Genomic DNA, 70,558 nt, shown 5'->3' with positions numbered 1-70,558 from the left:
GCGCAGCGACTGCCCAGCGACCCCCGCGCGTGCGCGACGCTGAGGAAGCTGGCCCGGAAGGTTCGATTTTGCTGGTGGCTGGTCTTACCTCAGCTTTTGGAGGAGCAGGGAACCCAGGCTTTTTAGCGTCTCTTGTGGAGTGAATTCAGGGGGGTTTCTCCTGAGTTAGGGAGGTGGGTGAGGCATTCAGTAATGTGAACTCTTTGGGGCTTTAATTTCTCTGCTACCACCTCCACCGTGTCCCCGTGGGGTACGCTAGTGTTTGAATAACTCGAAGTTGGAAGTGGAGGCGCTCACCTCACTGAGGGGTTTTACTTCAGAAATCTAACCCAACAGGCTGGATTTCAACTTGGGAGGTAGGAAACCAAAAGCCTCCTCCCTTTAGACGGGAAAGGAGATGTCTCAGGAGAAACGGCCTGGCAAGAGGCATTCTGTCCGGAAACCTCAAAATCCTTGGTTGTGAAAAATTCGAAGTGGGTGCAGTTCCCCTTGAGGCACAGTAGAAGTAGTTAGCCTTTGGGGCTCTCTCTATTGTCAGTGCCCCCCAGCCGAAGACCACCTAGAACACTCGTCTTGTTGAACAAAGCTGGGCTTATTGTCTCCTCATAAGAAGTGGAGGCATAGCCTGAGGCGCAGGGGGCATCTCAGGAAGAGGGTGCTGGAAAGAATTTACAGGGTTGGAGCTTGTATTAGGTAATTTGGGGGAGGGTTCCAGGAAGCGGGCCTTCTCTCTGGATTGGATGCTGTTAAGGAGATGAAGGTAATTCTGATGGATATTTTAGTAATTCTTACCTGAAAAAGGGAGAAGAGCTAAGAGTGGCTAAAGCTGTGATTGGTTAACAAGTTGTAGTCCCTCAGCCAGGATAGGGGGATATTTGGTCTTTGTGTGAGTGTGTGTGGTTGGGGCAACGTTCTTGTTCGTTTCTTAGTAAGTTTATGGAGGTGGTTTTGTTTTTGTCTTGATCCGTCATGGTCACAGAGTGGCTTTGTCTGATGTTGGTGTTTTCTGAAATTGTTTGTATTCAGTAGGGCAGCATGTCCTAGTTGATAACACTAGCCTAGCTCCCCTTATTCAGGAGCTGCTTTTCTCCCTCTCACTGTGCTTCATATCACTTAGTATATGTTCCCTTCTTGAGGCCTCAAAACAACTATGTGAGAATCCACAACTGGTTAGCACTCTCCATTGCATACTAGTCTGTAATTTAAGCATGGTAGGTAAAATAAGGCTCCTGCCTCCAAGGAGCCTATAACTCAGTGAGAATGATCCTCCAAGTCTAGGCAATCTGATGTCAGTGGCTGTTGCTTTACCACCTTGAGAATCTGTTTCCTAAGGAGGCTGCACTGCCTCCTCAGTAATTTTCAGCTACTGATATCAGGATTTCTCAGTAGCAACACTGTCAGAGTTTTAGGCTATTCTTTGTTGTTGTGGGCTGTTTTTTGTGCAGTGTAGGATGTTTAGCAGTATCCCTGACCCTTGTCTCCTAGATGCCAGTGGCACCCTTCCCATGATTGTGAAAACCAACAGTGTCTCCAGACATTACCAAATCACCTCTGGTTGAAAGCCATTGTTGAATACCATTTATATTCTCTTGGTCTCTGAGAGGTAAAAAATATTTGGGGCATGACAGTCCCGAAATCATTTTGAGCGAGGAGACCTGAAGAGGAGAGAAGGAAACAATAGAGAAGACCAAAGTTTCTGAGAAGTCCATTCAAGTAGAAGAATGAAGATCTGAGACAAAGAAAAGACAAGTGGGAAAAAACAAGAGAAATTAGGTAGAGGTAGAGAGGAGCTCCGGAGAAGGCAATGGCAAGCCACTCCAGTACTCTTGCCTAGAAAATCCCATGGATGGAGGAGTCTGGTAGGCTGCAGACCATGGGGTCGCTAAGGGTCGGACACGACTGAGCGACTTCACTTTCACTTTTTTCTTTCACACATTGGAGAAGGAAATGGCAACCCACTCCAGTGTTCTTGCCTGGAGAATCCCAGGGAGAGGGGAGCCTGGTGGTCTTCTGTCTATGGGGTCACACAGAGTCGGACACGACTGAAGTGACTTAGCAACAGCAGCAGCAGAGAGGAGCTCATAGGCAATCACTCTTAAGTTACTTAGTTTGGCCAACGAAGTTGGTTCACATTAACAAAGGCACATAAAGTTTTAATGAGACCTTACTGTACTGCCATTCCCTGTTTGGAAAATGTTGGTCTGCTTAGCAAATAGTGTTGACCATTTTTGTGAAAAGATTTTTGTGTTACAGCCTGGTACCAGATATGACCTCTCTGAACTGGCTGCTTGCAAGAGACTTTCTTCAGAGATTTCAGGCTACCCTCAATGTAATAGTTTGTTTTCTAGGGAAAGCCAAGGATCCCTGGGAAGTGGGCAGAAGTCAGAAAGCAGTGGTAGCTAAGTGTTTCCAGGTTTTCTAAGAGATAAATCCTGCTTAGATTAAGCTAATTAGTACATCAACACAACAGTAATTTGTATTTTCCTAACCTCTTTCATCCAGGAATCTGTGAAACATCAGTTCAGTTCACTTGTTCAGTCATGTCTGACTCTTTGCCACCCCATGAACCACAGCACGCCAGGCCTCCCTGTCCATCACCAAATCCCGGAGTCTACCCAAAACTCATGTCCATTGAGTCGGTGATGCCATCCAGCCATCTCATCCTCTGTTGTCCCCTTCTCCTGCCCTTAATCTATCAGAGCATCAGGGTCTTTTCAGATGAATCAGCTCTTTGCATCAGGTGGCCAAAGTATTGGAGTTTCAGCTTCAACATCAGTCCTTCCAGTGAACACTCAGGACTGATCTCCTTTAGGATGGACTGGTTGGATCTCCTTGCAGTCCAAGGGACTCTCAAGAGTCTTCTCCAGCACCACAGTTCAAAAGCATCAATTCTTCGGCGATCAGCTTTCTTCCCAGTCCAACTGTCACATCCATACATGACCACTGGAAAAACCATAGCCTTGACTAGACGGACCTTTGTTGACAAACTAATGTCTCTGCTTTTTAATATGCTGTCTAGGTTGGCCATAACTTTTCTTCCAAGGAATTAGCGTATTTTAATTTCATGGGTACAGTCACCATCTGCAGTGATTTTGGAGCCCAGAAAAATAAAGTCTGACACTGTTTCTACTGTTTCCCCATCTATTTGCCATGAAGTGATGGGACCAGATGCCATGATCTTAGTTTTCTGAATGTTGAGCTTTAAGCCAACTTTTTCACTCTCCTTCATTTTCATCAAGATGCTCTTTAGTTCTTCACTTTCTGCCATAAGGGTGGTGTCATCTGCATATCTGAGGTTATTGATATTTCTCCCGGCAATCTTGATTCCAGCTTGTGCTTCCTCCAGCCCAGCGTTTCTCATGATGTACTCTGCATATAAGTTAAATAAACAGGGTGACAATATACAGCCTTGACGTACTCCTTTTCCTATTTGGAACCAGTCTGTTGTTCCATGACCAGTTCTAATGTTGCTTCCTGACCTGCATACAGATTTCTCAAGCAGTAGGTGAGGTGGTCTGGTATTTCCATCTCTTTCAGAATTTTCTACAGTTTATTGTGAAATATAGACATTTATTATTTTTTTTTATCATAACAGTGAGGGAAATCATGTGATTCTCCCATTTTATAGATACAGAAGCTAAATTATGAAGTCTGCAAAAAGTAGTGAGAAATCCAGAACAGCCTACGGGAATCTTCACTCTGAGCCATTTTTGATGCTCAGCACCACCCCAGATCTCCAACTTCCCAATAGTAAGCTACTGATGATAATGCTTCAATTGTATACTAAATTTATGTTTTCATAGGCTTTAAAATATTCCTTAGTGTCTTCTCTTGACCCATAAAATAGCAGTCCTATAGAGGCTATGATTTAAAATTAAATCATGACAGTACTTGAACAGAACCCAGATCTCTTGATCTTTAGTTCAGTACTCTGTCTTCTTAAGTAAGCCCATACATCCTTGTAGGTGATTTTTAAATTACAGAAAACAAAATTAAGATAGAAAGTCTAATCCATAGAGAAATCCAGACCTGTTCAGTTCTTTTCATTCATTACATGGGACTTTTACAAGTTAGCTTTGATGAGTAAAGAGAAAGTCACTGAGATAGTAATGAAAAGCATTTAGTAACTCAAAATTATTTTGGGGTTGATGTATTAGACAGAAGGTATTGTGAGCACCATGCTCTCATCCAAAGAAATCTTGCATAGTTTATCCTTCAAGAACTACACTAACAGAAATGAATTCTTGATTATTTAATCATATATAGAAATGATTTATGAGATATAGTGTCACAGATTTAGAAATCTAGTCTAATGAAAATACTGGCTCCAAATATCATCATTATGTCAGTGATTCTCAAATCCATTATTTCCAACCCAAACCTCTCCTCAATTCTAGCCTCATGGTCCAAGTGCATATTTCTTTACACTTGCTTGAGAATCCCAGGGACGGGGGAGCCTCGTGGTCTTCCGTCTATGGGGTCACACAGAGTCGGACACGACTGAAGTGACTTAGCAGTAGCAGCTTGTCTCACAGAGGTCTCAGAGTTACTGTGTTTATAACAACTTGAGATTTCCCACTGCAAATCTTCCTCATCTCAATTAACAAGGCACTGCTCTCTACCCAGTTGCTTAAGTTAGAAACCCTGGAGTTAACTCAGTTCCTTCCTTTTCGTCACTTCATCCAATTCATTATCAAGTCTTACTGAGTCAGTGTCCAAAATCTGAGTCAACCAGTTCTGTCTCCACTGCCACTAGCCTGGTCCGGGTGATTGTCATCTCTTTCTTGGCTATTGCAACTTGCGTTTTTCCTTCATAACGCTTACCACAATTTGTTTGATTTATTGGTTGGTTTTTTACTTGTGATTTAATAATCTCACTTCACTACCAGAATGTAGTGAAAGATACGTATTGTAGTGCTTGAAATGAAGTTGCTCAGTCGTGTCCAACTCTTTGCAACCCCATGGACTGTAGCCCACCAGGCTTCTCCATCCATCAGATTTTCCAGGCAAGAATACTGGAGTGGGTTGCTATTTCCTTCTCCAGGGGATCTTCCTGACCCAGGGATTGAACCCAGGCCTCCAGCATTGCAGGCAGATTCTTTACCATCTGAGCCACCAGGGAAACCCCATAATGCTTGAGATAGGTAAAAAATCTAGTTCACTCTGAAATCCCCAGCACTTAGCAGAGTGCCAGGTTCATTATGGGCACTTAACTATTTGGTGAATATTTATTGAATTTATGGATGAAAATCCAATAGTATCCAAAATTTTAACACAATTTTTACAGTGAGATAATTGACATTAGAGCCTTTATTTAATCATATATGGTAAAAAATGACCGAACCTTACATAATTAAAATCAATAATATTACAATATGTCTAAAAGAATTTATAAGAATTGAAATGGTTCTCTTGGAATCCAGAAAAAAAAACCTGCCAGGATTTGGCCATGTTTTTACATCTAGCAAAGTTCAGGAGAGAGAGAAATTATAAGTGCAAAGAACATTGTTAAGCTAGTCAATAGAAAAGTACACTTGTTCTGGAGCATAGATAACTTCTTAGGGTTTACCTGGGACCTGAATGAAATGGACCTTAAAACCATCCACTTCTTTTTTTCTGATCACTGAATGCACAATGTTTTGATTACCAACTTAGAGATTCCCTAAAACATTTACACGGGGACGGGAATGCTCTGGGCAGCAAGCACAAATATTTTAGTCCCTGAAAAAATATATTCCATGCTAGAATGTAACTTTGTGGAGGCAGGAAATTGTTCATCACAGCTGTGTCCCCAAAACCTACAACAGTGCTTAACAAAGTTTTTCCTCACCCTCCATATTCATCTGACCTCTAACCAGTAACTGACTACTACTTCAAGCATCTCGACAACTTTTGCAGGTAAGATCCTTACCAAGTGTTTGTTGAATCCTGAAACATGGATTTTTACACTACAGAAGTAAACAAACATTTCTCATTGGCAAAAATGTGTTGATTATAATGGTTCCTATTTTGTTTAATAAAGGTGTGTTTGAGCCTAGTTATAATGATTTAAAATTCATGGTCTGAAACACGTTTTTGCCAATGAGTAATAAGTTTATCTACTCCTGTAGCATAAAAATCCATGCTTTGGGATTCGACGAACTCTTAGAAAGCATTTTCCCAGCAAAAAGTTGTTGAGACGCTTGAAGAAGTAGTAGTTGGTTGGCTAGAGGTTAGGTGAATATGGTGGATGAGGCAAAACTTTGTAGCACAATTTGTTCAACTTTTGCAACATTGGTTGTGCGACGTGCAGTCAGCTATTGTCATGGAGAAGAATTGGGCCCATTCTGTTGACCAAGGCCACCTGCAGGCCTTGCAGTTTCTGATGCATCTCTTTGATTTGCTAAGCATACTTCTGATGTAATGGTTTTGCCAGGATTCAGAAAGCTGTAGTGGATCAGACAGGCAGCAGACCACTAAACAGTGACCATTACCTTTTTTTGGTGTAAGTTTGGCTTTGGGAAGTGCTTTGGAGCTGCTTCTCTGTCCAGGTACTGAGCTGGTCATTGCCAGTTGTATAAAATCCACTTTTCATCGTCTGTTACAATCCAATCAAGAAATGATTTGTTGTTGCATAAAATAAGGGGAAATGACACTTCAAAATGATGATTTTTTTGATTTTCGGTCAGCTCATTGAGGCTCACAGGGAGCTTTTCACCTTTCCAATTTGCTTCAAAAGCTGCATGAGATTAGAATGATTGATGTTGAGTTCTTCGTCAACTTCTGATGTAATTGTCAGAGGATTAGCTTCAGTGATGGCCCTCAGTTGTCATTGTCAGCTTCTGATGGCGGGCCACTGCACTCCTCATCTTCAAGGCTCTCATCTTCTTTGCAAAACTTCTTGAACCACTGTTGCACTGTACATTCATTAGCACTTCCCTGGCCAAATGTGTTGTTGATGTTGCAAGTTGTCTCTGCTTTACAACTCATTTTGAACTGGAATAAGAAAATCAGTTGAATTAGCTTTTTGTCTAACATCATTTCCTTAGTCTAAAATACATATAAACAGCAAATAATTTCATTAGCAAAAAAATAAAGCAAGATATGCACATTAAAATGATATGTAACATAACCACATTTATTTAAGAATGTATTCCAATATCAAACAGTACAGTTCAACAATGCAAATACCGCAATCACTTTTGCACCAATCTAATACCCTGCAGAAAGTGAAAATGTTAGTTGCTCAGTTGTGTCCAACTCTTTGGGAACCCAAGGGTTGTAGTCTGACAGGCTCCTCTGTCCATGGGATTCTCCGAACAAGGACACTGGAGTGGGTTGCCATTCCCTTCTCCAGGGATCTTCCTGACCCAGGAATCAAAACCCGGTGTCCTGCATTGCAGGCAGATTCTTTACAATCTGACCCACCAGGGAAGCTTTCAGAGTTTCCTAAAAAGAAAAAACAACTAATCATGCTCCTCCCCTTCCTAGAAACCAGTAAATTCTGTTACCTTCAGCATATTTGTTCACAGTCTACTTCTCCAACTCCCCTCATCTCTCTGCTCACTATCCTTCTTACTATTCCTCATCATGAATTGTGAGAGTTGGACCATAAAGAAGTCTGAGTGTCGAAGAATTGAGGCTTTCAAACTGTGCTGTGGGAGAAGACTCTCGAGACTCCCTTGGACAACAAAGAGATCAAACCTGTCAATCCTAAAGAAGATCAACCCCAAATATTCAGTGGAAGAACTGATGCTGAAGTTTTAATACTTTGGCCACCTGATGCAGAGAGCCGACTTATTGGAAAAGACAATTACGTTGTCTGGGAAATGCTGGGAAAGATTGAGGGCAGGAGGAGGAGGGAGTGACAGAAGATGAGATGGTTGGATGGCATCACAAACTCAACAAACATGAGTTTGAGCAAACTCAGGGAGATAGTGAAGGACAGGGAAGTCTGGCATCCTGCAATCCATGGGGTTGCAAAAAGTGGGACATGGCTTAGTGACTGAACAACAATAGCAATCGTGTATTTTAAGGTGCAGCTACACTATCACTTAATGTTCCTTGAACATGCTGTTCTCCTGACTAGGAATGTTCATCCCTTCTCTTCCCATCTGATTAACCCCTCCTGCCATCCTTTAAGATTCAACTTGTTTAGTTGCCCAGTCATGTCTGTCTCTTGTGACCCCATGGTTTAGGATTTCCCAGGCAAGAACACTGGAGTGGGTTGCCATTTCCTTCTCCAGTGTGTGAAAGTGAAAAGTGAAAGTGAAGTCGCTCAGTCGTGTCCGAACTTCAGCGACCCCACGGACTGCAGCCCACCAGGCTCCTCCATCCATGGGGTTTTCTAGGCAAGAGTACTGGAGTGGCTTGCCATCGCCTTCTCCGAAGATTCAGCTTAGATGTTGTGTTTTAAGGGAAGCCTGTGATTTCCTTGAGCTTCCCCAGTGGCTCAGTGGTAAAGACACCACTTGGAATGCAGGAGACAAAGGTTTGATCCCTGGGCTGGAAAGATCCCCTGGAGGAAGAAATGGCAACCCACTCCAGTATTCTTGCTGGGAAAATCCCATGGACAGAGGAGCCTGGCAGGCTACAGTCTGTGGAGTCAGAGTCAGACACAACTAAACACAAACACACATGATTTCCTTGGAGTGGGGGGGAACAGGGAAGTTCTCTCATTACTCTATTACAGCCCTTATAATATCATATTGTGGCTGTCTTTGAGATCCTAGAGGGCAGGATCTGTGTTTTATTCATCTTTCTTTGCTTTCATGATGCCAGCACATGTTTGTGAATGCAAGAACCCAGATGGGATGATAGGTATGAGCACTCATAACTGATTTACAAAGTCTTAGTCTTGAATGTTACCTTCTTCCCAAGAGAGAATAGGAAACTTCCCAGCTGTATTCCGTTTGAAATAATTGGGTATGAACATAGTCTGGAAAGAAATGTGCTTCTCATACTCCCTTTGTGAATCATTGTAAAAGTAGGTGACAACAGTCTTTTTGGTACATCAGCAGGCCCTTGGAAAGGACTGATTTCGTGTACCATGTACTTAGTCAGCACCTTGGATTATCATGTCTCATTTCTCCCTTGCTCTTGAGAGACTTTGTAATCCCAACACCCAGCACAGTATTTACCCCTTATTGTGCAGCACAATAAATGTTTGTTGAAAGAATGCATAAATTAAAAAATGAAATAATAACATAAAATATCTGTCAAATAATTTAAATCCTCTCTTTTAAGGTGCTCTTATGTTTGAGGTGCTCTTTAAAGCCTTTTCTAATCAGCCCAACCTATTATAATTTTACTTTTCTCTGTTTTCATGATAATACTCATCATATAAACTATGGACTTCCCAGGTGGCACTGTGATAAAGAATCTGCTTGCCAGTGGAGGAGATAGAGGAGATGTGGGTTCAATCCCTGGTTTGGAAAGGTCCCCTGGAGAAAGGAAATGGCAGGCCACTCCAATTTTCTTGCCTTGAAAATTACATCGACAGAAGGAGCCTGGCAGGTTACAGTTCATGGGGTCACAAAAGAGGCAAACATGACCGAGCAACTGAGCACACACACGTAGACTATGCTGTCTGCACTACTGTTTATATTTAACTGCATATAAATAATTTTATAATCTTTCCAGCTAGATTATAAAATCCTTTAGGGCAATGACTGTGTACTGTTGCCTCCTACAGTGTTTTAAATCTAGTAGAATGTTGATGCTGTAAATTGTGTTGTAATATGACTCAGGGTTACTTAGCATGTTGGCATCTCTACAGAAGACTTCAAAACTCTTACGAAAACCACAATGAGTTACCGCCTTGCACCCACTGGAATAGCTATTAGGGGAAAAAAAATGATGAGTGTTAACAAGAATGTGGAGAAATTGGAACCCTTGTGTACTTTTGGTTAGAGTGTAAAATGGTGCAGCCACTATGTATAGCTGTTCACCAAAACAATATGGTGGTTCCTCAAGAAATTGAAAATAGTATTATCATATGGTACAGCAATACAGTTGTGGGTATATATCCAAAATAATTGAAATCAGAGTCACAAAGAGATATTTGTATTCCAATGTGTGCTGTGCTGTGCTCAACTGCTTCAGTTGTGTCCAACTGTTTATGACCTATGGACTGTAGCCTGCCAGGCTCCTCTGTTCATAGGATTCTCCAGGCAAGAATGCTGGAGTGGGTTGCCATGCCCTCCTCCTGGGAATCTTCCTGACCCAGGAATCAATAGCAGCATTATTCACAATAGCCAAAGAGCCAAGCAACCTAGATGTCCGTTCAGGAATAAATAAACAAAATGTGGTATATACATGTAATGGAATATTATTCAGCCTTAAAAAGAAGGAAATTCTGACATGCTATACCATGGATGAACCTTGAGGACATACATAAGTGAAAGAAGCCAGTCACAAAAAGATAACAATTTATATGTAGCACCTAGGGTAGTCAGATTCACAGAAAGTAGAATGGTGGTTGCTAGAGTCTGGGGAATGAGGGAGAATGGGAATTGTTTACTGGGTATAAAGTTTCAGTTTTGTGGGATGAAAAGAGTTCTGGAGATTAGTTGCACAACGAGGTGAATGTACTTAATTGTACGCAAAAGATTATTAAGATGGTAAGTTTTATGTGTATTTAACTAGCATTTGTTTTTTAAAAAGAGCCCTGAGTAGGGAGTCAAAAGTCCAAGGTTGGAGTTCCTGATTGTTCCTTGATGACTAATGAACCTTGAGCAAGTCGCTTTTTCACTCATGCCTTGATTTTTTTTTTTAATGACACAAAATATAATTTTAAAAGAACATTGAAAAGTGAGTATATTTAACTATACTCAGCTCATTATAGAGCAAGTGGGTGAGTGCAATAGTAATTCACGCTATAGCATGTTTAATGAACTTGCAAAAGAGAAAATGGGTCAAAGGAAGGTGGAGAAATTTTCTCTTTTCATTAGAACCGAGGGGCTCCGTAATCATCTGGCATTCACTCACTGTTGTACCTATGGTTAGAAATGTACATGATGGGAACTCCAGGGATCTTCCGGATTCTTCCTTTAAGGTCCCAGTCAACTGTGGCCACAATGTAACACTTGTGCTGAGTTACTCATTGTACTAAGCAGTCATCTGCATAGGTTCCTTTGTTTGTACACGGTAATCGTTCAAATCTTGGATCCTTGGCAATCCTTAATGCCACTCTATACTTCTGCCCCAGTTTCTCAGTTTCAGCCACTATGCAGTCAGTTATACAAGGGATACACTTGGTATATAGACAGTCCATCATTGACTGCACTAAGTCCAGTTTGGCCTTAATGGAAAAGTTGATAAAGTTGATATAGACCAGGATGTGGTAAGGTGGGCCCAGCTTTGTGTTATATTGGAAGAATAAGCAGGAAGGGGGCTGGGGGACTCCTCTTTCCTTGAGTGCACTGGGATCTTTCTTTTCTCTCTTTTTTGGTTTTAATCTATCCTTTTCTTTAAGCGTCTGATCTCTGAGACTAAGCATTCGCTTCATGGTCGCATACTTCTGTGTTTTCTTTTGCTTCCCCATGTTCACGCCACGGTCTTATTTCTTCCATGCCTTGATTTTTTCATCTTTAAACAGGATGATAAAGCTTTCCAAGCTTCTGGGTTTATGTAAGGATCAAATAGAAAAAAAACAACAACAAAAATTAAAACTCTTTAGTAGTTCCAGTGTTCCAAAGTCCCTGATCTCCTTTAATGTTCATTACAAATTTTATGTCTTACTTCATAACAAAATATTCTTCAAGAGGTCTCAGTAATAACCTATTACCACTTCAAAGAATATGTATGCTGGGCTCTTTCAGCTTGGGCTGCTCACCTTATAATTTGGTCCTGGGAAAAGAGCAAATAAAAAGCTTTTATGAAGACTGTTGATGATTTCAGATCCTAATTACTAATGTGGTTTAGCACTGTGTGTTAGTCGCTCAGTCATGTCCAACTCTTTGCAACCCCATGGACTGTAGCCCACCAGGCTCCTCTGTCCATGGAATTCTCCAGGCAAGAATACTGGAGTGGGTTGCCATTTTCTTCTCTAGGGGATCTTCCTGACCCAGGGATTGAACCCACATCTCTTATATCTCCCACATTGGCAGGCGACTTCTTTACCATTAGTGCCACCTGGGAAGCCCATGTTATATGCTTTATCTCATTTAATCCTCACTACAGTGTTGTCAGGTTCATAATATCATACTCATTTTATAAACAGGGAAAACAGCTGAGAGGTTAAGTTCACAAGATCACACAGTGAATGACAGAGATGCAATCAAATCTAGGTCTGTATTGACTCTGAAGCCCATACTCTTTCTACTCTGTTACACTGCCTCTCAAAATATATTTGACTATGCCAAGTTAATGATAAATGTTATATATTTGATGCATATTCATACATTTATATCAGTTATCTTACCTTAGTCATTGCAAGTAAGATAGGCTGTGATAGGGATGATTATCACCAGTTTATAGATGATGAAATATTTGTAACTTAACTAGCATCAAATCCCAAAGAAAGGCAATGTCAAAGAATGCTCAAATTACCACACAATTGCACTCATCTCAAACGCTAGTAAAGTCATGCTCAAAATTCTCCAAGCCAGGCTTCAGCAATACATGAACCGGGAACTTCCAGATGTTCAAGCTGGTTTTAGAAAAGGCAGAGGAACCAGAGATCTAATTGCCAACATCTGCTGGATCATGGAAAAAGCAAGAGAGTTCTAGAAAAACATCTATTTCTGCTTCTTTGACTGTGTCAAAGCCTTTGACTGTGTGGATCACAACAAACTGTGGAAAATTCTGAAAGAAATGGAATACCACCTGACCTGCCTCTTGAGAAACCTGTATGCAGGTCAGGAAGCAACAATTAGAACTGGACATGGAACAACGGACTGGTTGCAAATAGGAAAAGGAGTACGTCAAGGCTGTATATTACTACCCTGCTTATTTACCTTATATGCAGAGTACATCATGAGGAACGCTGGGCTGGAAGAAGCACAAGCTGATCAAGCACAATCAAGATTGCTGGGAGAAATATCAATAACCTCAGATATGCAGATGACACCACCCTTATGGCAGAAAGTGAAGAGGAACTAAAAAGCCGCTTGATGAAAGTGAAAGAGGAGAGTGAAAAAGTTGGCTTGAAGCTCAACATTCAGAAAACTAAGATCATGGCATCCGGTCCCATCACTTCATGGGAAATAGATGGGGAAACAGTGGAAACAGTGTCAGACTTTATTTTTGGGGGCTCCAAAATCACTGCGGATGCTGATTGCAGCCATGAAATTAAAAGACGCTTACTCCTTGGAAGGAAATTGATGACCAACCTAGATAGCGTATTAAAAAGCAGAGACATTACTTTGCCAACCAAGGTCCGTCTAGTCAAGGCTATGGTGTTTCCAGCGGTCACGTATGGATGTGAGAAGCTACGCGCCGAAGAATTGATGCTTTTGAACTGTGGTGTGGGAGAAGACTCTTGAGAGTCCCTTGGACTGCAAGGAGATCCAACCAGTCCATTCTAAAGGAGATCTATCCTGGGTGTTCATTGGAAGGATTGATGCTAAAGCTGAAACTCCAATACTTTGGCCACCTCATGCGAAGAGTTGACTCACTGGAAAAGACTCTGATGCTGGGAGGGATTGGGGGCAGGAGAAGGGGATGACAGAGAATGAGATGGCTGGATGTCATCACCGACTCGATGGACATGAGTTTGAGTGAACTCCGGGAGTTGGTGATCGACAGGGAAGCCTGGCATGCTGTGATTCATGGGGTCGCAAAGAGTTGGACACAACTGAGCAACTGAACTGAACTAACATCAACATCAACCAATCAATCAGTAATAATACCAGGACTTGAAAATAGATACTGCAGTTCTCAGACCCATGTTTTTTTCCATATCACCTTCATGAAAGCAGAATTTTATCTCTGCGTTTTCTGGTTCTGACATTTTTTTATGGGAGCAAAAGAGTGAGCATCTTGTCAGTCCTGCAATTCTCAATGTACATGAACAGATTAAACATGTCTTCATCCGTATTCTCTCCCCCATTCACTAAAATGATGAGTTAATATTTTTAATGTTATCAGTCCACAAAGAAAGGGAATAAGAAAGATGACAGCAGATGAGGGATATTAACAGCACTTTGGAAATTGGAAGGTTGAGCTGAGGAAACAGAATTCCAAATATTTGGGAAGGCTATACTAACAAGAGGCAAGCAAGTTCTCATTGCAGAACACTGAGACACCAGGAATGAAAGATACTGTGGCATCAGAGACATGCAGTGGTCTAAAAAGTGGGGGATTGGCCGAAAGTCTATTTAAGAAGTTGGACTACGAGTCTCCTTCCTCATCCTGCTCAGTTAGGCAGTTACTCCTCTATCTCCCTGGTGTATTCTGTGAAAAATTGAGTTTGAAAATCTCCAGACTGGGATACCGGTTAAAGATCACATCTGAGGAGGCTGGGGCGAGAGGAATACCACACTGAAAACAGAGATCAGAGGGATACCTACATGCTGAATGATGAAACTTGTCCAGCCCTCTTGCTCTATTTCACTCCAAGGATGCTGACAGCAAGGCTTGTGTTCTCCAGGCAGGATAATTGAGAATTAGTTTTGAGAGAAACCTAAAATTGAATAATCCCAGAAGAAATATCTATGAAGAATGATACTTGAGGGGCTCCCAACAAAACATATATCCCCAATTTATTAACCTGCAATGAAACCCACCAACTGACAGACTCTTCCAGTTAACATAGACCTTCCCAATACCTTTTTTATGACACACTTTTAAATATGAAAGGACAGCAAAGGATCACCAGATAGTTGAGATAAACCTTCACCAAGAAAGAGCAACAAATCGAAATGGAAAACTGGCAATATGGAAAGCAGAAGGATATTTTTTGAAAACAATAAGCATCTTCTGCCTCTGATAGTGTAAAATAGTGCATCTATCAAGCAAAGAGGATGCTCCTCCCCCAAAAAAGGAGCAGAGAATAATAGCTCTGGGAAAGTTTTTAAGTAACAAAAATAATTAATAGAAGTATTAATATATAAAATTGAGGAAATCTCTCAGAAAAATAGAACAAAAAAATTAAAACAATTAGAGAATGAATCCATAAAGTCCAACACTAGGCTAACTGGAGTTTTAGGAATGGAGAAGAAATGAAGGGATGGAAATTATCAAAGAAATTACAAGATCTCTGATAACTGAAGGACATGAGTTTCCAGATTGACAGAGACTGCTGAGTGCCCAGCATAATGAAGGGAAAAAAAAATCAAAAGTACTTTGTCACATTGTCATGAAATTTCTAAACACAAGGGCTAAAGAGAAGATCCAAAAATCTTGTTGACAGGAGATGACGAGGGAATGGGGAAAGGGGAATGGGTTATTCATAAAAGAGTAGGTAATGAGAATAGCATATTTCTTAACATTGACAGTAGTGGTTAGAAAACAATGAAACCGCTTTCAAAATTCTGAGAGAAAATTATTTTCAACCTAGAATTCTATACTAAATCATGTTATCAATCAAATGTGAGGGACAATTAAAGATATTTTCTTGCATGCAATAAACTTACTAACCCCCAATTTTCCTGGGGCACTACTGGAGGATGTGCTCTACTGAAACAATGACAAAGATAACAGGTTTTAGGAAAGAGGAGATCACCCTCAGTTCAGTTCAGTTCGGTCACTCAGTCCTGTCCGACTCTCCGCAACCCCATGAATCACAGCACACCAGGCCTCCCTGTCCATCACCAACACCTGGAGTTCACTCAAACTCATGTCCATCGAGTCGGTGATGCCATCCAGCCATCTCATTCTCTGTCATCCCCTTCTCCTCCTGCCCCCAATCCCTCCCAGCATCAGAGTCTTTTCCAGTGAGTCAACTCATTGCATGAGGTAGCCAAAGTATTGGAGTTTCAGCTTCAGCATCAGTCCTTCCAATGAACACCCAGGATTGATCTCCTTTAGAATGGACCAGTTGGATCTCCTTGCAGTCCAAGGGACTCTCAAGAGTCTTCTCCCACACCACAGTTCAAAAGCATCAATTCTTCGGCGCGTAGCTTTCTTCACAATCCAACTCTCACATCCATACATGACCGTTGGAAACACTATAGCCTTGACTAGACGGACCTTGGTTGGCAAAGTAATGTCTCTGCTTTTTAATATGATATCTAGGTTGGTTATAACTTTCCTTCCAAGGAGTAAGCATCTTTTAATTTCATGGCTGCAACCAGCATCTGCAGTGATTTTGGAGCCCCCCAAAATAAAGTCTGACACTGTTTCCACTGTTTCCCCATCTATTTCCCATGAAGTGATGGGACCAGATGCCATGATCTTAGTTTTCTGAATGTTGAGCTTCAAGCCAACTTTTTCACTCTCCTCTTTCACTTTCATCAAGAGGCTTTTTAGTTCCTCTTCACTTTCTGCCATAAGGGTGGTGTCATCTGCATATCTGAGGTTATTGATATTTCTCCCGGCAATCTTGATTCCAGCTTGTGCTTCTTCCAGCCCAGCATTCCTCATAATGTACTCTGCATAGAAGTTATATAAGCAGGATGACAATATACAACCTTGACGTACTCCTTTTCCTATTTGGAACCAGTCCGTTGTTCCATGTCCAGTTCTAATTGTTGCTTCCTGACCTGCATACAGGTTTCTCAAGAGGCTGGTCAGGTGGTCTGATATTCCCATCTCTTTCAGAATTTTCCACAGTTTGTTGTGATCCACACAGTCAAAGGCTTTGGCATAGTCAATGAAGCAGAAATAGATGGTTTTCCAGAACTCTCTTGCTTTTTCCATGAACCAGTGGATGTTGGCAATTTAATCTCTAAGAAAGAGGGGATCACCCTAGGAAAGGCAAAAGGAAGTTCTAAGACAATTGTATAGAGCAGACCTAGTGAGGGATAGTCCAGACTGAAAGAAGGAGTGCTCCACAGGAGTTTTTCCACGGTTGAGTTGAAAATAATTCATTTTTACTTTTCTGTTGGAAGGTCTGAAACAGTGATAATGATGTAAAACTTTTGTCAAACAGAAAACTGAGGCAACTATTAATTGTAAGAAAAAAAGTTGCATAAGAAAGGAAATTAGTCATAATCCAGTTAATTGATCCAGAAGGAAAACACGCAAGAGTCATAATAAGGTTAACATGAAACACTGATTTAATTTAATATATTGTGATATAACAATATTGAGAGGCTGAAGGGAGGAAAAACGTAGTGTTGGATCTTTAAGATCTTTATCTTTTCTATTAGGTGCTGTTAAAAATTTACAAATCAAGAAGTAGCAGTAAAGGTATTTAATTTGGGAAAACATTGGTAAACATGAAAAAAAAAATAGCCAGCAGATAAGTCTGGGAGGGTATCTCAAGCTTTGGTGAGGCCACCACTTTTTTTTTTACGACTGTATGTGTGTTAAAATATACTCCCATTGTGCTTTGTTATGAGCCTGGTAGTTCCACAAGACTTTTTTTTTTAACCAAAGACTTATTAAAGTATTTGCATATATTACCTTGATAAACATCAAAAATATCAAAGGTAGAGAAGGAGAGAGAGAAAGAAAATCTTTTGTGTCTATCCAGACCTATGATATGAAATGACATTATGAATTTTCTTTATAGAGAAGTCCTGGAAGAATACTAGAAAGTAATCACCCCAGATATTTGAGAAGAATGAAACCCTAATTATTTAGACCAGTTTTTAAAAGTGTCACACCTTTAGTTTATGGTGTCACAGGTGCCATCTTCTCCCAAAATGAGAAAAATTAAGTGAAATGCTAGAGCATTACTATCCTCTGAGTTCTATTCAGTCTTACTGGCTTTTTTTTTAATTGTGAAAATGAATGTCATATATCATTTAAAAAAGATGTATCCTCAAGATTAATGCTGTGAGACTGTCTCATGTGTGGAATTAGGAGACCTAGGTTTAAATCCCCTTTCTATGATTTGCTGGCTCTGTGACCCTAGGAATATCTTGTTTCTAGCCCTCCCATTTCTTCTGTTTACTCCAGAAGCTAAATTGCAATGGAAAATGTTCAAGAAGAATCACTTCATGCTAAATCCCTCTAATAGTAAGTATGCCCCTGTGTATTTATTAAGGATTATTCAGTCTCCCCTATTAAATTACAAGAACTTTAAAAGTACCAACTATATTTTTGCTTCTGAAATTTCCCACATTCTATTACTGTTATTCTCTCCCTCTAATAGGCACCAAATCAGTGTCAGAAATGTATTGACTGGTGTTGTGAGGAGAATGTTTGTCATTAAATGTTTGTCCTGTAATTCCCTGTTTAGAAAAGTCAAAATGTCCCATATGTTTCAGGAAAATTCTATTTTCATTGTTAAATTTAGGCTTAAGTTGAACCTAAACAATAAAGTAAAAACGAAACAGTCTGTCTTCTTTCTTCTTCCAAAGAAAGAGTTCCTTAATGATATATATATGTATTTTGTTGTTGTTGTTTTTTAAATTTTTGACCATGCTGCACATCATGTGGGATGGCATGTAGGATCTTAGTTCCCTGACCAGGGATCAAACCCGTGCCTCCTGTGTTGAAAGCATGAAGTCTTAACCACTTGACCACCAGGAATTCCCATAATGGTTTGTATTTTTATAAAAAGGAAAGATTTTTAACTAAAACACTCGAGTACCCCCAAAGATTTGGCAAACTTAACTACTGTTCTTACTCATATCCATGTTCTTATGAGTATTAACAAAAGAATTTTTGATTCATCTAAACAAAGTTGTAACATAGAAAGATGAAGCCTGGTGAGAGAGATATAAAGAGACTTTTTATGATCTTGAAAAGTACAGTGAGACTCGATCTGTTCAATAATACCTAGAATTTTAGAACTTTAGCTCACCTTTGGTAAATTAAAATACACTTTAGGAAAATAAAAATTAAAATGCCCACTAGATAATGGATCTTGAATTTATAAATAAAAGTAACCATTTTGTATGTTTTATAACAGTATAATTTTTCAATTAAAGCTATATTATTATAGCTAACTGGCTTCCTAGGTGTCTCAGTGTTTGTAAAGAATCAACCTGCCAATGCTTGAGGCCCAGGAAACATGGGTTTGATCCCTGGAGGATCAAAGGTGATCCTTCCTTGGAGGAAGAGATGGCAACCCACTTCAGTACCCTTGCCTAGAAAATCCCATGGACAGAGGAGCCTGGCGGACTACAGTCCATGGGGTCATGAAGTCATACTCAACTGAGCATCTGAGGATGCACACATACTATAGCTAATATTTATTGAATGCTTCCTTTTGAACACTTCTAAGAAATTAAAAGACGCTTACTCCTTGGAAGGAAAGTTATGACCAGCCTAGATAGCATATTAAAAGGCAGAGACATTACTTTGCCAACCAAGGTCCGTCTAGTCAAGGCTATGGTTTTTCCCGTGGTCATGTATGGATGTGAGAGTTGGACTGTGAAGAAAGCTGATCGCCGAAGGATTGATGCTTTTGAACTGTGGTGCTGGAGAAGAATCTTGAGAGTCCCTTGGACTGCAAGGAGATCCAACCGGTCCATTCTAAAGGAGATCAATCCTGGGTGTTCATTGGAAGGACTGATGCTGAAGCTGAAACTCCAATACTTTGGCCATATCATGCGACGAGTTGACTCACTGGAAAAGAGTCTGATGCTAGGAGGGATTGGGGGTAGGAGGATACGGGGACGACAGAGAATGAGATGGCTGGATGGCATCACCGACTCGATGGACATGAGTTTGAGTGAACTCTGGGAGTTGGTGATGGACAGGGAGGCCTGGCGTGCTGTGGTTCATGGGGTCGCAAAGAGTCTGACACGACTGAGCAACTGAACTGAACTGAACTGAAGCTCCTTAATATATTATTTTCCTAATCTTGTAAAATAGGTACTTAGCCCCATTTTACAAGTGATATAATGAGCTTAATAATAAGAGATAATGAGCATAATAAGAGATTAACTAAATATCACTTCCAGGTATGAGCTAATCAGTTCCCAGATATTATACCTCCTTTAAATATGACAACTCCCCCTCCCTTTTGATAATAGTTGTATCACACTGCTATTTCAGCCTTTGAAGATTTTTTTCCCAGTCTGGTTCTGTTAATTCATCATTTTAGTAGCATCTCCTGTCTTCATGTTATACATTAATTTAGTTGGCATAGATTATATGCCTTTCTCTAATTTGTTGATAAAATTGTTGAAGGGGCAAAGCCAAGTGTGGTTCATTACTATAGACCTTTGTTTAAGTTTACACAATCCTTCCATCAACAACTATTCAGGCAACTGCAAATTCAACTAATTTTAATCCTTAAATAGCAATTATTTCTCCTTTGTATCACCACTGTTACTATGAGATAATCTGTCAAATATGAACCTGAAATAAGGATGCATCATATCTACAGGAGGATGTACTTCATCTAATTGTTTGCCACCCATATCAAGAAATGTAACTCATTTGGTATGATTTGTTTTAGTTAACTCATGCTCATTACTGTATTTTACCTTCCTCCAAGTGTTCATAAATTATGTTTAATTTTAGAATGTGGCAGAGAATTAAAGTCACTGACTGGGCTATAATTTCTGGGAATCACTTTTCCCTACATATAAAGTTTGGGCCACCTTTAGTTATTCTTAGGCTCCTTACTGTCCTTGATTTCCTGGTGATTACTGGCAGTACATTTTTAAGAACTATAGAATGAAATTCTAAACTGCAAAATCATAGTTTATAAAACTGTAAAACTTTAAACTATAAAAGTTGGGTTCCTTTGAAATTATTCAAAGCTGTCTTAATAGCTCCCTTCCTAAATTGTACTCCCAATTTCCTTTTGATGGTGTTAAACTCATTCCAGTGTAAGATTGTTCTTGGTGGAGCCATCCGACTTGGTAGCTTTTATTGTCCTCCCACATGTAGAATCACTTCTTAGACTCTTTTACTTTTAGCTGTCTTTAAGTATTTTTTCTGGTTCTTGATTTCCCAACATAGTGTTACTTCTCTTTTATTAGATAACTCTTCCCCTCACCTCCCAACCCCAGGCTGTACTGCATGGCATGTGGAATCTTAGTTCCACTTCCCTGCAGTGGAACCTCAAAACCATGAGAATTCCCTAGAAAAGTCTTTTAAATGAACAAACACAAAAATACCTTTAAATAGTCTTTTTCTTTTTGAGAAATATCTTTTTCTTCCTCAAGTTCTCTTCTACTCAATAACCTCAATATGAATAGTCTCTTTTTGTGCTGAACCTTAGTAGTACTTTACTTATTCCTGCTTTCTCTATGTTATTTGTCATGTTCTCTGTAACAATAGAGTTGTCTGTGTTCATTTCCTGTTCAGTCAGTTCAGTCGCTCAGTCGTGTCCGACTCTTTGCGACCCCATGAATCACAGCATGCCAGGCCTCCTTGTCCATCACCAACTCCCGGAGTTCACTCAAACTCATGTCCATCGAGTCGGTGATGCCATCCAGCCATCCCATTCTCTGTCGTCCCCTCCCACTCTTGCCCTCAATCCCTCCCAGCATCAGAGCCTTTTCCAGTGAGTCAACTCTTCGCATGAGGTGGCCAAAGTATTGGAGTTAACTAGAATCTAAACCTCTTGGGACAAGAGCCAGATTTTACACAGCTTTGTATTCCAATTAGTTTAATGCCTTGCACATAATAAATGCTCAGTGATTGTTGCTGAATGAATGAATAGGCAAAAGAATAAATTGAGTCCTATTTAGTCGTGTGTTGTTGTTCAGTTGCTAAGTCGTATCCAACTCTTTGCAACCCCAGAAACTGCAGCACTCCAGGCTTCCCTTTCCTTCACTGTCTCCCAGAGTTTGCTCAAATTCATGTCCGTTAAATTGATGTTGCTATCTAACCATCTCATCCTCTGTCGCCTCCTTCTCCTCCTGCCCTCAATCTTTCTCAGCATCAGGTCTTTTCCTATAAGTTGGGTCTTCACATCAGGTGGCCAAAGTATTGACGCTTCAGCTTCAGTTCTTACAATGAATAGTCAGAGTTGATTTCCTTTAGGATTGACTGGTTTGATCTCCTTGCTGAGTCTTCTCCAGCACCACAATTCGAAAGCATCAATTCTTCGGTGCTCAGATTTCTTTATGGTCCAACATTCACATTAGTGGTATGTTAGAGCTGCTCTTATTAGATTCTAAATGCTAATTATTAAATTTTTAGGAATTTTGCTAATGGGCTAATAAACCATTGGTAACTTGAAAACTGACCATGGTAGAAGTATTCCCACCATTGTTCCATTGCATAACAAAACAAAGGGTTGTTTGTTTGTTTTTTTTTCCACCAGAGAGCCAGTTATTATTAAATGTTTGTATTTTTATCAGCATTTACCAGCACACCAATGATCTTTTTCTTCCATACTAGAAAATTTGTATATACCCCTTTTTGTTAGTATTAAAAAGCCAAAGTTGCAGGATATAAAATCAACACACAGAAATCCCTTGCATTCCTATACACTAATAATGAGAAAATAGAAAGAGAAATTAAGGAAACTATTCCATTCACTGTTGCAATGAAAACAATTAAATACTTAGGAATATATCTACCTAAGGAAACAAAAGACTTGTACATAGAAAACTATAAAACACTAGTGAAAGTAATCAAAGAGGACATGAATAGATGGAGAAATATACCGTGTTCGTGGATTGGAAGAATAAATATTGTAAAAATGAGTATACTACCCAAAGTAATTTATACATTCAATGCAATCCCTATCAAGCTACCAACAATATTTTTCACAGAACTAGAACAAATAATCTCACAGTTTGTATGGAAATACAAAAAACCTCGAATAGCCAAAGCAATCTTGAGGAAGAAGAATGGAACTGGGGGAATTAACCTGCCGGACTTCAGGCTCTATTACAAAGCCACAGTCATCAAGACAGTATGGTACTGGCATAAAGACAGAAATATAGATCAATGGAACAAAATAGAAAGCCCAGAGATAAACCCACGCTCCTATGGACACCTTATCTTCGACAAAGGAGGCAAGAATATAAAATGGAGAAAAGACAGTCTCTTTAACAAGTGGTGCTGGGAAAACTGGTCAGCCACTTGTAAAAGAATGAAACTAGAACACTTCCTAACACCATACACCAAAATAAACTCAAAATGGATTAAAGATCTAAATGTAAGACCAGAAACTATAAAACTCCTAGAGGAGAACGTAGGCAAAACACTCTCCGACATAAATCACAGCAGGATCCTCCAAGACCCACCTCCCAGAATATTGGAAATAAAAGCAAAAATAAACAAATGGGACCTAATTAAAATCAAAAGCTTCTGCACAGCAAAGGAAACTCTAAGCAAGGTGAGAAGACAACCTTCAGAATGGGAGACAATAATAGCAAATGAAGCAACTGATAAAGGATTAATCTCCAAATTATACAAGCAGCTCCTGCAGCTTAATTCCAGAAAACTAAGTGACCCAATCAAAAAATGGGCCAAAGAACTAAACAGACATTTCTCCAAAGAAGACATAAAGATGGCTAATAAACACATGAAAAAATGCTCAACATCCCTCATCATCAGAGAAATGCAAATCAAAACCACAATGAGATACCATTTCACACCAGTCAGAATGGCTGCTATCCAAAAGTCTACATGCAATAAGTGCTGGAGAGGGTGTGGAGAGAAGGGAACCCTCTTACACTGTTGGTGGGAATGCAAACTAGTACAGCCACTATGGAGAACAGTGTGGAGATTCCTCAGAAAACTGGAAATAGAACTGCCATATGATCCAGCGATCGCACTCCTGGGCATACACACCGAGGAAACCAGAATTGAAAGAGACACATGTACTCCAGTGTTCATTGCAGCACTGTTTATAATAGCCAGGACATGGAAGCAACCTAGATGTCCATCTGCAGATGAATGGATAAGAAAGCTTTGGTACATATACACAATGGAGTATTTCTCAGCCATCAAAAAGAATGCATTTGAATCAGTTTTAATGAGGTGGATGAAATTGGAGCCAATTATACAGAGTGAAGTAAGCCAGAAAGAAGAACATCAATACCGTATATTAACGCAAATATATGGAATTTAGAAAAATGGTAACCTAAACCCTGTATAAGAGACTGCAAAAGAGACATAGGCATTTAGAACAGTCTTTGGGACTCTGTGGGAGAGGGTGAAGGTGGAATGATTGGAGAGAATGGAATTGTAGCATGTATATTATCATAAGTGACCAGTCCAGGTTCGACGCATAAATTTTCCTCTGTTCATTTCTTTGCATTTGTGCTTTTTTAATAAAATTCTTTTTTAGAAATAAAAAAAATTAAAAAAAATAAAAATAAAAAATAAAAAGCCAGTGGACTTTCTAAACCATCTTTTCTAATCTTAACATCTTACAGATAAATTGAGATCCAGAGAAGTGAAATAGTTTGTTCATGTCATAGATTTAGATAGTAGCAAAGAAGAAACAGGATTTAAGCTCTTCAATCTTCTGGTCGTTTCTTCTCTTTATGCCACCATATTGACTTCATTTCTATGTTTTCCTGTTGCTTTGTTCCTTGGTATAGCCATAACTTCACCTTCACTTTTCACTTTCACACATTGGAGAAGGAAATGGCAACCCACTCTAGTGTTCTTGCCTGGAGAATCCCAGGGACGGGGGAGCCTGGTGGGCTGCCGTCTATGGGGTCACACAGAGTTGGACACGACTGAAGTGACTTAGCAGCAGCAGCAGCAGCAGCAGCAGCAGGTAAGACCATAAGATTGTTCGACACATAATAATTATTAAGGGATGTCAGTGACCAGAACACAGTTTCTCTACCTTTTCTTCCTTTTGCAGACAGATCTAAGTTATTGCATTTGTTTTTGGAGAAAGAACAGATTCTGTTCCTGAGTTTTATGGGCTAAGAACAAAAAGTTTTGCTTTTAATGTTTCTCTGTTAAATTTTTTGAGTGAAAGAGATTGAATTTTGTAAAAGTGTGTTTATGATATTAAGAAACATGTTTGTAAACTTTTACAGCACATTCCCTGAGAATGATTGTGAATGCCAGGCAGCAACGATTTTGTCGCTTCCACAGTGGCCTGGTTGCCCAGTAATAACTTCCTCATTGACTTGCTGTGTTTTCTAAACTTCTGACCACTAGCTCAACAATCTGGGGTGAAGGTATTTGTTAAAATGCACAAATGTTACCTAGGAAGAAATGCACAAAAAGCCATTTTAGAACCCTAGAGGAATAAAAATAGGACAGATATTTTGTGATTTTGAAGGGATAAGGGTGACTCACACACACACACAAGGGTGATAAAGAGAGACCCAAGATAATATAGAAATTTCCAGTAGAATGAGCCTATCTTTGGTCATTTGTCACAACTTAAAACCCATCACAAAGGATAGTGTGAGAATATTGGTCATAATCAATAGATTTATTGGCGACGTCAGTGAGATCTTGGAAATATGGTTAGCTTCTGAGAGCACAGCTAGTAAGAAACAGCCTATGCTTATCAGACCTTAGTTGGAGTATTACCATTAGAAAATATGTAGACAAACTGGAACAGTGTCCCGGGAGAGAATTGGGACTGAAAATCAACCTTCAGTAAGTATTTATACTTAGGCACTGTTCTTTACATTGGGATACATCAGTGAACAAAACAAAGACCCCTGACCTTGTTTCTCTTTTGTTTTTTGGTCTTAGGAGATCTTAGTTCCCCAGTCAGGGATCCAACTGATGCCCCCTACAGTGGAAATGTGGTGTCCTAACCACTGGACCACCAGTGAATTCCCTTCCCTGTCCTTGTGGAACTTACATTTTGTAAGGCTAGACAGAACTGTGGTGCTGGAGAAGATGAAGATCAGATCAGTCAATCCTAAAGGAAATCAACCCTGAATACTCATTGGATGGACTGATGCTGAAGCTGAAGCTCCAATACTTTGGCCACCTAATGTGAAGAATTGACTTATCGGAAAAGACCCTGATTCTGGGAAAGATTGAGGGGAGGAAGAGAAAGGGGCAACAGAGGATGAGATGGTTGGATAGCATCATCAACTCAATGGATATGAGTTTGAGCAAATTCTGGGAGATAATGAAGTATAGGGAACCTGGGAGTTCTGCAGCCTTATGGGGTCACAAAGAGTCGGACATGACTAAGCGACTGAACAACAACAGCAAGACAGACAGTAAACAAAATAATATAAACTATAAACTACAGTTTCTTAGAAGGTGAAAAGTGCTTTCAGTAAAAGAAAAAAATAGATATGGCAAAGTGAATCACGTCAAGAATATCAGGAAAAGTTGAAATATGATAGTTCTATTTCTTCTAAAATTGTGGATAGTAATATTTATCATTGCTATAAATAATTATTGTGATACTACTTGTTAAGTACTTTGTACTATGCCTAACATACTTGACAGTGGACAATAAAAGCTCTGCTTCACATCATCTTTTCTCCAGGATCCAGGTCTTCTAACTGAAATATTGCCAGTTTTATGTATGAGGGAAAAGAAGCAGGCAAACCACTCACTGGTTCTTAAAGCTTTTGCCCAGAAGCCATGCATGTCACCAGTTTTATTAGACCATATCACATGGTGTGATGGTTTTCAAAATATGTCCACAAATTCTTTGGCACTCCTCCCTTCAGAGAGTGAAGTCTAATTCCTCTGCCCTAGTGTGTGAGATAAATTTAGTTTCTTGCTTCTGACAAATATATGATCAAAGAAGTAATGATCTGTGACTTCCAAGACAAGGTCATAAAAGGCATTACGGTTTCTCTCTTGGTCTACTCACTCTGAAAGAAGCCAGCCATATGCCATGAGGACACTCAAGTAGCCAAATGGTTAGATCCAGATGGTAAGGAACTTAGGCTCTTCGCTAATAGCCAGTGAGGGTCAGATATCTCATGCCAACAGCCATGTGAATGTGCTTTCCAGGAAGAGGATCATCCTGCTTCACTAAAGCTTTTAAATATCTACAGCCCCAGGAAGCATGCTTTATTAAAATCGAAGTATTAATATAATTGATTTATAATATTATAGTAATTTAAGATGTATAACATAGTGACTCAATATATATTACAAAATGATCACCATAATAAATATTATTTTCACATGTCACTAGTAAAGTTATTACAATATTATTATTATTATTAACTATATTCCCCGTGCTGTACATTACACCCCCAAAACTTATTTATTTTATAACTGGAAGTTTGTACTTTTTAATCCCCCTCACCAATTACACTCGTTCACCTATCCACCTCCCCTTTGGCAACCACCAGTTTGTTCTCTGTATCTGTGTCTGGTTTTGTTTTATTATATTTGTTAATTTGTTTTGTTTTTTAGATTACATATGTGAGTGAAATCAGGTGTGTGCCTTTCTGTGTCTGACATTTCATTTAGCATAATACTCTTTGGACCCTTCCATGTTGTTGAAAAATGGCAAGATTTTATACTTTTTTCCATTTGCAAAAAAGCAAAATGGCTGTCTGAGGAGGCCTTACAAATAGCTGTGAAAAGAAGAGAAGCGAAAAGCAAAGGAGAAAAGGAAAGATATAAGCATCTGACTGCAGAGATCCAAAGAATAGCAAGGAGAGATAAGAAAACCTTTCTCAGCAATCAATGCAAAGAAATAGAAGAAAACAATAGAATGGGAAAGACTAGAGATCTCTTCAAGAAAATTAGGGATACCAAGGGAACATTTCATGCAAAGATGGGCTCGATAAAGGGCAGAAATGGTAGGGACCTAACAGAAGCAGAAGATATTAAGAAGAAGTGGCAAGAATACACAGAAGAACTGTACAAAAAAGATCTTCATGACCCAGATAATCACGATGGTGTGATCACTCACCTAGAGCCAGACATCCTGGAATGTGAAGTCAAGTGGGCCTTAGAAAGCATCACTATGAACAAAGCTAGTGGAGGTGATGGAATTCCAGTTGAGCTAACTCAGCAGTGGCCACAGGAGTGGAAAAGGTCAGTTTTCATTCCAATCCCAAAGAAAGACAATGCCAAAGAATGCTCAAACTACCGCACAATTGCATGCATCTCACATGCTAGTAGAGTCATGCTCAAAATTTTCCAAGCCAGGCTTCAGCAATACGTGAACCAGGAACTTCCAGATGTTCAAGCTGGTTTTAGAAAAGGCAGAGGAACCAGAGATCAAATTGCCAACATCCGCTGGATCATGGAAAAAGCAAGAGAGTTCCAGAAAAACATCTATTTCTGCTTTATTGATTGTGCCAAAGCCTTTGACTGTGTGGATCACAACAAACTGTGGAAAATTCTGAAAGAGATAGGAATACCAGACCATCTGACCTGCCTCTTGAGAAACCTGTATGCAGGTCAGGAAGCAACAGTTAGAACTGGACATGGAACAACAGACTGGTTCCAAATAGGAAAAGGAGTACATCAAGGCTGTATATTGTCATCCTGCTTATTTAACTTATATGCAGAGTACATCATAAGAAATGCTGGGCTGGAAGAAGCACAAGCTGGAATCAAGATTGCTGGAAGAAATATCAATAACCCTAGATATGCAGATGACACCATCCTTATGGCAGAAAGTGAAGAGAAACTAAAAAGCCTCTTGATGAAAATGAAGAAGGAGAGTGAAAAAGTTGGCTTAAAGCTCAACATTCAGAAAACTAAGATCATGCCATCCAGTTCCATCACATCGTGGCAAATAGATAGGAAAACAGTGGCTGACTTTATTTTTCTGGGCTCCAAAATCACTGCAGATTGTGATTGCAGCCATGAAATTAAAAGACACTTACTCCTTGGAAGGAAAGTTATGACCAACCTAAACAGCATATTAAAAAGCAAACACATTACTTTGCCAACAAAGGTCCATCTAGTCAAGGCTATGGTTTTTCCAGTAGTTATGTATGGATATGAGAGTTGGACTGTGAAGAAAGCTGATCGCCGAAGAATTGATGCTTTTGAACTGTGGTGTTGGAGAAGACTCTTGAGAGTCCCTTGGACTGCAAGGAGATCCAACCAGTCCATCCTGAAGGAGATCAGTCTTGGGTATTCATTGAAAGGACTGAAGCTGAAACTCCAATACTTTGGCCACCTCATACAAAGAGTTGACTCACTGGAAAAGACTCTGATGCTGGGAGGGATTGGGGGCAGGAGGAGAAGGGGACGACAGCGGATGAGATGGCTGGATGGCATCACCAACTCGATGGACATGAGTTTGGGTAAACTCCAGGTGTTGGTGATAGACAGGGAGGCCTGGCGTGCTGTGATTCATGGGGTCGCAAAGAGTCGGACATGACTGAGTGACTGAACTGAACTAAACTGAATATTCCGTTGTACGTAGATAAGTAGATACAGAGTAAGCAAGATGAGTAGATACGTAGTAGATAAGTAGATATAGATTTTTGAATCATTGTATTTCATTGTATTTTCATTTTAAAGCTCAGCATTCAAAAAAATTAGATCATGGCATCCGGTTCCATCAATTCATGGCAAATACAGGGGAAAAGGTAGAAACAGTGATAGACTTTATTTTCTCCTGCTCTAAAATCACTGCAGATGGTGACTGCAGTCGTGAAATTGAAAGACACTTGCTCCTTGAAAGAAAAAAATTTGAAAAACTAGACGGCATATTAAAAAGCAGAGACATCACTTTGCTGACCAAGGTCCGTCTAGTCAAGGCTATGGTTTTTCTAGTAGTCATGTATGGATGTGAGAGTTGGACCATAACGAAAGCTGAACACCAAAAAATCAATGCTTTGAATTGTGGTGCAGGAGAAAACTCTTGAGAGTTCTGGACTGCAAGGAGATCAAACCAGTCAGTCCTAAAGGAAATCAGTCCTGAATATTCATTGGAAGGACTGATGCTGAAGCTGAAACTCCAATACTTTGGCCACCTGATGCGAAGAACTGACTAATTGGAAAAGATCCTGGTGCTGGGAAAGATTGAAGACAGGAGGAGAAGGGGGCAACAGAGGATGAGATGGTTGAATACCATCACCAACTCAATGGACATGAGTCTGAGCAAACTCTGGGAGATAGTGAAAGACAGGGAAGCCTGGCCTGCTGCAATCCATAGGGTTGCAAAAGTTGGACATGACTTAGCGACTGAACAAGAACAACAAATTTTTATTTTCATTTGTTTCCAGATACCTTTAAATTTTCTCTTTGATTTTTTCGGTGACCCGTTGGTTGTTTAGTACCATGTTGTTTACACTCCACGTTTTTGTGTGTTTTTCCAATTTTTTCCTTGTAGCTGATAACTGGTCTTACACTGTTATGGTCAGTAAAGATGCTTGATATGATTTTAGTCTTCTTAATTTATTGAAACTTGTTTGTGGTTGCTGACAAAGTTCTGTATAGTCAAAGCTGTGGTTTTTCCGGTAGTCACATACAGATGTGAGAGTTGGACCATAAAGAAGGCTGAGCACCAAAGAATTGATGCATTCAAACTGTGGTGCTGGAGAAGACTCTTGAGAGTCCCTTGGACTACAAGGAGATCAAACCAGTCAATCCTAAAGGAAATCAATCCTGAATATTCATTGGAAAGACTGATGCTGAAGCTGGAGCTCCAGTACTTTGGCCACCTGATGCAAAGAGTCAACACATTGGAAGAGACCCTGATGCTGGGAAAGATTGAAGGCAGGAGGAGAAGGGGATGACAGAGGATGAGATGGTTGGATGGCATCACTGACTCAATGACATGAGTTTGAGCAAATTCCAGGAGACGGTAAAGGACAGGGATACCTGGCATGCTACAAATCATGGGGTCACAAATAGTCGGACACAGCTGAGCAACTGAACAACAACTATATATATATATATACACACACACATATATATATACACATACACACATACACATATATGTATACTATATATACACATACATATATATATATGGTAATATGTCTTGGTTTTGTATCCATTCAACTGTTACGTGTCTTGTTGGAACATTTAGTCCATTAAAGTAGCTATTGATAGATGTGTACTTGTTGCCATTTTAATTGTTTTTTGAATTCTCTTTCAAATATGAATTAAAACCCTGCTGGGTAGAGGTTTTGGGGTTTTTTGGTCTATGCCATGCAGCGGAGAAAGCAATGGCAAGCCACTCCAGTACTCTTGCCTAGAAAATCCCATGGATGGAGGGTCCTGGTAGGCTGCAGTCCATGGGGTCGCTACGAGTCAGACATGACTGAGCGACTTCACTTTCACTTTTCACTTTCACATATTGGAGAAGGAAATGGCAACCCACTCCAGTGTTCTTGCCTGGAGAATCCCAGGGATGGGGGAGCCTGGTGGTCTTCCGTCTATGGGGTCACACAGAGTTGGACACGACTGAAGTGACTTAGCAGCAGCAGCAGCATGCCATGCAGCTTGCGAAATCTTAGTTCCTGACCAGGGATCAAACCCATGCCCTCTGCAGTGCAAGAGTTCTAAGTACTAGACCACTAGGGAATTCCCTTGGGTAGAGTATTCTTGGTGGAAGTTTTTTTCCTTTGATCATTTTGAGATTTTGAGTGTATTATGTCACTTCCTTCTGACCTACAAGATTCTGCTGAAAAGTCAACTGATTGTCTTATGGGAGTTCCATTATAACTCCCATAGTTGCTTTTCTCTTGACACTTTTGAGTCTCTCATTATATCTAATCTTTGCCATTTAAATTTTTGTTTATTTTTTGCCTATGCTGAGTCTTCATTGCTGTGGGCTTTTCTCTAGCAGCAGCAAGCAGGGGCTACTCTCTAGTTGTGGTATGCAGGCTTCTCTCTGTGGTGGCTTCTCTTGTTGCAGACCACAGGCTCTAGAGCTTGTAGGCTTCAGTAGTTGTGGCTCCTAGACTTTAGGGCACAGGCTCAATAGTTGGCTCACAGGCTTAGTTGCTCTTCGGCATGTGGGATCTTCCTAGACCCAGGATCAAACGTATCTCCTGCATTGGCAGGCGAATTCTTTACCACTAAGCCCCCAGGGAAGCCCTAATCTTTGCCATTTAATTATAATGTATCTTGGTGTGACCTCTTTAGAGTTATCTTATTTGAGGTTCTTTGTGCTTCCTGAACTTGGATGTCTGTGTCCTTTCCCAGGTTAGTGAAGGTTTTAGCTATTATTTCTTCAAATAAGTTATTTGCCTCTTTCTTATTCTTCTGGGATTCCTATAATGTAATGTTAGTATGCTTGATGTTGACCCAGAAGTCTCTTAAACTTTTTTTTTTTTTAACGTATACATGGCATGTGGAATCTTAGTTACCTGACCAGGGATCAAACCCGTGCCCCCTGCATTGGAAGCATGGAGTCTTAATCACTGAACTAGGGAAATCCCAAACTATCCTCATTTTTAAAAAACTCTTTATCCTCTTCAGCTTAGGTGATTTCCACTACTCTGTCTTCCAGTTCACTAATCTGTTGCTTTGTATCATCTAGTCTAATGTTGATTCCTTCAGTGTATTTTTTAATTTCAGTCATTGTATTCTTCAGCTCTGTTTGTTTCTTCTTTAACTCTGTTGAGCTTATCTTTGTATTCATCCATTCTTCTCCTGAGTTCACTGAACATTTTTATGATCCTTACCTTGAACTTTTTATCAAATTGCTTATTTCTACCTCACTTAGTTCTTTTTCTGGGTATTTGTCTTATTCCTTTGTTTAGAACATATTCCTCTGTCTCCTCATTTTGATTAATTCTCTGATGTTTTCTATGTTTTTCCTATGTTTTACGTAGGTCAGTTATGTTTCCTAATCTTGGAGAAGTGTCCTTATATAGGAGATGTCATATGGGCCCAGCAGCACATTCCCTCAGTCACCAGAGCTGTATACTTTAGGAGTGCTCTCTTTGTGGGCTGTTTGGGCCCTTCTGCCTGTGCTGGGACCAACTGCTGAGGGTATGTTGGTAGGCAGGACTGGCCCCTGGCCTGGTTGACTGCCAGTGCCTTCTTTGTGTAGTGGTTGTTGGCCTACTAATGGGGAGGACTGGGTCCCAGAGCAGCTGGCTGCATAGCTTAAGGGTTCCCAGGGCTGGTGCCAGCCTGCTAGTGGTTGGATAAACCCTGGGTGCTAATAGGCTAGAGGGAGGACTTCAAAATGATACTTCTAAGCACCAGTGTTATGATAGAACAAGCTTCCATAAATGGGCTGCTGCCAGTGTTTAGAGTCCCCAGGGGAAATCCTGCTTGCCTTCTGCTTCTCCAATGGTCTCTCCAAAATCAGCAAGTGGGTCTGACCCAGGCTCCTTGAGACTGGAGTAGCCTCTCTACTGAGACTCACAGTGTGAGGATTTATGTACCTCCTTTAAGAGGAGAGCCTCTGTATCCTACAGCCTTCTGACTGTTCTGGGGGCTCATCTTCCCATGCAAGACCCCCCAGACTGGGGAGCCAGATGAGGGTCTCAGACCTCTCACTCCTTGGGGCAAACCTCTGCAATTGTGATTATCCTTCTGTCTGTGGGTTACCTACCTAAATTATGGTCTGAAGTATACTACATCTCTGCCCCTCCTAGTGATTTGTTATGATTCATTCTTTATATCTTTAGTAGTAGAAAACCTTTTCTGCTGGTCCTCAAGTTGTGCTTATAGATAGTTACCATATAAATAGTTGTAATTTTGGTGTGCCTGTGAGAGGACGTGAGCTCAGGGTATGCCATCTTGGCCTGCTCCTCTCCTCAGCAAATCTGTGAGAGACCCTGAGCCAGGACTACCTAGCCAAACTACTCCCAAGTTCTTGACATACAGAAACCATGATATGATAAATATTTATTGTTTTTAACTGTAAAGTTGTGGAATAATTTGTTGTACACCTGCATACTAAGTTGTTTCGGTCATGTTCAACTCTTTGTGACCCTATGGACTGTAGCCCACCAGGCTCTTCTGTCCATGGGATTCTCCAAGCAAGAATACTGGAGTGGATTGCCATGACATTCTCCAGGGGATCTTCCCGACCCAGGGATTGACCTCGCATCTCTCATGTCTCCTTCACTGGAAGTCGAGTTCTTTACCACTAACACCACCTGGGAAGCCCAAAAGTGTTACTCAGTTGTATCTAACTCTTTGGGAACCCAAGGACTGTAGTCTGACAGGCTCTTCTGTCCATGGGATTCTCCAGACAAGAACAATGGAGTGGGTTGCCATTCCCTTCTCCAAGGGATCTTCCCAACTTAGATCGAACCCTGGTCTCCTGCATTGCAGGCCAATTCTTTCCCATCTGAGCCACATAGATAATAATAATAATAATACCTATGGCCACCTCTGAGTTCATCAGGGCAGAATATGCAATCCTCATGCAGAAAGAGGTATAATAGAGAAACTGGAATATTTGGTGAACATAATATCTACAACAGTAACTAGAATAATTAAATCTAGTCCTCTACCTTTCCAATAGACAAATAACTGAAGCAAGAAATAAATCATGCAACCTCTCAGCATTTACTCCCTTTTCCCTATCCTATTATCCAGCATGTTCCATAATCAGCAAATAAGGTGTTTTAAGTCGGGTTCTGATCCTCCCTTCCTAATCCCTGTTGTTGAGTCACTCAGTTGTGTCTGATTCTTTGCAACCCCATGGATTGCAGCACACCAGGCTTCCCTGTCCTTCACTATCTTCTGGAGTTTGCTCAAACTCATGTCCATTGAGTCGGTGATGCCATCCAGCCATCTCATCCTCTTTCATCCCCTTCTCCTCCTGCCTTCAATCTTTCCCAGCACCAGGATCTTTTCCAATGTGTCAGCTCTTTGCATCAGGTGGCCAAAGTTCTGGAGCTTCAGCTTCAGCATTAGTCCTTCCAGTGAATATTCAGGATTGATTTCCTTTAGGATTGACTGGTTTGATCTTCTTGCAGTCCAAGGGACTCTCAATCAACCGACACCACAGTTTGAACACATCAATTCTTTAGCCCTCAGCCTTCCTTATGGTCCAACTCACATCCATACATGACTATTGCAAAAACCATACCTTTGACTATATGATTCCTATTATTGTTTTAATCTGAATTTATTTAGGAAATTTCCCAGCTGTCCAGTGGTTAGGATTCCATGTGGCATGGCCAAAAATTTTATTCAACTTTATTTAATAGTCAGTGAGTTTGAGAGTATATAGTTCAGTGGTTCTAATATGTTTATTATGTTTTATAACATTTCTGGTTATTTTTGTTTGTTTTCAGTGGTTTTTATTATAAAATAAAACAGATGCAGAAAAACACACAGCTTAGTGAATTATTACAAAGTGAGCTCTTTTAAACTAGTGCTCAGGTCAAGCAATAAAACTTTGTTAACTCTCTCAGAAGACTTCTTGTACCTTATCCCAATCATATAAGCACCTTCCTCCTCTCAAAAATAACCACTATTCTGACTTATAGCAATAATCTTGCATTTCTTTATAATCTTCTCACATGAGTATGATACTACAGTTTAGTCTTGCCCTTTTAAAAATTATTATATCTTTTTTCTTTGCTCTGTGTTTTAAATCTCTTAATTTATTGTTTCTTTCTCCATCACTTTCTTGTCCTTAAAATTTATCTGTTGAAGAGCCTGGTCCATTTGACTTGTAGAGTTCCCACAGTCTGGATTTTACTAATTGTAAATCAAGGACAGTTCACCATTGTTGTGTGTCCTTCATTTTGCCTACAAATTAGCAGCTGGATGCAAAGACTTCATCAGACTCCAGGTTTGATTCCTTTGAAAAGATTGCACATTACTTGTGTTTGCCTGGTTTTTCCTCTTTTTTGTGACGTTATTGTTCAGTTGTGTCCGACTCTCTGCATGACATTAACAGCCACTGATGCTCCTTGCCTGGATCCACTAATTCACTGGGGGTTAGGTGATTTTCTAATCCTTTTTATTTATTTGCTGAAAAAAAATGCTTCTGATTTTACTTCTTACTTACCCAATGGTAGAATTCATCATGGGAAGGTAGGATAAATACTTGATCCTTTCCCTTTATTTGCCAGTTATCAAGATAATGAATTGACTCACTATCATAGCCCGAATATGATCAGCTTTTACAAATATCACTGTGAGCTCAAGGGCTTAAGCGTATTTCATCAGTTTTAATCCACTGCACTTATTATTTTATACTGATGATCCAGTTGTCCCATTTTTGCTCAGTAAGTGCTTCTTCAACTTGTTTCCTGAGTCCTTTTGACATGTCTCTAACAGCTTTCTTGTTAGATAGTATGACAAAATGTTTCAGATTCATCTTGTACTTTTCCTGCCCAGATCTAGAATCAACTATTTCTCTAAGACACCCTAGTTTCTTTTAGGGGAAATGGTATTTCAAGATCACAATCTGAGCATTAGAGGTTCTTATTACTACTGGGTACGTCACTGTTTTTAGACCTAGTCTGGTTGTTAGTTTTCCCTTAGTTTTGGATAATTTCACTGTAATGTATCTAGGTGTGAGTTTGGGTTTATTTTTATGCTAAGTATCCATTATAGTTCCTAAATCTGAGGGTTGTGTTTTCTACATCAATTTTGAAAAATGTTTAACTTTATTTGAAACTCCAGTCATTTTTCTGAAGTGGTTGTTTAATTTTGCACTTCTGTCCACAATGTAGAGCTTCCCTCGTAGCTCAGTTGGTGAAAACTCTGCCTGCAAGGCAGGAGACCCAGGTTCAATTCTTGGGTTGGGAAGATCCCCTGGAGAAGGAAAAGGCAACCTACTCTAGTATTCTTGCCTGGAGAATTCCTTGGACAGAGGAGCCTGGCAGGCTACTGTCCATGGGGTCTCAGAGAGACAGACATGACTTAGTAACTAAACCACCATCCACAGTATATGAGCATTCTGGTTATCCCACATATTCATCAATAATTTTAATAGTCTTTTAATAACCAATCTAGTGCATGTGTACTGCTATCTGACTTTCTTATTTGCATTCTCTAGATGAGTAATGATGTTGAGCAGCTTATCAGTTGTTAGCAGTTGGATATCTTCTGTGATGTGTTTGTTCAAACCTTTTGCCCAGTTTTTTAATTGGGTTGTGGTCTCTCTTTTATAGATTAGTACAAGTTCTTTTGTATTCTGGATAAAAGTTCTTTGACAGATATATGTGTTAAGAATGTTTTCTCCTGGTCTGTGCCTTTTCACTTTCTTAATCTGTTGATGAGCTCATGGACTTCCCAGGTGGCACTAGTGGTAAAAAAACAAAAAAAACAAAACCTGCCTGCCAGTGCAGGGGATGTAAGGGACACAGGTTCAAATCCTGGGTTGGGGAAATCCCCAGGAGAAGGGCATGGCAACCCACTCCAGTATTCTTGTCTGGAGAATCCCATGGACAGAGGAGCCTGGCAGGCTACAGTCCATGGGGTTGCAAAGAGTCCGACTCGACGGAAGTGACTTAACACTCATTCATGTTGAGCTCATAGGCTAAATCTTACTTATCATGGGATATTTCATGATACATTGTACATTTTTAAGTTTTGAATTATATTTTGTAATTTTTAAAAACCCGCCTTTGGTAGGACCTTATCTCTAAAAATTTTGTATGATCTGAGTTGAGATTTCCCCTCTAGAGAAGGTTTGTATTTGCTCTTAAAGTAGGACCAATTTTTAACTTTAATGTTTTGGCTTGAAGGTCCTAAAAACATGTAGTTAGTGCAGATATGATTCTCAAACCCACCTGAGGGTGGCCCTATGGTTATAAATTCTTGAAGGAGATTTTTTTTCATGCAGAACAAGCTAAAAGAGACATACTTCCTTGGTATTTCTCTTTGATGATGGAAAAACTCTGGTCCCAGTTTTTCCTTGGCATCCTGCTTCATTTTCTGTCCATGTATCTTTGAAAACATCAGGTCCTTGATTACCAAGACAAGCAACCTCCTTCACTTCCCCATCTATAAGATCAATTCATATTTGTCCTACAATTTTAATTCCCTCTTTATTTTTAGGCCCTCAACTTAAAAAAAAAAAAAACTTTCTTAGGGGTACAAATGTAGTATTTAAAATAATGTTTATGGTATTTCAGTCAGCAAGTTTAGGTGTTTTGTAACAGGGTAGGAGAGTATTAGAAAATATAGACTTAAATATTAGTGGAAATACAATTCCAAACATTTCTGTACCCATTAAATCTTTCCTCTTCTCATCTCCTCACAGTCCCTTGGGAGAAAATATGTAATAAAGATGTGAGGGCCTCTCTACTCAACATAGACTTCCTCGGAGTCTGAAAAGTCAAAACAATGTCCCTTAACTTTCCTCATTAATTTTGCTTAATCCTTAAGGAGTTTGTTAACATTTGGTTTTGTTTAATTTTACCCACATCCTCTTTTCTCAGAAATGGGCATTATATGGGGGTTCTAATGGCTTCTTGAACATCAAATAACTCTTAAAAGTAAAACTGTGATGTATTGAGTGTGAATGAATCAAACAGGGATTAAATTTCCATTGAAACACATATGGATTTAATAATTAGCAGGGAAACTCCCCCTAATTAAAAAAATGTTTTCAGATAATGTTTGAAATGTTACAGAAATGCAAAATGTTCCTGAGGTATTGTCTTAGCTTATAGATTTCCTCTGAAACTCTGATATCACAGCCATAGACCAGATAGACCCAACTAGTGAGTGATCAAGTTAGTAGTTTTGGGGCAAATAGTAAGGATTTAAGAAATTTTAGCTACTCTATTTTTCATGTGTTGGAAAATCCCTAAACTTTATGGTGATGGAAGAAACTTCTTGCATCAGTCTAGTAGAGGAGTCTACTGCTCTCAGTCCTGTAGAGGAGTCAATAAGCAAACAAATGAAAGCAATAGAATATGCAGGGAATAGTACTGAGAAAAGGAGGGCTTAGTATTTGCAGTCTAAAGTGCCATAGAAGGTCAGCCCACATGATGCTTGACCTGAGTTCCTAAAAGAAGAGCCATTTACCTGCTGTGCTACCATCAGCAGAGGGATAGCGCACCTTAAGACTTAGAGTGGGGAAAACAGATTGGAATTTGGGGAGTACTACAATTGAGAGTGGTCCAGTGAAAGACAGGCCTACATGAGTAGTTAGTGGAAGAGTGAAAGTGAAAGTCACTCAGTCGTGTCCGACTCTTTGCAACTCCATTCTCCAGGATGGAATACTGGAGTCAGTAGCCTTTCCCTTTTCCAGGGGATCTTCCGAGCCCAGGGATAGAACCCAGGCCTAAAAAAAATAAAAAATAAAGAACCCAGGCCTCCCACATTGCAGGTAGATTCTTTACCAACTGAGCTATCAGGAAAGCCCATGGGTAGTTAGACATCTGACTAAAGAGGAATTGGGCTCCAAGGATCTTCGGTTTTATCCTGAAAAATCAGTATTTTGATTATTATCACAGCACTTCACTCATTTTATTTTATTTTTTTTTTATTTTTTTTTTTTAGGTGCCTTCAAATTCTTTAATCCACTTCTTATCCCGTGCGTTTTTATTGGAACACATTCTGTTAGATGTTTGTATCTGGGTATGTGGCTGTTGTGTCCATTCTCCTTACATCCCAGGGATTCTTCATTTGCTCCAAAAAGGTGACCAGGCCTGGCTTAGAGACCACAAGACCCAAGGAGGCCAGGTTCCAGTAGTTCTCTAACACCACGTCCCTGTACAATTCCCACTGACCGAGGTCCAGGCACTCCCACTCCTCTTGGGTGAAGTCTATGGTCACGTCCTGGAACATCAACCGTCCCTGAGAAGCTGCCATTTCCTCCTCTTCTTCCTCCAGCTCTGCGTCTCCTCTGGGGGTATTTTGTCACAAACTCACATCTGACCCAGTCCGTGAGGGTTTTTGAAACAATTTAAGAGGAAGACCCAGGTCCATGAGCCAAGAGCTACAGCCTCACTCAGCACTCTTCACTCATTTTATATGTATTTTTGATATCACCTTTATCAAGGCATAATTTATGTAGAATAAAATGCACCTACTTTAAGCATACACCTTGGTGACTTGACAGATTTATATACCTATGTAACTACTATCACTCAATCCATAGAATGTTATCATTATCTCAGAAAATTCCCTTGTGCCCTTTCTCAGTCAACTACCCCAATCCCCAATATACACACTTAGGCAACCACTATAGATTTCTGTCAATATACATTAGATATGTGTTGTAGCTAATAAATTTTCTAGAAAGACCCTATCACCCCACCACCTTTAGCCAAAGTATCTGTGTATGTTGCTGGGAGTGAAGGGAGAGCAGCATGGAGAATCTGTTTCAGGTTGGGGCAATCCTGGTATCTCATTCCCTTGCATTAATAATTGGTCCCAGGATCAGGCATATGACCGAAGATTAGTTAGAGCCTTTTCCCAGAAGAAAGTCTTTTTTTTTCCATTTGGCTTGCTAATATGGGACTATATAAGCTTGAAGCTGCCACATCTTTCTTCCCTGGTGGCACAGAGGAAGGCCTTCTGTAGTAGGAGAGAATAATAACAATGCATGAGAGAAAATGGAGATGAAAGAGAATTCTTACCTCCTCTAGGAATTACCTATGCCTGACAGGAATGCCCACATTTAGACAGAATTGGGAAACCAAAGAGAAGAGAGCATGGCAACCCACTCCAGTATTCTTGCCTGGAAAATGCCATGGACAGAGGAGCCTGGCAGGCTAGAGTCCATGGGGTCACAAAGAGTCGGACATGACTGAAGCAACTTAGCACACATGCATGGCAATCCAAAGAACCTGATAGAGAAAATGGAGGCTAGAAGAGAAAGATATAGTGGAGACAGCTGAAACTCATGGATCATGTTTTCAGTGTCTTAAGATCCATATGCCAGCCTTTTCTTAACTTTGAAATTAAACAAGGAAGCTGCCAGCCTAAGTGTTTGACAAAGAGGAGTAAGTTGACTCCTCAGTGTGGATCAGGGATATCACTCAGACAGAAAACAGTTTCCCTACCTCTCTTAAGGAGCTAAGTTTTAGATGATAAAATGAGAAAGAGACTAGAGCACTTTAGGCAAAGATATATAGATAAGAAACATTTAATGTTCTAGAGTGTATGGTCAAAGAGGGCATAGCCAGAAATAATACTGCAGAAGCAGGAGTTGGGCATGAAGGACCTAGAATGCCCCATTAAGAAGTTACATTTTATGTTGTAGGCATTGGGAAGTTATATTAATTTTTCAGACTTGCTAAGGAAACAGTGGAAACAGTGTCAGACTTTATTTTTTTGGGCTCCCAAATCACTGCAGATGCTAATTGCAGCCATGAAATTAAAAGACACTTACTCGTTGGAAGGAAAGTTATGACCAACCTAGATAGTATATTAAAAACCAGAGACATTACTTTTCCAACAAAGGTCCGTCTAGTCAAGGCTATGGTTTTTCCCGTGGTCATGTATGGATGTGAGAGTTGGACTGTGAAGAAAGCTGATCGCCGAAGAATTGATGCTTTTGAACTGTGGTGCTGGAGAAGACTCTTGAGAGTCCCTTGGACTGCAAGGAGATCCAACCAGTCCATTCTAAAGGAGATCAATCCTGGGTGTTCATTGGAAGGACTGATGCTAAAGATGAAACTCCAATACTTTGGCCACCTCATGCAAAGAGTTGACTCACTGGAAAAGACTCTGATGCTAGGAAGGATTGGGGATGGGAGGAGAAGGGGACAACAGAGAATGAGATGGCTGGATGGCCTCACCGACTCGATGGACATGAGTTTGAGTGAACTCCGGGAGTTGGTGATGGACAGGGAGGCCTGGCGTGCTGTGATTCATGGGGTCGCAAAGAGTTGGACATGACTGAGTGACTGAACTGAACTGAATTGAAACAAATGTACCATAACTTAGAAGTTAAACAACAGAAACTTATTTTGTGAAAATTCTGGAGGCTAAAAGTCCAAGATTAAGAGATCAACAGGTTTGATTTCTTCTGAGACTTCTTTCCTTGGCTTGTGGATGGCTGTCTTCTCCCTGTGTCTTCATACCGTCTTTTCTCTCTATGTGTGTCTAAATTTCCTTTTCTTGTAAGGACACCAGTTAGATTGGATTAGGGACCACTCTAATAACCTCATTTCAACCTAATTATCTCTTTAAAGACCCTGTCTTCAAATACAGTTACATTCAGAGGTGCTAGAGGTTAGGACTTTAAGATATGAATTTTTATGGGACACAATTCAGCCCATAACAGAATCCATTGAGGTATTTTAAGTAAGGAAGGGCATAAACAGATTTGTACTTCAGAAACATAACCGGTCATAAGTGTGAAGGATGGATTGAGGGAGGACAAGATCAGAGGCATGAAATCTTGTTAGGAGACTTTCGTAATTGTCCAGGCAAGAGATGATAAGGGTCTAAATTAGAGAGGCTACTCACTGCTAACCTGGCTATAGACTGCTGCCTGGTTAGTCACCTCTGGATAGAGTGGCCTATAAATAGGTGGTGACTCCTCACTAGGACAATGTTTGTTGTATAAAATGTTTATGCACATTTTGTTTAAAGGAGAAGCGTAGGTGGAATGAGGCAGTAAGAAGTTCCATAAGGTTTTTAACCACATCATGGTTTTTAGAAAGCTCCCTAATTTGGGGTTGTGTTCCTTTACTTGCCATTGTTCCTATTTCTACTCTTGTTATGGAGGTTTGTTTTTGCTTTGGTAGAAAGATCATAAATTATGGAGTTGTAGCCTACTTGGAGCCTTAATTCTGGTGAGGCGTAATTACTAGGTGAGTAACCTTGGGAAGGGCTTCCCAAGTGACTCAGTGGGTAAAAAATCTGCCTGCCAATGCAGGAGACACAAGAGATGTGGGTTCAGTCCCTGGGTCAGGAAGGTCCCCTGGAGGAGGGCATGGCAACCCAGTCCAGTATTCTTGCCTGGAGAATCCCATAAACAGAGGAGCCTGGGGGGCTACAGTCCATAGGGTTGCAGGGTCGAACATGACTGAGTATGCACACATGCAACTTTGGGAAAGTCATTTTATCTCTCTGAACTTCAGGGTGTTTTTTTTAAAATGGGATGCTAATAATAATAATCTACCTCACAGGTTTGTTGAAAGAATGAAATCATGAATGAAAAATATTTCGTAGAAAGCTGTGTACTTGTTATTTATGCTCCTTGGTATTCCCATAGGATATCTGTAGGTGGGAGTGGGAAGCAGATATCCTTTACAAAGGATTTGATGACTATGATTTATTGAATTACCTGCCAGGAGCCCTAGTTGTGTATCTCTTTCACAGTTAAAGTATCTCTTTCACAGTTAGAGTATTTCAGAGTTAGAGTATCTCTTTCTTCTAGAAGGAGATCCCCAGGCCACAGGCATTGGTTGGCTGGCTAGCAGTTGTGCCAACATTTGAGAAAAATAAGACTTCTCTGGGCTATTTGGATCTGAAATTACAGTAATTCCCTGATTACCAGGAAAGAAAAAAATGCAGTTTGATTTCAGTAAATGCTAGGATTTAGGGGCATGTTTAATATCATTAAAACAAAGGAGAAGATAGACAAAGGCAGAGAGAAAAAAAATGTGAGAGCCACAAGAGGGAATAGAAAAACAAAATCAGAAAAGAAACAAGAATAAAAAACAAAGACTTCCAAAATGTCTCCTATTTCAGACTTCTTATTTATGTCTCGTTTCTTTAAGTATAAGAACCTCAAGGGAAAGGAGAGAAACTGTTCTTTTTAATGTTTATGTATACGTCTGGACAGTGTCAACTCATTATTAATATTGTTGCTAGCAAGAAATGATTCCTGGAAATATTTACTTGGGTCTGTTATCACATATAGTAACTAGTATTTCTGTGAATTATAAATCAGTCAGCACAAAGATTCTATTTAACTTTAAAAAAAATGATTTAGTTGATCAAACATTTAATTCTTCTTAAAACCATGCCTCAGAGGGGAATGTTTCTTCAAAGAAGCCTGACATGTTTTCATATGAGGAAACATTTTCTTAAACTTGAAACTGAACACTAACAATATTCCTTGATAAAAACAAGGAATACTGACAAAGATAATACTAACAATAGAATACTAACAAAATTCATTTATAAAGAAACTGGAAAATATGGCAAGAATTGGTCCCCAGATGAGACCAGGAATCAATGATTCCTTCGTTGAACAGACATATAGGACAGGAGGTTTTTGTCAAGTGCTAGGTGAAGAGTGAGTGAATAAAACTTAGAGCCTGCCCTTGTAGAGTTACAGTCATGTGGGTGAGTTAGAATAGATAGTAAATAAATACATAAGTAAATCTACACTTAACATATAATTACAAATTGTGAGAACTTTTATAGAGGAAAAGAACAGTTGCTATGAATGAGAGTTACAGAGTAACAAGAATAATCTCCACATCTAAAGAAGACTTTAGATTTGGGTTGCTGAAGAAATAACATTGAAACCTGAAAGATGAGTAGGAGTTAGTCCTAAGAATAATGGGAAGAAACTAGTCTAGGCAGAGGAAACATGTTTTAGTTCTGAAAGAGGAAAGAGTTGATCATCGAGTTCATCAAAGCAGACTCATGTAGCCAATCTCAGGTAAAGCTCAGTAAAAAAATCTTTTTGTATTTCTCCTGTGAAAAATTTGGCTTAAAACTCAACATTCAGAAAACTAAAATCACAGCATCCAGTCCCATCACTTCAGGGTGAAGAGACAGGAGAACAATGGAAACAGTGAGAGACTTTATTTTCTTGGGCTCCAAAAATCACTGCAGATGGTGACTGGAGCCATGAAATTAAAAGACGCTTGCTCCTTGGAAGAAAATCTATGATCAACCTAGACAACATATTAAAAAGCAGAGACATTACTTTGCCAACAAAAGTCTTTCTAGTCAAAGCTATGGTTTTTCCAGTAGTCATGTATGGAAGTGAGAGTTGGACTATAAAGAAAGCTGAGTGCAGAATTGATGCTTTTGAACTGTGATGTTGGAGAAGACTCTTGAGAGTCCCTTGGACTGCAAGGATACCAAACCAGTCAATCCTAAAGAAAATCAGTCCTAAATATTCATTGGAAGGACTGATGCTGAAGCTGAAACTCCCAATACTTTGGGCACCTGATTTGAAGAACTGACTCACTGGAAAAAACCCTGGTGCTGGGAAAGATTGAAGGCAGGAGGAGAAAGGGATGACAGAGGATGAGATGGTTGGATGGCATCACCAACTCAATGGACATGAATTTGGGTAGACTCTGGAAGTTGGTGATGGTCAGGGAAGCCTGTCGTGCTGCATTCCATGGGGTAGCAAAGAGTCGGACATGACTGAACAACTGAACTGAGTGACTGATTTCTCCTGTCCTTATAGTTAATAGGGACCACAGATACTTACTAAGTTGTGCCTTGGATATGGTCAAGGCTAAAATAACTGCTAAATTCATGAGATCATGCCTAATTCTGTCCCTGGTGAGGACAAGAGATTCAGGGGATGGGGGAGAATCTAACCTAGGGATCTAGTGTAAACTTTATTTATTATATCATTATAGATGGACTACTTAAAAATTAGGTGTTGATTCTTCTTGACATTCCACCATAGTTTTTTTTTTAATTATGTGAATTTCCCTGGTGATCTGGTGACCTGTGTGGTTCCTATGTTCCCTACTTCTGTTATAGTTATTCTTCCTCTCCCTCACAACCCCAGTGACAATTTCCCAGGCCAGGCACCTTGGAGCCACCTTTGACTCTTCTGTCACTTGCCAGGAACAACAGATTACGTATCTGCAGTGTCTCTCCAATGAGGCAATGAGTTGCCTCTGATCTATTCTCATGGCCACTGACTATGCCCAGGCTCTCCTCTTCAGTTCCTTGACTCCAGCCTTATCCAACTTAATCCATCCTTCAGGTTCCGTTCCGTTCCATTCGGTCGCTCAGTCGTGTCCGACTCTTTGCGACCCCGTGGACTGTAGCCTACCAGGCTTCTCCGTCCATGGGATTCTCCAGGCAAGAATACTGGAGTGGGTTACCATTTCCTTCTCCAGGGGATCTTCCCGACCCAGGGATTGAACCCGGGTCTCCTGCATTGGAGGCAGACGCTTTAACCTCTGAGCCACCAGGGAAGCCTTGAGTACTGTTCTAATTCTGTCCCTTTCCTAGCTCTGACCATTTGTTCTGTTAAAAAAAAAAAAAGCCCATAAAACTCATTTACCCGTAAGGGTCAGAAAGTGTGATCTTTAAGATTACCTCAACCTTTGTTCTTGTTCAGTCTAGAGTACTTCTTATCCTATCTCCTACTCACTGTTTGGCCATTCCAATCCAACAGTCTTCCAGCCCTTTAAGCCATTCTTTTATTAATTAATTCATTCAATAAATATTTATTGAATGTTTATCATGTGTCAAGAACTGTGCTAGGCACCGAAGATACACAGTGAGCAAGACAGATACAGTCCCTGCCCTTGTGGAGCCCACTTTTTCACAAAGGGATGGTAAAGGTTTAATCAAAGAAATATAATAAGCCAGAATAAAACAGGCACATTTTCCTTACAGCAGTTTAAATAAGTTCCTCAGACTCTTCAAGCTGAAAAACTACATTTGAAACTAGATTGGGAAGCTAGTGGGTCAAAAATTACTCATCATCAGTATAGTGTAAGGTAGTAGAGAGAAATAAGGTTGGAGAGGTCAAAACCAGTTCATGGAGGGCCCTGCATACCAGACTAATGAGTTTAAACAGTTTATAGACAATGAGAAGGCATTCACTTTTTTCTATCCCCTTTTTAAAATTCAAATTCTAAAGAACTGCCAACTTTCTTCAAGCCCAGCCTTCCTTAACAAAACTGGAGAAGGCAGATGAATTGACTAACGACCTACACTTGAGGCTGTTTCTTTTAATATTTGCATTTTAGCCAGTTTTTATAACTTTACACATTTTTCCCCCTAATAGTGAGATCAGAGGCAAAAGAAATGTCAGAAATCATAAAGACAAGCCATAAACTTCCATATTCATCTTCTTCCCAGGAAGACCAAACTGGAACCTAACCACTGGAGTTAGAGGAGCCCATGTCCTCATAGTCTTCTCTGTATCTGTTGGCCCTTTCTGCTTTCTCTGGATTGAACCCCTCCTTCAGGCCCCTTCCAGTCACTCCTCTGAGAAGAAAGCCCAGGAAAAGCTCTCCCTCCTCGGTCTTCACATGCCTTTTCCTCCCTTTGCTATTTTAATCAACAGTTAATGACATGTACAAACCATAATCCTTGTTAACTGACAGTCTATGACAGTATCTCTTTGCCTCCTAAATTACCTAGGCAATAGCAGGAAGATTTTTGAAAGAACCATATTGGAATTGGTCCTTATTCCTTATAAGAAGTGGTATGGAAATTTTCACTCAGTTGTATCCGACTCTTTGTGACCCCACGAACTGTAGCCCACTAAGCTCCCCAATCCGTGGAATTCTCCAGGCAAGAATACTGGAATGGGTAGCCATTTCCTTCTCTAGGGGATCTTCCCTACCGAGAAATCAAACCCAGGTCTGTTGCATTGCAGGCAGATTCTTTACCATCTGAGCCACCAGGGAAGCTCCACTGTATTGTTGAACCTATAGACAATTAATTATGAACACAGTCATATTATTTCAGTTTGGCATGGGTTTACAACACATCATGCTTTTATGGTTATTTCCAAACAACTTCCTGTCTCCTTTCAGCCCATACCAGGACTCCCACATACAACTCTTCTAGTCATGGTAGAAGTTGCACTTCCGCAAACCATGTTCCTTTGGTATACCTAATATCTGAGTTTAAAATGCACTCTTAAGATCCTCTTGAACCTGAAATACTAAGGTGCCACCTTGAAATTTGCCTGAAAACATGTCCAAACTAGCCTTTTTCCCCCTGTCATACAACTTGTCAAATATGTTCTAACCATGTGTTAGTCATTCAGTGGTGTCCAACTCTTTGCTACCCCATGGACCACAACCTGCCAGGCTCCTCTACCCACGGAATTCTCCAGGCAGGAATACCAGAGTGGGTTGCCATTCCCTTCTCCAGTGGGTTTTCACCATACTTAGTCCCTTTTCAGTTCTTCTTTACAACTTTTTCTACAAATGCCCCTTCATATCACAGGAAGCACAGAGCTATATATATTTTATTGTTCTTATAGTCATCTCTGTTCAAATATTAGGATAAACTACAAGTTAGGACAGTAACCTAAAACCCAGTTGTATTTTGATTATCTTAACCTTAGACTAGAATCAGCCACAACCCATACACAAATCATGTATGATTGGGAAAATGAGGTTGTTCTAGCACTAGAGGCAGTAGTAGAAAGAATGGAATTTTGTCACCTGTTCCTAATGTAGGCTTCTTTTGCTAAAACTGCATAAAAACATGTGTCAAGAGTACTCAGAGCATGATTGTTCTGGAACTGACAGCAGGTCTGCACTTTGTCACTTTGGGCAGTTCACATCTGGGAATTACCATTGGAAAAATGTCTTTGTGCTCTCCCTCTTCTTTTTCACAGACATCTGCTTTGGAGGGGAGATTTGCATGGAGTAGAATTTCTAAGTGAGTAGGGGAAGGCCTGGAGACAAAACACTTCAAAGTACAGACCATATTCTTTCTCCTGATGTATTAGATTCTACAGGATTTAAACTTTTTCCTTTCTCGAAGCTGGTACCAGTTTTCTCCCTTGTAGAAAAGCTGCTGCTCTTTAAAGGGATGTAGAAATTCATTTTGACTGGAAAACATCTAACAGAACAGCTGGTCTTCAAGGTTGGAAGAACATTTGTCAGATGTTCTTGTGCTTCCTATGGGGTAACTCTGAGCTATTGACAACTTCCTTTTTCTTTCCTGAAGCTGAGTCAGTCAGGCATTATAGAACAAACAGTCCCCAAAAAGTCTACCCAAAGAAGTCTCAATAAAAAGTTTGGGTTTTTCTTACTTTCTAAGCTGTTGTGGCTTATCTTTCCTCCTCAGGCTTGCTGGAATCTGACCACTCTGGTGTAAAATGTAGTGGATGAAATATAGGGTAACTTGGAGCTGCTACTATTAAACTCTTTTTTAAAATGTTCTAGGGTTGATTAACTGCCCTTTTAATTTCATGACTGCAATCAGCATCCGCAGTGATTTTGGAGCCCAAAAAAATAAAGTCTGACACTGTTTCCACTGTTTCCCCATCTATTTGCCATGAAGTGATGGGACCAGATGCCATGATCTTAGTTTTCTGAATGTTGAGCTTCAAGGCAACTTTTTCACTCTCCTCTTTCACTTTCATCAAGAGACTTTTTAGTTCCTCTTCACTTTCTACCATAAGGGTGGTGTCATCTGTGTATCTGAGGTTATTAATATTTCCCCCGGCAATCTTGATTCCAGCTTGTGCTTCTTCCAGCCCAGCGTTTCTCATGATATACTCTGCATATAAGTTAAATAAGCAGGGTGACAATATACAGCCTTGACGTACTCCTTTTCCTATTTGGAACCAGTCCGTTGTTCCATGTCCAGTTCTAACTGTTGCTTCCTGACCTGCATACAGGTTTCTCAAGAGGCAGGTCAGGTGGTCTGGTATTCCCATCTCTTTCAGAATTTTCCACAGTGATCCACACAGTCAAAGGCTTTGGCATAGTCAATAAAGCAGAAATAGATGTTTTTCTTGAACTCTCTTGCTTTTTCCATGATCCAGTGGATGTTGGCAATTTGATCTCTGGTTCCTCTGCCTTTTCTAAAACGTGCTTGAACATCTGGGAGTGCACAGTTCACGTATTGCTGAAGCCTGGCTTGGAGAATTTTGAGCATGACTTTACTAATGTGTGAAATGAGTACAATTGTGTGGTAGTTTGAGCATTCTTTGGCATATTAAAAAGCAGAGACATTACTTTTCCAACAAAGGTCCGTCTAGTCAAGGCTATGGTTTTTCCAGTGGTCATGTATGGATGTGAGAGTTGGACTGTGAAGAAAGCTGAGCGCCGAAGAATTGATGCTTTTGAACTGTGGTGCTGGAGAAGACTCTTGAGAGTCCCTTGGTCTGCAAGGAGATCCAACCAGTCCATTCTAAAGGAGATCAGTCCTGAGTGTTCATTGGAAGGACTGATGCTGAAGCTGAAGCTGCAATACTTTGGCCACCTCATGCGACGAGTTGACTCACTGGAAAAGACTCTGATGCTGGGAAAGGTTGGGGGCGGGAGGAGAAGGGGACGACGGAGTATGAGATGGCTGGATGGCATCACCGACTCGATGGACATGGGTTTGAGTGAACTCCGGGAGCTGGTGATGGACAGGGAGGCCTGGCGTGATGTGATTCATGGGGTCGCAAAGAGTCAGACACGACTGAGTGACTGAACTGAACTGCTCTTTTAGGAAAAAAAGAAGGCTGTGAAAGAGTATGTTCATTTGAAAGGTTTACTTATCATATTCTAGAAATAGTTTACATTTTTCCATACTCTCTTCCTTTAGTAAGAAGTTCAAAATTACGGAATCAATGCACTTACATTTGTTAATGAAATGATATCTGGCAAGTTACCAAAAATGTAGATTTAAGAGTAGTATTTTAATTGCAAATACTCTTCAGAGGTACAAGAAAAATATTTTCTTCTTCTGATGCAAATAGTGAGACATGAGAATGAAATTGGTCACTTTTGAGAGACAAAATTAGAATTAATAAGAGCATCATGTTTAGATTAAGAGGTTAAGTGTTTTATGGCTAGAACCACCAGTCAGTGTAACCAGGGTATGGACTCCAGAACAGAGGAGCCATTTATTTATGAATCACGCAAAGAAGAAGGAACATGACCCATAATGAGGAGAAAAACCAATCAATAGGAACAAATCAAGAATTACACAGAATATATAATTGTAGGTAAAAATATTAAAACAGTTGCTATAACTGTATTCCATATGTTCAAGAAGCTATAGATAGGAAAGACCGAAAATGTTAAGTAGAGATATGGAAGATATTTAAGAAGACCTAACTCTAACTTCTAGAGATGAAAATAAAATATTGGAAATGAAAAATACATTGGATGGGATTAACAGAAGTTATACATTATGGAAGAAAAGACTAAAAAACTTGAAGATATAGTAGTAGAAATAATCCAAAGTGAAGCACATAGAGAAAAAAGACTTACAAATAAAACAGTATAAGTTGGACAACTTCAGTTGACCTAATATATGTATAATTGGAATCCTCAAAGGAGAAGGGAGGGCATAGAAAAAATATTTGAAGATGTAATGACTGAAAATTTTTCAAATTTAATGAGAACTATAAAACCATAGATCCAAGAAGCTTAAAAATCCTTAAGCAGCACGAAGAAAACTCTATCAAGGCACATCATAATCAAATTTTTTGCAGCTTAGATAAAGAGAAAATCTTAATCCCTATTTTTCATCCCCACCACCTTAGGTTTGGTCCTGTTATGTCTTAGCTGGATATTTACAATAGCCTGAGATCAGTCCTGGGTGTTTATTGGAAGGACTGATGTTGAAGCTGAAACTCCAGTACTTTGGCCACCTGATGAGAAGAGCTGACTCATTTGAAAAGACCCTGATGCTGGGAAAGATTGAGGGCAGGAAGAGAAGGGGACGACAGAGGATGAGATGGTTGGATGGCATCACCAACTAATGGATATGGATTTTGGGTAGACTGCGGGAGTTGGTGATGGACAGGGAGGCCTGGCGTGCTGCGATTCATGGGGTTGCAAAGAGTCAGAGAAAACTGAGCGACTGAACTGAATCTTCTTACCTCTGACTTACTTCCCCTCCAGTCTTCTTCTTTTTACCACTATGAGAGAATAGAGTTCTTGACTGCTCACTGAATAAAATCCAAATCTCTTAGCATGGCATATCCAATCCTTTCTCCTTTCTCCAACCTCAATACCTCCCTTCACTCACGACTATTCACATCTTCTAGCCACAAGGAACTATTTGTGGAAAGAGCTGTCCTCTCTCTGGCCTCTGTGCCATACGTGTGCTGTTGCCTTAGTCCTTCCTTTCCTTAGCTTATTAATCTGTGGTTCCCACTAATTTCTAAGATTTTGGAAGGCAGGGACTATCTTTCCTCTCTACAGTGCTTTCTGCATAGCTCAATACTTATTTTCAAGTGAGTGAAATTTTCATTTAAAATTATTTTTATTGTGTAACAGTCCAACGGTCTGAGAAATCTTTTGTCATACACTTGTACATTGAGATAGAAGAGAAACTGTATTTTCAGAAGCCAGAAAAGATTCTCCTCAGTACAAGGTATTACTGGTTGTTGATACATTGGTCCTTGGCTTCATTTAATTTTTAGCTTGCTGCTGCTGCTACGTCGCTTCAGTCGTGTCCGACTCTGTGCGACCCCATAGATGGCAGCCCAGCAGGCTCCTCTGTCCATGGGATTTTCCAGGCAAGAGCACTGGAGTGGGTTGCCATTGCCTTCTTCGAATTTTTAGCTTACTGAGGCTAAAAATGAAAATTTTCAATTGATGATTGTGCTTTAAAAGGCTATTAAAATGGTATCAGCTAACACCAATAATACTAAAATGCCTGAAGATGGCTGTGTTTTCTGAATCTCCTATATATGTATTTTGTTTTGTTTTTTAAATGAATGGGCATTTGACATGTCCCATTTCCACACACAAAAATATGGGAGCTCTTTTAATAATTGCCAGAAAAGAAAACCTCTGAAAGTGTATATTCATTGCTACAAATAATCAAGGATATTTTTTACACATATTCAGAGACTGCGTAGGGATTACAGCCTACATGCAGAAACCAATGGCCCATTCACTGTCACTGGGCTTGTAGAACATGCCCAGGTGGCTGGAGAAGGCACAGACTAGAAGAGTCATCAATTTGTATATGGGAATTGAAGCACTGAGAAGTGGGTGAGATCACTCAAAGAGAATGTATGAAGCTGGAAGAAAAGAGTGAAGTCATTATCACCATCATCGGCCATTTATTGAATGAGTTACTGTATGCCAGACATAGTGCCATGCACTTTCTATGCCATTATCTCATCTAATCTTCACAAAAAGCCTACAAGTTTAGGTGCTCTGGAGCCTTTGCCAATGCTAACATTTAGGATGTTTGGCAGCTGAGGCTGCTGTATCAAGTGGGTCTGAAAATGAGCCATCAGAGAAAGAGAACTAGTAGGAGGTGATGTCATAGAAATCAGCAGGATAGTGTTTTGCGAAGAGAGAGGTCAGCAGTGCCACATGCTGCAAAGATGCCAAGGAAAACCCGGAAAACCTCCGGCTTCAGAGATTGAGGGTGACCTTCTAGAAAGCATTTTCAAGAGTGGTGAGATACCAAGGAATAAGTTTGAGTCAGTTGAACTGAGGTGGATGAACCTAGAGCATGTTATACGGAGTGAAGTAAGTCAGAAAGAGGAAAACAAATGTCATATATCAACACATATGTATGGAATCTAGAAAATGGTACTGATAAACATATTTGCAGGGCAGGAATAGGGATGCAGATGTAGAGAATGGACTTATGGACACAGCAGGGGAAGGAAAGGGTGAGATGAACTGAAAGAGTAGAATTGACATATATATACTACATGTGTAAAATAGATAACTAGTGGGAAGCTGCTGTGTAGCACAGGGAGCTCAGCTCAGTGCTCTGTGATGACCTAGAAGGGTGGGATGGGGGGTGAGAGGGAGGCTCAAGAGGGAAAGGATATATGTATACTTATAACTGACTTATGTTGTTGTATGGCAGAAACCAACATAACATTGTAAAGCAATTATCCTCTAATTAAAAATAAACAACAAAAAATGGTGAGGGAGGGATGAGAGACATATTACAAAGGTTTGAGGAAAGAATGGGATGTGCAGAGGAGAAGCAATTAGGAGGTGAAGTTTGGGCTGGAAAGGGAAATAGAGTGGACCCTAAGAGGAGAGTGGTAGGGGAAGGGAGAAAAGAAATAGAAAAGACAAGACTAAGAACCTAGCCAAGGTATACTATTTCCAGAAAGAAGGTAAATATAGAAGAGAGAAAAGATGGGGCAAGAAGTTATGATTAAAAGGTCTAACGGAAGGGTGAGCTTTGAACAAGGTTCAACGGGTTTCTTCTTATAGTGAGGCTAAACAAAAGGAGAAATAGAAGGTATAGAAAGGGGTCATGAGAGTTTACTACTGGGGGTTCTGTTTTGTTCTGAAAAGTAGGAGGCAAAATCATCTGCTTCAAGTTAGGTTGACAGGGGTCTTGAAGAAAATGGGAAAGGCTGTGATATGGGGCACAACCACTGATGTTCAAAATGATGTACTCTAATCTTCTGAAGACTTTATCTGCTGAAGACTTTAAATCAGAGATGAAAAATAGGAGAAGGTATATCCTAACAGGTCCTCCTGTTTTATAAAAAACCATGTCCCCAGACTCTCGAGGTAGATCCCTGCCTTGGATTTGGGGCATGGGGTTTTCCCTGTGGAAGGCAACTGAAAAAAGTAGTATGCAAAGAGTTGGACACAACTGAGCAACTGAACTGAACTGAACTGAACTGAAGAGTGAAGGAAGGGGACAGAATGTGAAGAGTACTCAAGAGGAGGTTATACACATTTCAGAAATGCACAGAATGTAATTAATATAGCCAAAACCCCTGTGTTTTCCTCAAATGCTAAGTGTGGACAGTGGATAGGATGCACTCTAAATGTGTCCATTGACAAATTTCTTGGAAATTTAACTAGCTCTGGAGCATTGGGAGACAGCTATAGCTAACAGTCATCTTTAGAGAGCAACAGTGTTCCCTCCAGAGATGTTATTTTAAAATCAAAGCAAAATGTCTAATAACAAGTTAAGTGTCCTTAATGAAGAACATCTCCATTTCAAAGTATCACTTGAAATGAAACAGACATTCTATTAGAGTGTTTCTCAGAGTGTGGTCTGAAGAACAACTGCATGGGGAGGGGGATGCCTAGCGGGTGGGAACAGGGAAGGATAGAAGAGATTAATGTTGCATTTTCTTGGATCCCACATCAGATCTGCTAAATTACAATCTCTGGGATGGGGCCAGAAATCTAAATATTTTACAGATGTTCCAGGTAATTAAAAAAATGTTTTACTATGGAAAACTTCAATACAAAATCATTATCATGCTTAATAATTCTTGGTTACACTAAAGGTCTATTTCAGTTTCTGGGAAATTATGGACTTATGCACACATTTCCATCCAAGTTTCCAAGGATGTATGTATCTCACTGATACATCATCCCCCCCAAAGTTTCACACGTTACTGTTAACATTTTACACTCGTATAAACAATGGCAGATAGGTGTTTTAAACCATGAATGGGTGTGGAATTTAATTTTTTGATATATATTGATAAATATGTACAAAGTTTTTAATGTAGAAACACACCTGGGATAAAAATTCTTTTTGGTAGTGAAATTTAATACTTTTTATTTGGGATTTTTGCACCTATGTTCGTGAATAAGATTGGCCTGTAATTTTTCTTCTGTTACTGTCTTTGTTGGATTTTAGCTTCAAGGGTATGGTAGTCTCATAAACTAGCACAATTTACCAACATGTTTTAGCAACTTTTTTTTTCACCATTGCTTCTTATATCCCTCTGTTTCCTTCTTGGTTCATTTTTGTTTTGTTTTGTTGTTTTTTTAAACAAGAACTCTTTTAGTTGACTAGCTAATTCATTCAGCAAATATTGTTTGCTCACCTACTATGAAAAGCACAGTTTAGTTCTGACAGTACAGTGGTAAATCAATTAAAATATCACTTCCATTACTTTTCTTCTATTTATCTTTTGGCTTCTTTTACCCATTTCTCTTTCACTCATTTCACTGAACAATAATAACAACAAAGGAGTAAAAGCAAAATAAATGCATTTAAAGAACTACAGAGATTTATAACATTTACCATCAAAATAATCTTGCTGAAGGAGGAATTTACTCAAACCAAAAAAAAAAAAAATTACCCAAGTTTCCATCAATGGGTGAATGGATAAAGAAATTGTGATAAACACACATTGTTGTTCTTGTTCAGTTGCTAAGTTGTGTCCAGCTCTTTTGCGACTCCATGGATTGCAGTCCGCCAGGCTCCTCTGTCTATGGGATTTCCCAGGCAAGAACAGTGGAGTGGGTTGCCATTTCCTTCTCCAGGAGATCTCCCTAGCCTGGGGACTGAACCTGCATCTCCTGCATTATAGGCGGATTCTTTACCACTGAGCCACCAGGAAGCACACACACGAAAATATTGTTTAGCCATAAAAAAGAATGAAATCTTGCCACTTTGTGATAACATGGATAGACATCAAGGGCATTATGCTAAGTGAAATAAGTCAAACAGGGAAAGACAAATACCTTATGATCTCTCTTATATGTGGGATCTAAAAACAACAATAAGAAGCTCATACATACAGAGAACAGATTGGTGTTTGCCAAAGCTGGGGGGTGGGGGTAAGAGAAATGGGTGAAACAAGTCAAAAGAAATAGAAGAAAAGTAATGAAAGTGATACTTTAACTGATTTACCACTGTACTGTCAGAACTAAACTGTTTTTCATAATAGGTGAGCAAACGAGGTTTGCTGAATGAATTAACTAGTCAACTCTTGGTTTAAAAAAACAACAAAACAAAATAAAAATGAACCAAGAAGGAAACAGGGGAATATAAGAAGCAGTGGTGAAAAAAAAGTTGCTAAAACATGTTGATAAATTGTGCTAGTTTATGAGACTACCTACCATACCCTTGAAGCTAAAATCCAACAAGAACAGTAACAGAATAAAAATTACAGGCCAATCTTACGAACATAGGTGCAAAAATCACAAATTAAATATAAAAAATTAAATCTCACTACCAAAAAGAATTTTTTATCACAGGAGTGTTTCTACATTAAAAACTTTACTGCATATGTATCAATAAATTAAATTCCACACCCATTCACAATTTAAAACACCTATCTGCCATTGTTTATACTAATGTAAAATGTTAACACTAATGTGTGAAACTCTGGGGGGATGATATATCAGCAAGATACATACAGCCTTGGAACCTTGGATGGAAATGTGTGCATAAGTTCATAATTTCCCAGCAACTGAAACAGATCTTTAGTGTAACCAAGAATTATTAAGCATGATAATGGTTTTGTATTGGATTGAAGTTTTCCATAGTAAAACGTTTTTAAAATTACCTGGAACATCTGTAAAATATTTAGGTTTCAGGCCCCATCCCAGATATTCTAACTTAGCAGATCTGATATGGGATCCAAGAAAATGCAACATTAATCTCTTCTATCCTTGCCTGTTCTCACCCCCTAAACATCCCCCTCCCCATGCAGTTCTTCAGACCACACTCTGAGAAACACTCTAATAAGTCTGTTTCATTTCAAGTGATACTTTGAAATGGAGATGTTCTTCATTAAAGACACTTACTTTAACTCCTAAAGTATAGTTTATCTAGCTATAGCCTTTTAGGTTCATCCAGTCCATGGAGCCCTCTGGATTCTATCAATTCTGAACCTCTTTTATGTTAATTTCTCAGTTCAGTGGTCCTGAACTACATGGGTAGTATGAATATGAACCATGTGGCTAATTCAGTGCGAACTTGGAGGTCTAGTTTCTCTCCAATATCTGTTTTCTATCCATAATCCTGACTCAGTTCAGTTCAGTTTAGTAGCTCAGTCATGTCCGACTCTTTGCAACCCCATGGACTGCAGCATGCCAGGCCTCCCTGTTCATCACCAGCTCCCGGAGTTTACTCAAACTCATGTCCGTTGAGTTGGTGATGCCATCCAACCATCTCATCCTCTGTCGTCCCCTTCTCCTCCTGCCCTCAATTTTTCCCAGCATCAAGATCTTTTCAAATAAGCCATAATTTCCTTGTGAACCTAAGGTATCAGAATAAAGAGATACAAGTATGTCTACTTTGAAAAACAGTTCAGCAACTCCTCAAAATGTTAAATACACAGTTATCATATGAACCAACAATTCTATGCCTAGGTATCTACCCAAGAGAAGTGAAAACACACGCCCGCACAAAAAATTGTACGTGAATGTGCATAGGAACATTATTCATAATACTAAAAAAAGTAGAAGCAACTCAGATTTCACCAACTGCTAAATCGATATACAATGTGTAGTATATTTATATAATAGAATATTATTCTGCCATTAAAAAAGGTACTGATTTATGCTAACATTGATGAATCTTGAAAATTATGGTAAGTTAAAGTATCCAGACATAAAGGCTATGTGCCATGTTGTATGATTCCATTTTTATGAAATATAAAAAATAGACAAATCTACAGGGACCAAAAGTAGATTAGTGATTGCCTACGGCTGAGGAGTGGACAGAAGGGTGAGGAGGATGAGAATGTTTGTTTATAGGTATCTTTTGGGGGTCATAAAAATATTCTAAAACTAGATTATGGTGATTGTTGTAAAGCTGCAGATATACTAAAAACAATTGTATTGTACACTTTAAACTGGTAAACCTTATGGTAGATAAATTATATCTCAACAAAGCTATTAAACATAACAACTGTAGAATGAAAGCAGCCATGGACACGATGAAAATGAATGAGCATTGCTGCATTTCAACTAAACTTTACGAAGAAAAAAAAAAACAAAAAAAGATGGTGGGCCAGATTTGACCTGTGGGCTGCAGTTTGCTAACACCTAAGCTACAGTGTGAAGAAAGAGCTTAAGTCATGGAGTTATTGGAACCAGTTGTAGGTTGTACACTGTAATTTTAACAATGCTACTGCAGGAGCTATCTGGTTTCAGCTCTGGCGTCAAGTTTTTCTTACTATTCTGACATTCATTTTTAGCACTAGCGATTTCTTGCTCTTGTTTTAGAATTCAACCATAGATTTTAAATGCATTTTATCCATTACTTCCCTGTGCTTAGAAATGTGGAGGAGTCTTTCTGCCTCAGTTTAGACTGCCAAACGGACCAAAAGTAACATTACTCTCTCAGTAAATTTTAGCTACACTGATATCTTTTCTGCCTTCAGTTCAGTCCAGTTCAGTCGCTCAGTCATGTCCGACTCTTTGCGACCCCGTGAATCACAGCACGCCAGGCCTCCCTGTCCATCACCAACTCCCGGAGTTCACTCAAACTCATGTCCATCGAGTCGGTGATGCCATCCAGCCATCTCATTCTCTGTCGTCCCCGTCTCCTCCCACCCCCAATCCCTCCCAGCATCAGAGTCTTTTCCAGTGAGTCAACTCGTCGCATGAGGTGGTCAAAGTATTGGAGTTTCAGCTTTAGCATCAGTCCTTCCAATGAACACCCAGGATTGATCTCCTCCAGAATGGACTGGTTGGATCTCCTTGCAGTACAAGGGACTCTCAAGAGTCTTCTCCAACACCACAGTTTAAAAGCATCAATTCTTCGGCGATCAGCTTTCTTCACAGTCCAACTCTCACATCCATACATGACCATGGGAAAAACCATAGCCTTGACTAGACGGACCTTTGTTGGCAAAGTAATGTCTCTGCTTTTTAACACACTACCAAGGTTGGTCATAACTTTCCTTCCAAGGAGTAAGCGTCTTTTAATTTCATGGCTGCAATCAGCATCTGCAGTGATTTTGGAGCCCAAAAAAATAAAGTCTGACACTGTTTCCACTGTTTTTCCATCTATTTCCCATGAAGTGATGTGACCAGATGCCATGATCTTTGTTTTCTGAATGTTGAGCTTCAAGCCAACCTTTTCACTCTCCTCTTTCACTTTCATCAAGAGGCTTTTGAGTTCCTCTTCACTTTCTGCCGTAAGGGTGGTGTCATCTGCATATCTGAGGTTATTGGTATTTCTCCCAGCAATCCTGATTCCAGCTTGTGCTTCTTCCAGCCCAGTGTTCCTCATGATGTACTCTGCATATAAGTTAAATAAGCAAGGTGACAATATACAGCCTTGACATACTCCTTTTCCTATTTGGAACCAGTCTGTTGTTCCATGTCCAGTTCTGACTGTTGCTTCCTGACCTGCATACAGGTTTCTCAAGAGGCAGGTCAGGTGGTCTGGTATTCCCATCTCTTTCAGAATTTTCCACAGTTTGTTGTGATCCACACAGTCAAAGGCTTTGGCATAGTCAATGAAGCAGAAATAGATGTTTTTCTGGAACTCTCTTGCTTTCTCCATGATCCAGCGGATGTTGGCAATTTGATCTCTGGTTCCTCTGCCTTTTCTAAAACCTGCTTGAACATCTGGGAGTTCACAGTTCACATATTGCTGAAGTCTGGCTTGGAGAATTTTGAGCATGACTTAACTAGTGTGTGCGATGAGTGCAATTGTGCGGTAGTTTGAGCATTCTTTGGCATTGCCTTTCTTTGGGATTGGAATGAAGACTGACCTTTTCCAATCCAGCCCTTCCTAAATACTCAATCTAATTTGTCCCTCCTCACCCCCACATTTTATCTCACTACCTTGTTCTGTTTTCTTCCTAACAAAGTTATTAGGAGGAGAAGGGGACAACAGAGGATGAGATGGTTGGATGGCATCACTGACTCGATGGACATGAGTTTGAGCAAGCTCCAGGAGTTGGTGATGGACAGGGAAGCCTGGTGTGCTGCAGTCCATTGGGTTGCAAAAAGTCGGACATGACTGAGCTACTGAACTGAACTGAGAGTCATTAGGTAGGTGATTTTGTCTCTGCCCAAGCTCTGAGTATGTACCTTTCTTTTGAGATTCTGTTCATGAGTGGGCAATGCTAACTGAGCCTCTGGCTTTCACCATAGTGTGTTCTGCTTTTGCTTCTGTTTGCCCATGGCTTGTGTTCAGTCCTGGTTCCTATGGCTTCTGAGACTTTTGGTACTCTGGATTCCTGGATAATTGTTGTTATTGTTTGAGGGAAATTTCCCCATTTTTTGGTCCTTGAATATCTTTCCTCTTCTTGTTTTTGAGTACAGCACAAAATTTAAAATATATATATTATATAAAAATTAGCTTGCTCCTTGGAAGAAAAGTTATGACAAACCTAGACAGTGGCCCCATGAACTGCAGCATGCCAGGCTTCCTTGTTCTTCACTATCTCCCAGAGTTTGCTTGAACCCATGTCCATTGAGTCAGTGATGCCATCCAACCATCTCACCCTCTGTCATCCCCTTCTCCTCCTGTCTTCAATCTTTTCTAGCATCAGGGTCCTTTCCAATGAGTCAGCTCTTCACATCAGGTGGCCAGAGTACTGGAGCTTCAGCTTCAGCATCAGTCCTTCTAAGGAATATTCAGGGTTGATTTCCTTTAGGATTGAGTGGTTTGATCTCCTTGCTGTCCAAGGGACTCTCAAGAGTCTTCAACACCACAGTTCGAAAGTACCACCTTCATCAAGAAGCTCTTTAGTTCCTCTTCACTTTCTGCCATTTAAGTGGTATCATTTGCATATCTGAGGTTGTTGATATTTCTCCCAGCAATCTTGATTCCAGCCTGTGAGTCATCCAACCTGGCATTTCATATAATATACTCTGCATATAAGTTAAATAATCAGGGTGATAATATACAGCCTTGATGTACTCCTTTCCCAATTCTGAACCAGTTCATTGTTACATGTCCAGTTCTAACTGTTGCTTCTTGTCCTGAATACAGGTTTCTTAGGAGGCAGGAAAGGTGGTGTGGTATTCCCATCTCTTTAAGAATTTTCCACAGTTTGCTGTGATCCACACAGTCAAAGGCTTTAGCGTAGACAACAAAGCAGAAGTAGATGGGTTTTTTGGAATTCCCTTGCTTTTACTGTGATCCAGAGGATGTTGACAATTTGATCTCCGGTTCCTCTGCCTTTTCTAAATCCAGCTTGAACATCTAGAACTTCTTGGTTCACATGCTGCTGAAGCCTCGCTTGAAGGATTTTGAGTATAATCTTGCTAGCATGTGAAATGAAGGCAATTGTATGGTAATTTGAACATTCTTTGGCATTACCTTTTTTGGGGATTGAAATGAAAACTGACTTTTCCAGTCCTGTAGCCACTGCTGAGTTTTCCAAATTTTCTGGCATACTGAGTGCAGCACTTCAACAGCATCGTCTTTTAGGATATGAAATAGCTAAGCTGGAATTCCATCACCTCCACTAGCTTTGTTCGCAGTAATGCTTTCTAAGGCTCACTTGACTTCACATTCCAGGATGTCTGGCTCTAGGTGAGTGACCCCGCCATTGTGGTTATCTGGGTCATTAAGACCTGTTTTGTATAGTTCTTCTGTTCCTTCTTGCCACCTCTTCTTAATCTCTTCTTTCTGTTACAGAAACCTTATGGCCTACAAAACCTTTATAGAAAGTTGGTCCCTGAGATCAACCACAAAGACTTGATGGAAGTGGGATTTTAAGGAAAGACTGTACCAGTTTAATCTAAGACTGTATGCCAAGACTGATCCAAGACTTAAGGCATTTTCAAAAGATTTCATACCTAGATGATGAGAATCTTAGGTTGAAGAACAGGGAAATACAAAATCCTCTGAAAAAGAAGAGAGTTTAGGTTGTACTGGAGACCATTTTTTAAAAATCTAATATATTTACAGCTTCTTAACTGAAGCTCCAAGGCAGGTTTAGAAAACTTTAATTGAAATATTTTCCCACTTTGTGGAAAATGTGCCTTAAGGAATAATTTAGGTTGAAATGAACCTCATTGTCTTGCCTTAAAACAGTTCTTGAACCATTATTTGTTTTTCCTTGCTGTTCTTTTGTTTTTGAATCTTTCACAAACCAATTGGAGCCAATTATCTTCCGTGCAATTAAAACCAAATAGTTTGTGCCATGCTGCTCTTTAGTGCAGCTGTTTCCCCTTAATCTTGGGAGTTTTTTATGACACTATTTTCCCTCCTAAAGCTTTCTCATTCAATGGTGGGGGCATTTGCAAATTAACATTCCCAGCAAAAGTTTTATATGCTTCAGATTTTTCTGAACAATATCTTCTCCCCTATGGTGACAGCCCAGGAGCACCCTCAGCTTCAGTAAAGTGCTGTTTTTATATTCACAAACAGGCAGCAGATGAAACAGGTTATCATAGCTTGGGAGTTGCACCTAGGAAATAAAAATGTAACATTTAAGAAAACAGAATGTTCCCCCTAAAAAATTACTTTCACTTATTATCATCTATGATAAAAATTTCCACACTTCCACAATTAACATTTATTAAAATCTTAAAATGTGCATGGCAATGGAGACACTAAGAAATATAATATCTGCTTCCTGATCTCATAGAGCAACAACTCAAACTTTTGGTTTCAGGACATCATTCCACTTTGTAAAATTTGAGGATCCCAAAAGACTTTTGTTTATGTGAGTTTTATCTGTTAATATTTTCTGTATTGGAAATTAAGAATGAGAAAAATGTTTAAATATTTCTTTATTCACTTAAAAATAACAATATTATACCTATTACAACTTAACAAAAATATTATTTTTATGAAAACTATGTTGTCTGAAACAAAAAAGTAGTAGAAAATGGCCACAATCATTCAGCAAAACCATATATCTCAGGTTTTTAAAAACCCAATGTCTCTTTCAATATACTGAATATTTTTCTTAAACTACACATAATCTCTTTTAAAACTCCTCTATCTTGAGAAACCCTGCAGCAAAAGAATAAACTGCACCAAGAATGCATCCATACTCAGCATGGACTGTGGAGATGGTCTTAAGGAGGCATTTTCATCACATATATCAATAGAGAGACATCAACATAATGACTTTACATTCTGCACACTTGACTATCTTGCAAAACTTGGAATGTGAATTTTAGGATCAATTTAGAAGGCAGAATTTGTAACTATACTTACTTTAACCACTAGAAGGTTTCTCTTCTAATAATATTAGGGTTGTATATTTTAATGAGAAGACTAAGTTTATATGTGCCATTCAATGCAAATATAGCAGTTATATTCATAACTGCAAAATCTTGGAAGCAACAAAGATGTCCAAAAAAATAATGAAAATATTGGAATTATTTTACATTTATGTGGATCTCTTTAATGTCTGGCTTAATAAAAGACAACTGGATTATCATATCTGATTTTGCACTTAGCCTGCTGTGATATCACTTGTCATATAGCATCGAGAAAATTCCACTTGTGAGAGACTCAGAGTTAAAAAGGCAAATAATGAATTATTTTGAAAATAGTTTTGACCTCATGTACCCGCTGAAAGATTCTCAGAGACCACAAGGGGTCTTTGGATCTCACTTTGCAAATCCCTACTCTACGATGAGAAAGAAGACCTGTACATGAAAAGAGGAAAATGGCAACATAGGCAGCATATTTCAACTGACAAAGAAAAGGGATTTAAGATTTTCAGGGGAGTTGTAATTAACACTGGTCAAGGGAAGGGTAGAGATAAGGAAGGAGGAAAAGGCTTTGGGAAATAAGCAGGATTAGACCTTGGCCTTAATGGAGTCATAGGGCTATTAAATGGAGATCTTAGAAGAGGGAGAAGGAAATGGCAACCCACTCCAGTGTTCTTGCCTGGAGAATCCCAGGGAAGGGGGAACCTGGTGGGCTTCCGTCTATGGGGTCACACAGAGTCGGACACGACTGAAGTGACTTAGCAGCAGCAGCAGCAGAAGAGGGTCTTGCAAAGGAGTAATTGAATAAAGGCACCAGCAGAAATAGCAGCCACATACAGGAGGCAATAAGGAAACCAATCAGTTGAAAAGGAGGATTCATGTATCAGTGATTGCGTATTCCAGCTCTTTTTTAAGCAGAAAGAATAATTTCATGCAGGAAATCAGATCAAGAAGAGCTATTGAGAAGAGTAGTATCCTAGCACTTCTCTAGTGGTTCAGTGGTAAGACTCCACTATCCCAATACAGGGGGCCTAGGTTTGATCATGGTCAGGGAACTAGATCCCACATGCTGCAACTAAGAGTTCACATGCCGCAACTAAAGATCCCTCATGCCACAGCAAAGATCGAAGATTGAAGATCCCAAGTGCCTCAACTGAGACCTGGTGCAACCAAATAAATATTTTTTAAAATGCAAAAGAAACTTAAAAAAAAAAAGAAGAGTAGAATCCTACCTCTCAAGTCACCACAGCCTGAGAGGAAATCTGTTAGGAATGGTGCTAGGTGGATGGAACTAAAAACCACTACAATATGGGTGGAGGAGCAACAGATGATAGTGATGGAAAAAAAGAATTAGGGTGAGCCTATAAAAGGCCTTGAATATAATACCAAAGAGTTTGGACTTTATCCTATGAGCAGTAGGGAGCCACTGAAAATTCTGACCAGAAAAAGAAAATGATCCTTGAACTTATGTAACCCTTGTCACTTTCTCCCTGTCGGACCATGTCTTCTTCATCCCTGTATCCGTTCGTTCCTTCCGTTCCGTCGCTCAGTCGTGTCCGACTCTATGCGACCCCGTGGACTGTAGCCTACCAGGCTTCTCCGCCCATGGGATTCTCCAGGCAAGAATACTGGAGTGGGTTACCGGTTCCTTCGCCAGGGGATCTTCCCTACCCAAGGATCGAACCCGGGTCTCCCGCATTGGAGGCAGACGCTTTTAACCTCTGAGCCACTATCAGGGCATCACAAATGCCTTTCTAAAACTAGGCTGTCTATAAAATTTGAATTGTTGAATGACCAGATTCATATAAATAGACTTGAGGAGGGACTTCCCTGGTGGTCCAGGTATTAAGAATTGGTCTGCCAATGCAGGAGACACAGGTTCGATCCCTGGTCCAGGAAGAACCCACATGCCTGCGAGCAGGTGGCACCTAAGGGCACCTAAGCCTGCGAGCGACAACTACTGAAGCATGAGCATCTAGAGCTAGTGCTCTGTAACGAGAAGCCACTGCAGTGAGAAGCCCATGCACTAAAACTAGAGAGTAGCCCCCACTTGATGCAACTAGAGAAAGCCCACACACAGAAACAAGGAAACAGCACTGCCAAAAATAAATCTTTAAAAAAAAAGGTTGGGGCACTTAGACTGGAACTTTCCTTGTGGTCCAGTGGCTAAGACTCTGCACTCCCAATGCAGGCAGCCTGGGTCTGATCCCTGGTCAGGGAAGTAGATCCTGTATGTCACAACTAAGACATGACACAGCCAAATAAATAATAAATAAATATTTTTAAAAATAGACTTGAGGAGGTGGGACACAGGGCAAAGACAACAGGCTACGTGATACTTAATCATATTATTATTCAGTTATTCAATAACTATTTGTTGAATGTGAAATATATACCAAACACTGCTGGGAATTTGAGATTCAGAAATTAAGTTATATTTTCTGCTCTTAGGTAATTTATAGTACAGTGGAAAAAAGGCAGTCAACAAATCATACATTATCTTCTGTTTGATAAATGCCCTGAGGGAACACAGAAGCAGACTGCTTAGTACAGTCCTGGAAAGTCCTGAAAGATTCCCTGTTGTGGAAAAAAAAAAAGAAAAAATCCCTCTTACATGCACAAATGCCTTACTTGGCCAAAAATATTGCTAGCAATTTTAGAAATGAGAGAAATAAAGAACCATGTTATTTCAGTTGTGAGGGATAGAAGCAAGAAGGATGATTTAACTCAGAGCTTAATGTAAACAAAACAGTGAGTCCCAAAAAGAAATAAATTGATTCCATTTGTGTGTCACTCTTCACTGCCCATCCATTCCACTGAAACTACCAAGGACAATTATAATCACACTTCTGCCTGTGTTCACAAAATGAAAGAACAAAGAAGCAGATGAATACTTACTGTGTGCAAGGCAGTGTATTAATCATTCTACATATATTATTTCCTCTGACTTTTATTGCAGCATCAAGATCATTACTATTATTATAGCTCCCTAAGAACTTTACTCAAACTTCCAAGACTAGTCCAGAAGATCAGGCAAGATTGAAGCTCAGACCTGATGACTGTGTCATGCTGCAGTCTTTTTGATCAGGGCTTCCCTAGTGGCTCAAATGGTAAAAGAATCTGCCTGCATTGTAGGAAACTTGGGTTCAATCCCTGGGTCGGGAAGATCCCCTGGACTAGGAAATGGCAACCCACTCCAGTATTCTTGCGTGGAGAATTCCATGCACAGAGAAGCCTGGTTGGCTACAGTCCATGGGGTTGCAAAGAGTTGGACACAGCTAAACGACTAATACTTACTTACTTAAGTGAAAAAGAAAAACAGCCTCAGTAAAGGGATGGGAAAGTAGGAAGAAAATGAACAGGAGCAAAATCCATTGACTACATGGTTTTGCCTACAGCATACCTTGACTTTTGATTACATGGGTGAATAATATAAAACAATAATCAAAAGAGTATTATTCATTGAGTTACAAGAGGACAGTGAAAATAGGATGGAAAACTTAGGGTATGAAATTGTAAGGCTGTTATAATGGACATTTAAATCATTGTAATAATTAAAATAATCTCTCATCTGTATTATAGAAGCATTATGGGGACAATATCCATTTTCCCAGAACCTACAATAAGTCATTTGAATAAAGGCCCATCAAAACAAAATAAGTTTATTTCTGTCAAGGATAATAATGAACCAAAAATTAGGTATAAAGGGTGCATTTAGTTTCAACACAAAGACTTCCCAAAAGGAAACTTTATTTTCTCCATAAGTAGAAGTTTCTAAAGACTTTAAAGACTCTTACATCATCTGGCATGATAGTTCCAGCCAGTTTGAAAACAGTACTTATGGAGCTCTTAGTAGTCTGGGGACCTGGGATCTAGTATTGTTTCCTTAGAACATTGGGCAGATGAGTCCATTATTCAGACATTAGTTTATTCATCTGAAAAATGACATAATTTTCTCTCTCTCCCACACTAAAAATCTATAATGACAAACAGAAAGAAAAATAAGAGGTTATTTTCATTTCAAATAAATTATTTGAAACATTTGTTTAAGCCTATTGCACTTCTAATAAACATTAGCTCATTCATTCATCTATCTATATTTCCAAAATAGTCCAAGCCAGCATCATCTTTTCCCTGGATTCTGGAATAGACTCCCATCAGGTCTATCTGCTTGTTCTCCTATACCCCACTCAATCCATTCTCCAGCAGCCAACTTGTCTTCAAAACACAAAACAGCATTTCCACAATGACCATAATGGACTAATAGTATTCAGTTAGGCCTTCCGCAATTAAAAAAATCTGAAACTAGGATATGGGGAAGAGGGAGGTGGGAGCGGGGTTCAAGAAAGGGAACACATGTACACCCGGGGTGGATTCGTGTCAATGTATGGCAAAACCAACCAATATATTAATGTAAGGTAATTTGCCTCCAATAAAATAAAAAAAAAATCTGAAACTAGACAAAATGTATGAAATGTCTTCAGATGTTGGACATATACAGCACAGGACTGTGATCCTCAAGACAAGGGAAATAACCAAGGAGAACCCCATGATTGTTCTTGCCTTTTGCTTGGAAGTAATTTTCAGTTAACTGCACAGGGAGGGGTCCAGGTAGATGGTTTCAACAAGCTGAGGAAACAGAGATTGGAATTCAAAGTTATAAGACAATTGGGGTTTGTGGGACAGTGTACCATAGAAAAGAAGGAACAACAGTTCCTATATTGTTCTTAGAAAGAATAACAGAAGTCTACACAGGGGTCCCTTTGAATCTTTGCTACCTTTACTACTAGTCCTAAACTACATAGCTGCACATGCATTGGATGAGTTTCCATGAGATTGACCAAAAGAGTAATTACTAAGGAAATAAGACTTACCAGAGATCACATTGGGTTGAAAGCTGTTCAAGCTTCCACAAGCCAGAGTGAAGAGACATTGCTGAACATTCTGGACATTCAGTAGAGACCCCAGAAAGATCCTGCCTTAGGAACTGCATTAACCTAGTAATAGCAAATACCTAGTAAAAGCAAAAGGAGAAGCGGGAGGCAGAGGATAAGATGATTGGATAGCATCACTGACTCAATGGACATGAACTTGGGCAAACTTCAGGATATAGTGAAGGACAGGGAGGCCTGGTGTGCTGCAGTCCATGGAGTCACAGAGTTGTTCACAACTTAGCAAATGAACAAAAACAACAATAGCAAAAGAGGTTATTCTAGAGTCTTTTAAAGAAAACTTGAAAGCATGCCTCAAAAGGATCAGTTCAGTTCAGTCGTGTCCGACTCTTTGCGACACCATGAATCACAGCACGCCAGGTCTCCCTGTCCATCACCAACTCCCGGAGTTTACCCAAACTCATGTCCATCAAGTCGGTGATGCCATCCAGCCATCTCATCCTCTGTCGTCCCCTTCTCCTCCTGCCCCCAATCCTGCCCAGGATCAGGGTCTTTTCCAGTGAGTCAACTCTTCTCATGAGGTGGCCAAAGTATTGGAATTTCAGCCTCAGCATCAGTCCTTCCAATGAACACCCAGGATTGATCTCCTCCAGAATGGACTGGTTGGATCTCCTTGCAGTACAAGGGACTCTCAAGAGTCTTCTCCCACACCACAGTTCAAAAGCATCAATTCTTTGGCGATCAGCTTTCTTCACAGTCCAACTCTCACATCCATACATGACCACTGGAAACACCATAGCCTTGACTAGATGGACCTTTGTTGGCAAAGTAATATCTCTGCTTTTTAATATGCTATCTAAGTTGGTCATAACTTTCCTTCCAAGGAGTAAGCATCTTTAAATTTCATGGCTGCAATCAGAATCTGCAGTGATTTTGTTTCCCCATCTATTTCCCATGAAGTGATGGGACCAGATGCCATGATCTTAGTTTTCTGAATATTGAGCTTCAAGCCAACTTTTTCACTCTCCTCTTTCACTTTTATCAAGAAGCTTTTTAGTTCCTCTTCACTTTCTGCCATAAGGGTGGTGTCATCTGCATATCTGAGGTTATTGATATTTCTCCCCGCAATCTTGATTCCAGCCTATGCTTCTTCCAGCCCAGCGTTTCTCATGATGTACTCTGCATATAAGTTAAATAAGCAGGGTGACAATATACATCCTTGACGTACTCCTTTTCCTATTTGGAACCAGTCCATGTCCAGTTCTAACTGTTCCATGTCCAGTTCTAACTGTTGCTTCCTGACCTGCATATTGGTTTCTCAAGAGGCAGGTCAGGTGGTCTGGTATCCCCATCTCTTTCAGAATTTTCCACAGTTTATTGTGATCCACACAGTCAAAGGCTTTGGCATAGTCAATAAAGCAGAAATAGATGTTTTTCTGGAACTCTCTTGCTTTTTCCATGATCCAGCAGATGTTGGCAATTAGATCTCTGGTTCCTCTGCCTTTTCTAAAACCAGTTTGAACATCTGGAAGTTCACGGTTCATGTATTGCTGAAGCCCGGCTTGGAGAATTTTGAGAATGACTTTACTAGCATGTGAGATGAGTGCAATTGTGCAGTAGTTTGAGCATTCTTTGGCATTGCCTTTCTTTGGGACTGGAATGAAAACTGACCTTTTCCAGTCCTGTGGCCACTGCTGAGTTTTCCAAATTTGCTGGCATATTGAATGGAGCACTTTCACAGCATCATCTTTCAGGATTTGAAATGAGCTAGCTCAACTGGAATTCCATCACCTCCACTAGCTTTGTTCATAGTGATGCTTTCTAAGGCCCACTTGACTTCACATTCCAGGATGTCTGGCTCTAGGTGAGTGATCACGCTATCGTGATTATCTGGGTCATGGAGATCTTTTTTGTACAGTTCTTCTGTGTATTCTTGCCACCTCTTCTTAATATCTTCTGCTTCTGTTAGGTCCATACCATTTCTGTCCTTTACTGAGCCCATCTTTGCATGAAATGTTCCCTTGGTATCTCTAATTTTCTTGAAGAGATCTCTTGTTTTTCCTATTCTGTTTTTTTCCTCTATTTCTTTGCATTGATCGCTGAGGAAGGCTTTCTTAACTCTCCTTGCTATTCTTTGGAACTGTGCAGTCAGATGCTTATATCTTTCCTTTTCTCCTTTGCTTTTCGCTTCTCTTCTTTTCACAGCTATTTGTAAGGCCTCCTCAGACAGCCATTTTGCTTTTTAGCATTTCTTTTCCATGGGGATGGTCTTGATCCCTGTCTCCTGTACAATGTCAT

At 39.9% G+C, this 70,558-nt stretch overlaps 1 protein-coding gene and 1 pseudogene across 1 annotated transcript; both read right to left on the bottom strand.

The window, feature by feature from the left end:
* Window positions 1–10,927: 10,927 nt before the first annotated feature.
* Window positions 10,928–11,524, bottom strand: LOC129555759 (rRNA-processing protein FCF1 homolog pseudogene; annotated as a pseudogene).
* Window positions 11,525–39,282: 27,758 nt separating this feature from the next.
* On the bottom strand, window positions 39,283–39,534 carry LOC148775358 (KRAB domain-containing protein 5-like). The gene has a single exon (XM_088843627.1). It carries the CDS (start codon window positions 39,532–39,534, stop codon window positions 39,283–39,285), a length of 252 nt encoding a protein of 83 aa, XP_088699753.1.
* Window positions 39,535–70,558: the final 31,024 nt, after the last annotated feature.

Source organism: Moschus berezovskii, chromosome 15, assembly GCF_049115385.1.
Source record: "Moschus berezovskii isolate FMDL1 chromosome 15, NW_MosBer_1.0, whole genome shotgun sequence".
NCBI classification, from domain to species: domain Eukaryota; kingdom Metazoa; phylum Chordata; class Mammalia; order Artiodactyla; family Moschidae; genus Moschus; species Moschus berezovskii.
This window is presented reverse-complemented; position numbering and strand designations above follow the sequence as displayed.

What these genes read in the sequence shown, in the direction of transcription:
- LOC148775358 (XM_088843627.1), bottom strand. Translation starts at nt 39,534, where the DNA reads ATGGCAGCTTCTCAGGGACGGTTGATGTTCCAGGACGTGACCATAGAC.